This window comes from Falco cherrug, chromosome 8, assembly GCF_023634085.1.
Source record: "Falco cherrug isolate bFalChe1 chromosome 8, bFalChe1.pri, whole genome shotgun sequence".
NCBI classification, from domain to species: Eukaryota; Metazoa; Chordata; class Aves; order Falconiformes; family Falconidae; genus Falco; species Falco cherrug.
Window position 1 is genome coordinate 41,319,157 of NC_073704.1, and position 71,636 is coordinate 41,390,792.

At 47.3% G+C, this 71,636-nt stretch overlaps 1 protein-coding gene across 1 annotated transcript; it reads right to left on the reverse strand.

The window, feature by feature from the left end:
• Nucleotides 1–18,457: 18,457 nt before the first annotated feature.
• On the reverse strand, nucleotides 18,458–33,075 carry RND3 (Rho family GTPase 3). Its single transcript, XM_055719166.1, has 5 exons — nucleotides 32,744–33,075; nucleotides 32,577–32,664; nucleotides 25,209–25,318; nucleotides 23,526–23,660; nucleotides 18,458–20,532 (listed from the first exon to the last, which is right to left on the reverse strand). The coding sequence occupies exons 1-5, from the start codon at nucleotides 32,891–32,893 to the stop codon at nucleotides 20,281–20,283; spliced, it is 735 nt and encodes a 244-aa protein (XP_055575141.1). The 5' UTR covers nucleotides 32,894–33,075; the 3' UTR covers nucleotides 18,458–20,280.
• Between the last annotated feature and the right edge of the window lie 38,561 nt (nucleotides 33,076–71,636).

Below are 71,636 nucleotides of genomic sequence, written 5' to 3' on the forward strand. Positions count from 1 at the left end.
TAAGAACAGTGAATTATTAGAGTCCAACAGCTGAGGCGCGATGCTTTAGCTAAAAATACAACGTTAACCATTCTCCCTTTCAGAAGATATCGATGGCTTGTTGTTAGATAACTGCTCATTGAAATAACATAGGCACTTATGAGGAAAAGCTGCAGAAATGTGTTATGGAGGTGAGTCTGGCATGAAAATCTGGGCAGAAGAGGAGATGTTGGAACTGACTCAGGATGCACGTCCCAGGATACACAGCGATAACTGAATTTGTCTGGTCCACATGAAAATGTGAGCATAAAACTTCAGAAATTCTGTGCTTTCTTCTTTGCAACTGTGAGAAAAAGTACTCTGTGGAAAGAAAGTATTAAGAGCGTGGATGCAGAGCAGAGGCAGATGCTAATGATGTACAGGTGAAAACAGAGAGAAGGATTTGATGGTTTCATAAGTGGTCAAGTCTCGAGCAGAAATGTTCAGACTTGCAACAAACCCAAAAGAAAATAAGCAGCTGTGGCTGGTACCAGCGAGGGTCACAGGGTGGGACCAGTGCCAGCAGCTTGAGCTCCCCAAGGAGAACTCGGAGCTCCTCTCCGGAGGGGTGGCTCTGCTCCCCACGGCCGTGCCGTCGGGTGGCCCATTGGAGAAGGATTTAAGGAACCCCCTGAAAGCCCCTCCGGCAGCACTGCCCCCGTGCTTTCCAGAGTTGATGCTTTATTACTTCCTTCCAGAGCCATAGATTTTGCCGCGAGCGTACAATTTCTCACATGTCACCACACCTGATGGGGAGATTTATGTTCCCCGGCGGCGAGAGCCCCCTGCGGGCATCCCCCCGGCCCCGGCCCCTGCGGAGAGCTGCAACCCACCAATCCCATTCCGGCAGGGCTGGGAGAAACTGGAGCAAGCCCCAAACCTGCCCCTCAGCTAGAGAAACGTGGGACTTGTTCATAGCACTTCATAAACCCAGCCCCTCCCTCCCCGGGTGCACGAGGGGGAGCGTGGATGAGGGGGCTGTGCAGAACCCCACACCTCCAGGTCACCGGTTCAGAGCTATACATGCTTCCAACATCCAAATATGATTTTATTTCATGTCTTTTGATGGTTTTAAGCAGGTCATGAGTTTGGTGCATGGAGGGGTCAAGATGGCCACAAAGCACCAGCTCGTCCTGTTTCTAACTGCTAGGCTACATCCAAAAAGCAATTACAATATAATTTATCTCAGGCTTTCCCATATCAACCAGTGATGAACTTGCTGGCACAGTCAGCTTTGGAAACCTGGGGACTAGATAAGGTTGGGGGGGGGTCTTCCATGGTCCCCACATCCTCACTGCTGGCCCACTGCCACTGCCCGCCCAGGGTCTGCCTGCCTGGAGGGGGTCCTCTCCTGAAGGATGGTGTAAGACACCGATTTTGCTCCAACTAAAGAAGGAGAAAAATGTCCAGTTGCACATTTCTGACCAGAATGGGAACAGTAAGGGGTGGGATCCTGGGAGGTGCATGTTTTCCCTCCCTGTGCCAGTGCCCTCCAGAAGCACAGGCAGGGTGGGAATCTCCAAGAAAATGTCCATTTCAAAAGAAATGTTTTTAAAAAATCCCAATGGTATTTCCTGAACACTTGTACACATAAAACATTCGTGCTGGCCCTGCATGGAGCGTGTCAGTGCAGATGCAGCAGGCGTTTGGAGGGCACCTGAGGGAGCCAAGCCAGCCCCATGAACCCCTCGTGCCACCTCTTGCTCTGCCCAGAAACCACCCCATTTTGGGGCACACAAACCTCATCTTCATACTTACTGACGTGCTCTAGCTTCGGAGCATCCCCCTGTTTTCATGATCCCTGTGTTTGCCCCCAGGGCCGGTGCTGCTAGGCATATTTTTAAAGCAGCTCCACAGACTGGGCAAGCACCTGGGTGATCTGTGATGGGCAAAGTGCTGGCAGCATTTCCGGAGAGCAAGCCTGGCAGCTCCTCCTGGGCCCACATGGGTACAAACCCCTGCAGGCAGCACCGCCGAGCTCTTGTTTCACTCCAACAGCAACAGCATGAAGTCACAAATTATTCTTTTTAGCAGAGCATCTTTTTTTTTTTCCCTTTTTCCCCCCTCCTCGGCCAGCTGCTGCCCATTCATCAGTAGTTGTGACTCCCACCTAATGAATGGAGGAGATGGATGTGCCCCAGCTGCGATCCCCACTGGTGTCATCCTGGGTTGTACAATGGGTGACAGTGTAACCGTTAATTTTCTGGAAAGCCCTGTCCCCATGTGGCCCTGGGCTGTTGGGGCAAGCAGGGAGCAGAGCAGCAGGAGAGGGACATCCTCCATGAGGCTATGAAAGCTGTTTGCTGAGGTCCCAGTAGGAAGGAAGATGCAAAGCCATGGCAAAGCATCTGCCAGCCCTCTTCCCCGGGGCCAGCAGAGACTTTTTCATGTGTACACCCCCAAACCCAGGCTCTTGGCTTGCTTTTAGGCTGCAGAACCACGCCAAGCTCTAACTCCATGCACATACCCCCTGCTCCACCAAAGCCCATGCAAAGCTGGTCTGCAACAGCCAAATGTCTCTTTCATCTAATCCTGGCACACAAGATTATCTTGGAATAAAGGGTGATAATGAAAGAGGAGAAAACTGGATTTTGGTCCTGGAGATTTTGATTGTGCCTGGCTGAAAGGCTGTTGTACAGTGCTGGGCGACACTCCCGTTTTATTGCCCCGTCAGCACAAGGAGGTTGATTTATCCCGGCTTCCCTCGGCGGCAGGGTGGGAGGGATGCTCCTGTGGGCTGCACGGCCGCTATGCTGTGCTGTGCAGGAGCAGGCAGGGAATAGTGTCCTCCAGCATCTCAAATGAAGGAGTTAGAAGTAAATTAAGTCAAGAAGCCAAAAGCCGTGGCTTTTCTTCTTACCACATCATCCGCTCGTATCTCTGAAGCTTTGGGAATGACCACAGGAGGATGGTGGAAGGAGAGAGCCAGCTGCTCAGCTGATTTGTAACAAGACTGTGGCTGACAAAGAAATGTTTGAAGAAATGCATTTATATGTAGGCTCTGGTTTTCCTAAACGCATGTGTTCACTGCTGTGGGGGTACAGCCGCACACAGCGAACCCAGGGACCGGGGATGGCAGAGGCAACTAGGCTCCTCCAGAAATGTTCAGTTTTATGAACTGTGAGTAAACATGGAGATAAATATGATCTACCCTTCCTTTATGACTCTGCTGAGACCCACATACATCCCTGTGAAATACAACCCAGCATTAAACAGAGCCCGGCGTGGTGCTTTACAGAGAGCCCTGCTCTCAGCAGCTCTTTCCTACCCCATCTTGGGAAGGTAAGCAGAAAAATCGGCTGCAGACCTCGTGCAAAGGAACATCACACACTGCCAAATGGAGCAGCATAAATCAGTTTTTAATTTCAGCTGTATTATTTCTTCATTAGTTCATTTATTAGTTCATTGATTGAAGCCCATGGTATGTCACTCCTCACCCTCCTGTACATATAAATAGATATCACTGTCAAGCAAACTGCACTCCCCAGCTTAACAAAGCTTGCTCTGCACTAATGTGGGCATCACCTTTTTGCAGCAGTGAGGAAAACAGCTTCTCCCTGCTATGGTGCTAAGGTAAATAAGGATTCATTCATTCTGCAGCTTCCAGATGCATCACGGCCACGTACCAGTCCTTCCCACGCCTGACATCTGCCCATTAAAATTACTGCGGAGATTCAGATCTGTAAATGTAATTATGTATCTCGTTTCTAATTTAAAACTCTTGTTTAACAACTGACTTAGCAGCATCCAAACAGTTTAAGTCACACGGTTCGTGTCACCACACAACTCAAAAATAACCTCCAAACCCTTGCAGGCTGCCCTGTGACTTCATACGGGTGAAACAGAAAAGCCCCTAGAGCAAGTACGGAGGGGGGGGGGGGGGGGGGGGGGGGCAGCCCAGAGGCTAAGCCTGGCTTACAGCTGCTTTTCCCAGAAAAGTCACCAGCCACTGGAGAACCTGGAGGCTGCGGTGTTTTGACCACCACATGCCTACCTTAGGACATCTTGGCAGTGAACGCCTGGAGATCCATTTATCTGAAGATGTTAGGACATGGGGGATTAGAAAATCAGCAAGATGTGTTTCTACCATCAAACAGAAATCCCAGCAGAGCTCGGGTTTATTCCAAGTTGTATGAGGCAATGACCTAATCCTGTTTGATGGTAAACGCTGGCCTTTGATCTGCACGATCAAGCTCAGGTTGGGAGTAGCCAGCTGCGCTGTTGGCTCTGAAAGAGAATGTAATATTGCACACCTCTGAAGTTAAAGACACCTTTATACATCCTCCTTATCTTCTCTATCCCAGGAAAAAACCTGAATTCCTCCGTGTTATTTCCTGAGGCTCACTGAGGCAGCGTCAGCAAGCAACTCTCCATAAGAGTGAGCAAGTCGGTGCTGGGCTCACAGGTTGAGGTACTGGGGGTCCTGCAGGAACTAGTGATGGAGGGGGCATGATGTGGCTGGCACCTGTGAGCTTTGGATGCTCGACTGGTGCTTGTGGGTGTTTGCGTGACTTCTCCTTAGTCTGTAGGATGCACACAAACCCTGTTCGCCTTGCTCTGTAACACAGCCTGCATCTACCTGGTGGGGAGGGCTTGCCTGAGCAAAGGCTGTGGGACCAGAGCCTAAAGCACAGAAAATGCTCCAGCCCCAGCGCTGCTGCTCTGAAACCAGACAGCAATGCAGCTGGAGCCAGACCCCCTTGCATGCAGTGCAATGCATTTATTTCCCATTCAGTACATCTGCCTCTTTCAGTGCATTTTCCTATTTCAATGCATTGTCCTATTTTAACCATTTTTCTATTTCAGTGTATTTTCCTACTTCAATACGTTCTTATATTTTAATGCATTTTCCTATATCAATGCATTTTCCTATTTCAACACATTTTCCTATTTCAAGGCATTCTCCTATTTCAAGGCATTTCTTTTCCTCCATCTCAGTACCGGTGCTTTTCTCAACCTCCAGGTATTCAGAGAGGCTTCCCTTCAAGACCCGGCTGTCCTGTGCATCCAGGAGAAGCAGCAGCAGCCAGCACCATCCTGCCTTCGCCTATACTGGTCCCTGCACGGGGACCACCCGCCCGCAGCCTCTCCCCGCATCTGCTCGCGTTGGAGCCACCCGTCCCGGCGGCTGGTGTTTAATCTTGTGGAGGATGACTCATGGGGAAATGCCAGCCTCATCTGCTGAGAATTTTAAACAGAGGCTTTTTTAAAAAAGGAATTGAAGAAAGCAACCATCTGTCTACAGAGAAACGTGCTGTTTTCTTCTTTCTGCTGGAGAAGGGGCAGAGGGAGGGAGGCAAAGCTGTGCCAGGCGCGGGGTCTTACCCATCAAATGTGCTTCACCAAGTTTTGCCACCGAAGCCACTCCAGCTCCAGCTTGCTGCCTGCTGATGGCACGGGTCGCCATGACAATATCCCCTTAATCAAAAACTCCCAGGGAATTTAATGGGGATTAAACCGCCTTGAGTCCACAGAAGTGAGCCAAGATGTGCCATGGGACCCACCGGCACCTGCGTGCAGGTTTCTTTTGCTGTGGAAGGTGTTTGCTGTCAGCTGGGGTGGGTTTGAGTGTCTCCCCCCATCCCGGGCCACAGCCATGCCAGCAGAGATCTGCTTGTCACTGGGTTAGGGTGAGGATTTGCTGTCACTTTCGCAGGAGGAGAGGTGAAGCCACTCACCCCCAGAGCTCAGCTTTTAGGGCTAAATCCAGGCGTAGCTTTTGCTTTTTGCTCCTACAGCAGAAATGTAAAATTGAAAGAGTTGCTGGAAAATTGCAATTGATTAATTGGGGAACTGCCATTGCACAGAATCAGCTTTTATCTTAATACTTGAAATTAGGGACTGAGGAAAAGGGCCATCTCAGCAGCTCCTGAAAACAGATTACAGAGAGCAAGGGAACGGGCTCTGATTTAGCTCAGTGCTCACTCAACCCATCCCACACCCCAAAACATCTCACAGCTCCGGCTCTGCTCCCACCTCTGCTAGAAGGGATCTGCCCAGACCACAGTGCATTTACTTGTCTCGCAGGCATGGCTGACTTTAATCCAATGCTGCAAAGCCACAAGGAAAATACCCAGGGCTGTAAATAAGTAATAAACAGAAAAGAAATCATAAGGACCTCTGCAAAATGCTTGGAAAGAAATAATTCCCCCTTTCTTCCAGTGCTGCTGGGGTGCTGGCAGCATGGATCCTGCCCTGGGGGTACAACAAGGAGCCTGAGAAAGGCACATGCCCCCTTCTAGGAGAGATGATGAGAGGGAAGGAGCTCCTTTTGCAAGGGCTGAAATTGTTCCAAGGGCTCCCTCATACCTTGTATACATACGGTTGGCACTGGCGATGCTTTCAAGTTAACACACAGCCAGAGAGTTCTCGGTAACAGCAAACATTATTGTCTGCTTTTCATCAGGGTGGCCGTTTCAGAAAGCCATGCTCTTTTCTTGCCCTGAGTCCCCAGCACCCTGAGCACACCCTGGCACAGGACCCCACATTGCTCAGCTGGATGGATTGCACCCGCTTTGGTCAAAAATGCAACTGGAAAAGCAGCTTTCCAACAAACGGCATCAAAATCTGTTCAGAATGTGTTCAAGTGTCTAATTTTAGGGTATGTCCATTCCTTTCTGCTAGTTTGGCTGGTGAAAATAGCTCTCAGAGCACTTTCTGCAAGCTTTTAACAAAAGCCCTTTGGCCAGGAGCAGCTCTCATGGGTTGCTATCAAAGATAGTTGGTTTTTTCCATCTGCAAAGTTAAAATTAAAAAAAATCATAATTAAAAAAAAGATGAGAAGCCATACTAGTGACCTGCTAGAAACCTTCTGGGATGAGGGAGCTTTTGAGGGCGTCTCAGCAAAGCTCAGGAGGGTTGACCCTGATGATGCCCAACTCAGGTAGCATCGCTGGGGCAGCCGTGCTCGCTGTGGCTGTTCCATCCACAGTGCAAAGCTGGTGCAGGAGGCACGGCCGATGCAGCAAGCACTCCTGCTTTCTATGCACAAGGGACTGATTTTCGGGATGCATCGCTTGCTGCTGGATGCACACATACGGATCCAGCCTCGCTCCCTGCGCCCTTCATCCATGAACGTGCTGTAGGAGGGCTGTGGGCAGCCGAGGCCGCTCAGCCGTCACACTGATGACTTCCAGCCCATCCACCATGGCTACATGCAAACCAGGAGTTATTTATACCATTACTTTAATCTTTCAAATACCAAATTTGAAAAAGCAGCAATCTGTTTCCAGATACTTCACAGAGAGGAAGACGAGGCTGCATTTAGCGAACTGATGCAGTACCCGAGCCCAGCTTGGGTGAGGGGGGTTACGCTGGTGTGCTCTGGGCAAAACGTGCAGGGGAAAACGATTTGGAAGAGACTGTTAAGGAGGTGCCTCTGGACAGGTGGGAGAAAGCTGCTCTCCTGGGCAGGGGCAAAATCTGGGGGGAAAAAATACTCTCTGCAAGCAGAAAAACAGAAATGCTGGAGTCCCCTGCTTGGCTGTCCCCTTCTGTCCTCGTACAGGAGGTGCCAGCTTGGCAGCAGAAGAGCTGTCCCTGGGGCAGCCGACCCTGCGGTGGGTGCAACCGCCCTTCAGCAGCATTTCTCTGATTTGAGCTGCTAATGTGAGTTCAGTGTGTCTGCTCATAGGCAAAAGGACTAGAAAAAAATCCTGAGTGCAGTTTCTAAGGTTGATCTTTTGGAGGGCTTCGTTTCTTTTTTTCTTCCTTTTTTTTTTTCCTTTTTTTTCTTTTTTTTTTTTCTCCCCAGAAAATCAGGGATTTCTGTGGCCTAATTCCTTCCAAAAACTTGTGGCCTGACTCACTGTCAGCTTCTGCCCTTGCCATGCAGCAATTCATCCAGGTGGCTCTGGGACCTCTCTCCACTTCAGCCTGTGGGAGCAAAACGAAATGGAGAGGATGCTTAAAACCATAAAAAGCTTCCAAAGCATCATGCAGCTCTTCCCATCTGTGCCAGAGCAGCAAGGGATAGCCTTTTATCTCACAGCTTCTGAAATTTTAGGAGAATTAGCTTACTCCTTGCCTTTGAAAGTCTCTGCTCAGGTGCTCACCAGATCTGCTGTGGGTCTGTTAGGATAATCAGGAGATGGACAGGCACTCCTCTGCGCTCCCGGGTGGTCCACTTGGAAACTCCCCAGCACACCATGGCTTTCCCATCCCACTAACTGGAAAAAAAATCAAGTAGCTCTGGGGAATCATCCCAGCATTTTTGACAGACCTGAGTTATATCCCAGCTAAGCCCTTGTGGCCTTTGCTATGCTGTACAGCCTTCTCGCTGGGAGACTTCATCAGCACAGTCATGAAAATGGAACCTTCTCAGATGTATGCTCTGCTCCTTTTGTGGTGCACCTGAATACGCGGGATTTTTTTTTCCCTTGCGCTCATCTGATGGGTTTCAGGAATGTGAGTCCCAGGATGGCCACCTTCCCAGGATGCTGCAGCACCTTCCTGCAATGTTGCAATGCTTTCCTGCAATGCTGCAGTGCCTTACTGCAATACTGTAGCACCGTCTTGGGATGCTGCAGTGCAGTGCTTTGCTGGGACGTTGCAGCACCTTCCTGTGATGCTGGAGCACCTTCCTGGGATGCTGCACCACCTTCCCACATCCTGCTCCCTCTGACTGTTGATGCTTTTCCCTGCAGACCCATTAACCCATCCAGTTTTCTGCATCAGCCTTGTTTCTCTCATTCTGATTCAGCAGGGCCAAGTCTGGTGCTTATAAATTTGGGATGTAAAGAATTTTGGCTCCCTGGGGAGTGTCCATGTTACCTGCTGCAATGCAGGTGCAGGCTGGCATCGTCTGGAGCTGGGCAAGGACCACGCACTACCCTCAGCCATCAGAAATCCAGATGTTTCAAGGCCCAGCAAGCCAGTCCACATTTAGATTTAAATGCACAGGCGAAAAGATCTCTCCTGAACCTGGGCTTTCTGTCACTGCCCTGCTTCTTCCAGTCTTCTGCTCCATCAAGAGCTCATCCTGCCCACACCTCTCTCTCTTCCAGCACTGCAGAGATGCTTTCCAGAGGGCACTGTGCAGTGCAGTGCAGGGTGGTGCAATAGGGGAAGCCGAGCCGTGCAGGGCTGAGGGCTCACTGAAGAGCAGGTCCATGCTTTTTGCTCACCCGGGGGCTTTCCTTCCTCCTCACCCCAACCTCTGCAGCCGGCATGGCACCAGCAGCCGCAAGCAATAGGAGGGCACAGGTTTCCAAATGCCTTAACAGTTACCAATAAGGCTGTTTCCGAGGGAGAATAATTAAACTTAAATAAGTTTGCTTTGGGTTTGGTCTCAGTTCAAAGCCTGTTTGAGCTATTTAACAGCTGTTGGTACAAACAATGCCTTGCACCAGCCGTGTGTTTGAGATGCAGGTAGGGCAGAGTTAAAAGCCCATCCTGCTGGTGAGGGGCCACTGAACACCCAACCTGCTAACACACAGCGATGGCGGGCAATGAAACACAGAGCCTGCAAACACATGCCAAGCATCCCTCTACACCAACAGTCGGGTTTATGGCACAGGTTTTGCAGCATCTCACCCTTAACCATCACCATTTCTCACTCAGTCTTCATTCTAACGGGTGCAGGGAAAGGTGGTGTCACAGGAGGAGCTGGGCTCACTGGAGGACCAGGAAGGGTGCTGTGGAGGATGCTCAGCCTAGGAAATTTCAGGTCTGAAGTACTAGCACTAACACCACGAGGAGTTTTCTCGATTTATTTTTTATTATATTCCTGGAATCTACAGACTAAAGTGCATCCAGATCCCCGTTCAGCAGTGAAACAGGTAGAAAAGATGTGAGCGATGCGATTTGGTCCAGCTGTCCCCAGGGGAGGCACACCACTGCGTGCAGGGCAGGCGGCACACGAGGGGGCTGTGGTGCTGAGCGGGGCAGCAGCAGCCCAGGGAGCTCACAGCAAACGGGGAGGAAAACCCAGCTGCAGCGGGGTTCCCATGTGCGATCCCCACTCGGTGCTCTCCTCACCTCTCCTCTCCCTGACCACTGCTGAGCTGGCTGCCCCGATCTGTTACACATAGATGGGATAGAGATAGTGTATACTGTATGTATATATGCACACATAGATCTATCACATATAGATATAGTGTCCCATTTTTTAAATGTATGTATACATGGGAATTTAATATGAATAGATATAAAAATAAAAATTTGCAACTAGAAATTATGCCTGTCTTAAAGCAGTGGGTCGAACGGCTGCTGCCGAGCCTGTTGCCGCATTCCCCTCCAAGCCACCCAGGCAAGCCATGGGAAAGCTTGGATTTACTGGCTTCTTCATCAAGATTTTATAATTCTTACCCTTCCCAGTGTTTCCTCCCATTGCATTCACTTTTCATCCAAAATTAAATATTATTCCTGTAAAAAACAATAATCCACCTTCTGCGGTCAGATGTATCGGATGCAATGAGTCTATGCAGTCTCCTCCTGCGCTGCACGAGGGCTCACCTGCTAAGCCAGTCCTGTTTTCCTCCCAAAAAACTTTTTCCCCTTTCTCCAACCCTGGCAATGCACACCTCACCTGGTGCACAATGCTTTTCTTATTGCACAACTCCTATTTTTCATCCTTTCCTCTTGCACGGGTTCACCCATAGCCCACATCTGAAGACATCGGTTTAAGCCGTTTAAATGGATCCAGCCACCAGCCACCCATAGTTAGCAGGATTATCACAAACCGCTGGGAAGGCGATGCTGCAAGGGCTGCACAGCATGGGGCAGAGCAGCCCAAAAAAGCTGGGGGTGCTGCTGCTGTGCTGCAGGGACATGCTGAACCTGTGTGATGATGGATAAAACCAGAGTTAAGGTGAAAAGCGAGTATATCCTGCAAATGTATACTGCACAAACAATGCCTGCAAAATTGTTGTGAGATTTTTCTCTTCCCTTTCTGCCATTAAATATACTTGGGGGGACAAAAAACAATAAACATTATTTTTAATATCCCTGAGTGCTGGAAATGTGAACATCTTGAAAACTCCTTGAAAAAACTGGAAACGATCCAGTCACGGAGCACAAAATCTCACGCTCAAACCTACAGCAAGAGTTTCAAAAAGTGACAGCTCAGAGATGTAGTCATGGTGAACAGTTTGATAAACCAAAATAAATTGGGAGGGGGGGAACAAAAAGTTGGGAAAAGGGGATTAAGGGCAGCCTCAGTGGGAATAGTGGGAGGCTGCTATGGAAATCTAACTGTGGCACAGCAGTGGGGACAAGTAGTCAGAACAGAGGAGGATCGAAATACCACACGTGAGTGACCTGAGTAGCAGAAATAGGATGAAGTTAACAGTGTAGGAATGTTTGATGTGTGGGGATGAGTAAGAGAGATCTGTGATGACACACATCATATCCCTGGGAAGCAGCGGGGCACGCACCAGAGCGGACAGCTGCGGGGCGCAGTGGGCACGCTGCCCAAAATAAGCCAGATATTTCCATAGTAAGGTGGGCCAGACTGGGTCAAAAGGAAGAAAAATACTCAGTTTGCCACAGGTTGAAAACTGTGAACTGGGAGCTGGGGGCATTTTGAAGGTGGAACAGAAAAAGGCATCCCGAGGGTGCTGGCTGAGCATCGTCCCCAGGCTGCACCGAGAAGATGCTGCTGGCTCCTGGAGGTGCCCACTGTCGACAGCCAGCCCCTGCCTGACAGGGGAAGGGTTGGCACCACAGGGAGTCGCTGGTATTTTCCCGAATATGCCATATGCAGAGAAATCGAAAAGGAGGGATAATGACCTTTAACACTTACAAAAAAAAAAAAAAAAAAAAAAAAAAAAAGAAACCAACCCAAACCATTACCATGATCATTGTAGCATGAAACACAAAACCTTCCTCTCGGAGCCACACAAAGCCGTGTGGAGCACACCAGAGTAATTAATAAAATGAAAGCCCCGTTTCTTGCAGATGGAGATGTGGGGAATAAAGGAGCTACACTGCGCTGAGCTGTCATGCATCGCATGCTACATCTGTTATGGAAATCAGTGGTAGTGGGGCCTTTTGTTCGGGCTAAAGCCCTCCCAACAGGGATTTGGCTGAAGTAGATTTTCTTGTTATTAAACATGATTTCTAGCTAGTTGAGAGCAGATGCTCCTGCAGCATTTGGAACTAATAACCAACCTTCAAGTGTGCAGCATCCCTGAAAAGTCTGGGATCGCCTGCAAGAGTGATTCCAGCTCGGAGCTAATGTGCTGCCCTGGGTCCCTGCTTTGCACATGAATGCTGCTGACACCAGATGAGCCTTCTGGCCTTCCCGCTGCCAGCACCCCGACACCCCCTCCCAGCCTTTACCCCCACCACCCCCTCCCAGCCTTTTCATTGCCGGGCTGCCGGGGAGCAGAGTGAGAGCAGAGTGAGATGTGCGTGCGCACACACACACACACACACACACCCCTCAGTGCCCTCCCAGCCACACAAAGCCCTCGTCGCTCTGAAAAGGCACCAAACCCCATGTGCTCACCCCTGCAGCATCCCTGAATCTTAACGAAATCCCTCGGGTGTCCCCATCCAATGCACGTTTGCTCAAGCCTCCTTGGCCATGCCCTGTGTGGAGCGGGAAAGGAGCAGAGCAGCAAGGCATGGGGCCACCTGCGCTGGCCAGAGCCACTGCAATTACCAGTGGCAGTGCAGAGGGACGGGACAAAGGGAGGAAGGCAACAAAAGGCACCGGTGCATCCTTCGAGCAGCACGCCATCAGTGTAGCACTTGGGCGAAAGGGTGGTGTGTTTCAGGATGCTATTGCCTTTGTCAGCGCTGGAGAAAAGGCTCCTGGGGAGGTGCGATGTGCAACAGTTCAGCAGTTTGAGGTGTGCACACACAGAGAGAAGATGCACCTCAGCTGCATTGCCCCACATTTAGTTGTAGAAGCACGTCTCTGTGTGTTGCACAAGGTGATGCTCCCAAGCTCATTGGAGGTCGTTAAAGCTACAGAAGTGGTAGCAGAGAATGAGCATTTCAGAAGAGTTTCTCATAGCAGAGAGACCCCATGCAGCTCTGCCCATCCATCTTGTCAGCTGCCCCTGCTCAGGAGTACCTGCAGCTCCCCACTGTGAATCATGGCAAAAAAGCAGGATGAAGAGCAGCAAAATGCCTCCAAAGCAGACAAACACCAATAAAACCAGGATGCTGTGCTGGCAAGGAGAGGGCGAGATCGCAGTGCTGCCATGCAAAGGTCCATGCTGCGCATCCCCAGCGTCACAGATGCTCTGCTTCCCTCCAGCATTAGTCATGGGAGCTGGCAGCATCGAAGGCAAGGTATTTCCCTAAACACTAGACATGCTATAGAATAAATGACTCACTGTCTGGTTTAAGGAAAGTCTTGAATGTAATTTGTGGTTATTACAGTCAGGATAAGGTTAATGGTTCTGCTCTGAGTAACTTGAAACTAGCAGAGCAACCTACAACTGAAAGTCCTTCCCTGACTTTGGGAGGTCCGGTTTTGGGGGTAGGTAACACCCTGCAGCCCCCTAAACCATTTTTGTTCTCCTCTGCCTGTGTTGGGAATGTTGCGCAGCTCAGTGCAACCAGCACATTCCCAAGATGGGGAAGGCATTACCACCACTCCAGATCAGGCTGTAGAGGTGCAGGGCGATGCCTGCCCTTGCAGCCGAGTTAGTCACAGGAAAAAGGCTGAGGTTCGGCGTGCAGCTCCTTTGCTGTTGCATCCCCAGATGCATTTATCCAAATGACTGCTTTCCCCTTGCCCCCTCCCTCCATGACCACCACTAGCTCACCCTCAGCACTGAGGTAACACAAGGACCCACCATAACTCCTCCAGTTGAAGCCAAAGGTACTCCAGGGCTTTACAGCTGATGGTCGTCGCCTATTTTACATGGAGACAACAACAATGTATATTGGTGCTGGCAGGCAATTCAGCATCCTCTGCCCTGTTACATCCCAGGGCACCAAAGGACCACTGATGCCATTTGCTGGCCTGGCTGAGCTGGACCCCAGCCATGGGTTGACACCTTAGAGCCACTCACAATGTTTGTTTATTCTTTTCCTCCTCCAAACTGCGTGCTTGCTTAAGTCAAAGCTCTTTGTACTGGGGATGGAGCCTTGCTTTGGGCTTTCCCCCAAAAGAACAGGTGACCCTGGCAGGCACCAGGGCCCTTCCACCTCCTCTACTGCTCATGAGTTACCAGGGACCATAACTTGACTTTTGACATGTATATATTTAATAATATTAAATAATATGAGCATTATTTCATTGCATTGCATATACACTGAAAAATCACTTTATTTCACAAGCGCACAACATGGGTTGTAGCGGGTTATTGATACCTCCCCACTGTAATATGTTATATTTTCTTGATAAAGTGAGTAAAACAGCAACTTCCACCCCAAAGCAGCACCTGGGGTGGGCTGGAGGCCCAGCACTGGTCCTCTGGGGGGGCCATTCCCACCCGCTGCTGGGGGCTGCGGGAAGCAGGACCCCAGGAATGCGGTTTAACGAGGTGATGCTCCCACTCGCTGGGTGAGGACACTCAGGATTCCCATGGCAGGTTTACCATCGGCTGGGGGGGGGGCTTGCTCAGCCCCCTCTCACCCCCGTGGGACCCTCATGCTGTTGCAGCTTCCCTGCCCAGCACAGCATGGCAGAGCAGGGGCATCCTGGTGCTGTGCAAGGGGCATCCATCCCCTTTCGCAGCCTTCTGCAGCTTAGATATAAGCAATCTCTTACCAACTTCAACAGCATCTCGCACGAGAAAAAGATTTATCAGCTTTAGGAGGACTTTGCCGAATTTGTGCCATGGTGTATATATAACAGCGAAGAGCTGGAGCTGCCAGGATTAGTGCTTCTGCGAAATGTGTGAATCGGTGGGCTAGAAAATCATTTCCCCATTTGACAGCTGTAGAAAAGCTTCCTTTTTCACAGATCCTTTTTAAAATTGGGTGAGATCTTTCTTATTTTCATCAGATTGCTTCTCATCCCTAATCCTCCAAACTAATTTAGGGAGGATAAAAAAGAGACACTTGGCAGAACATCCTTCCTTGATGGCAAAAAACTTCTACCACCGCAGGGTTCTTGTGCTGGGAGCCTGGTCCCCAGCATCCCCTCACCGGGGCTCAGCAGAGTTCAAGGTCGTTTTTGACACTTAAGGGCCTCCTGGGAAGCCGAAGGAGCAGAAAGGGCTGCAGGAAAATATAAAAGTTGCTTTTGTTTGACCATACAAATTGGCAACGGCCGCGCTTGCAGCCCTGGGGACCGCTCTGCTGCAGCTCCAGCATCTCTGTGGCTTTTGCAGAAAGGCTGGCAGTTAGAACGAGATCTGAATGAGATGTAAAGTCCCTGGGAAAAAAGGTTAATAAATCTTCTAAGAAAGGAGTTGGGTAGGAAGAAGCCCAATGATCTGAGAATTACTAATTACTTGCTTTTCAACAAATAATCCCTCCCTTAGGAGAGCCAGTGCTGCTACGTGAGGATTAGGCAACGAAATACCGTATTGACAACATCAAACTATTCATTAGCCAAGCTCTCCCCGTCTCGCTCCGCAGATCGGCGGCGAGAAGCCGTCCAAGAGAGGAGGCACGAGCTCAGTCTCTCCCTCGGGCTCCCCTCCCCACCGGACTGACCCGTCCACCAAAGCCCCAGCACCCCCAAGCCCCACGCCTGCAAACCAAGATACCTGCTACAGTTTTGAACAGCTACAAAAATAGGTGGAAATACCTGTAAACATCCACCAAACAGCCTAACTCAGGCGTTTTAAAAGTTTTAGCGAGGAACATGGCGTGGGTTTGCTTTTGTCACCCACCCTCTCCCCACCAGGCTGCATCCTGCTGGCCACTGCCCCCTCGGTGCTGAGGATGCTCGTTACAAATGGTCTGCCTAACGAGGAGGTGCTGAATTGCACGTCCTCAGCGTGGTGAGTCTTTGCCATCCCACCGAGGTGCGGTGCCAGGTCTATTTCTGCACCACAAAGCAGCCCGCTGTGTTTAGAAACAGCTCTCCTGGGGATCCCCCGGGATTTTCTGCAAGGGATGAGTTTTAGTAACCCGCCTCAATTACTGCAAGCGATTGCACAACCCAGTTGTGCAATAAAAGAACAACAAAATTAAAAAAAAATTGCAACAGTTCAGTGCTTTTTGGAAGCGGACCGAGTCACGGCAATCTGCCAAACTTGTTTTCCAGGGATCAAATGGTGCTGAAGAGAAACATCTGACCAAGCCACAGCCCACAAGTGAAAATACTTGTGATTCACCCCTCGCTCATTTCAGCAACTGGAGAGCTGACACGGCTGATCATCTCACCAACACCAGAATCAAACCGTGCGGATGTCACCTCAGCCCAGGCTCTAGTTTTAGAAGAGTAAACTTCTGGTCCTTCCACTTGCTCGGAGGTTTCAACCACCATTGGCCAAAACTAGCAAGAAATGTTTCATGTGAACAATGAAGTTGGCAATTCTGGTCTAAAGGAAATGGTAAAACTCACAGTAGTGAGAGAAAAAGAAACACCGGCCGGGTTAGTGGCGTTAGACAGACCTACCAATGTTCCTTCTTTAAGGTTAAGAGAAAAATATACATAAATCAAGACATCTTCATCTTCCACCCACTTAGAGCAAAATAAAGGGGGGCTGAGGTGGTCCATTAAAGAGGGTAGTGATCAACTAGGGATCAACATTCTTTAATTGAAAATATATCTTTTTTCTCCTTTCTGTAAGAGTCTAAGAATGGTTTAAGAGTACCTTTAATAGTACCTTCCTAATCCACACCATTTGACTTGTGACCACATCACATATTGGTATAAAACAGGAGCGACATGAAACCAAGCCTGCGCACATCAATGGGTCAAAAATTCATTATAAACTTTGGTGGATCTCGAAAGTAAACATGTAGCCACCAGGAAGGCACACTGCCACAGCGAGGCTTCCAAGAGGTAATTTCTTTCTCCTAACCTACTCCACAACCTTATGAAGACCCAGAAAACAGCAGATCAGAGGTTTGAAAAGGAACAGCAGGATCTACAAAACCCAGGAGGTTTGTAGATCATGTAGAATGTGCATGGCCATATCGCTCTACCAAGTGCCAGCAAAACCCAGCTGTGCCGCAGCCAGATGACCCCCACTAAGCACTGGGTGGGGGGAACTGGCGGTGAGGGGCCAGGAGGGTTACGACGAAGCATAGGATGAACATGAAAGCACTGCTAGCAGAAAGGCTGTGTGACCCGACTGCTCTTCCAGTATTAGTAGTTCCGATAAAGATGCCATAAACCCAAGAGAGTGCTTGAAAGGAACCACATGGTTAAATAGGAATTGGGAAACACTTACAAGAGATTCAGAGTCACTGAAGACGTTGATCTGTTTGGGCTTTGCTGACTGAATTCTAGACTCGTGACGTACAAGGTGCACTGACATTCAGTAATCAAGAGCACGTCAATCTGACACACATTAACTCGATGGTAAGACCACAGGCTGAAACAAGACAAGTTCAGACTACAAAGACAAGGCAGCTTTTTAGGCACAAAGATAATTAACCCTGGCCAAACGCAGCCTGCCGCTGCAGCCTCACCAAGGGCGTTTCTGCACCCCAGCTGCATGCTGCCAGAGGCCACCTCCAGCTCCAAGAGGAGCTGCTGCAGAGCTGGTGTTGCAAGGATGTAGAGGACAGGGGTCCCCAGGAACTCACCAAGCTGCTGGCAGTGACACCACAGACCCACCCCAGCACCCTCCCACCAGCACAGGCTGCCTTCTTGCACAGGGAGGCCTTCACTCACCTACTACAGCATCTACAAAACCTGGGAAGAAACCTGGTTTGTCACCAGAAGTAGGAAAGGATGATCAGGTCAGTACAGGGGAAAGCAACTGCTGGGACTTCTGCCTGACTCGAGAGGTGTAGAGAAAACACACATGCTCCAATAGACTTGAAAGCAAGATGCTTGGAAGCTCTCCTGCGTTGACTTTACAAGGGGGAAGAGGAGCCTTGCAAGGGTGGTGAGAACGACTCTGGCTGTGCTCAGCATCATGTCCTATGTTCAAATGGGAGCCCAACACCCAGCAGAGCTGGTGTGTCAGGACAGCTCTTCCAAGAGGAGCCACAGCAACCACAACGTCCCAGCAGTGACAGAGAAGGGGCATATCTCTTTGGTTAGGAAGGTCTGTCTGTGCTGGACTCACAGCAGGCAGCAAAGAACAGTTCCTAGGAGCAACCTAAACACATGAAACCTTTTAAAAAGTGTTATTCAATGCTTCAGAGGCAAAGCAAACTCCATTTTGCTTGCTCCGGTCTCCTCTGCCTCTGCCATTTTTGGGAAATGCAACTCAGGTAAGTAACTCGCACTACAAAAATGTAATGCCAAAGAACCCAAAAGGCTCTCAGCAAGGTAAGATGGATTGCTATTAAAATCACATCCTGATTCCCAGCTACGCCTGGCCTGTACCTCACTGCAATTATGTCCAAAGCACACACGTATGAATGAACTAACACACACAAAGGCCATTTCCACTACAAGTCAATTACTTTTTTTTTTAATTCAAAGAAAAAATGGTATTTTAATAAATACTGCAGAAACATTAACCAAACATACAAAGTGACTTCAACAATTAAAAAAAAAGTAATGAATGTCCTGCTTTATAACAGTTATAACTTATTTTTTCCACAATATTTAAATACAGAAAGCACTTACCAGCTATTTTGTAATACTGCCCTAAGCGCGCTGTTGCATCAGTCAAAAGCTTATTACGGTAGTAAAAATGTCTTTTTGTGGGAAATAATCGGAACGGGTGTTTTTGTTCTTATCAGATGAAACAAAGTGCCGGAAACACACAGAACAGAGTTTTAATTATGGTAACCCTTTACCCTTTGCGCAAGTTGTCACAAACACAGCCTTAACACTTCAAAAATGAAGCATTAACCTTGGGAACAAAACGCTTGTCCTCAACAAGCGATAGACACGCTGGTTAGAGCTTACAGTATCCTTCTTTTGAGAGAAGCTATGAAGTTAAGTCAGTAAGCAGTTACAAACCATTTTAAAGGCCGATTTATTTCACTAACAATAGTATTCAATAAGCAAAAAGGAGTTTGACTTAACTGGTTCACTGATGTTTCATGATTGTTGTCTGGATACACATTTATTATCTTAAAGACTAAAGGCAGTATCCAGTTTCCACTGGGGACCCCTTAAGGCGTCACAGTTCCTCAGACCCCATTTCCTCACCACGAGCAAATGCAGTCTGCAGTGAGAGACGGCTGCCTCACAAGTAAGAGCATCACAAAAGATAACCTGACTCTGCTGGCTCATTTGCAGATTCTTGGTTTTTTTGCAAAGATAATTGCAGTGAACCACATCACAGAATAGCACCTCTCTGTAGCATTTACAGAGAGCTAGATCCTGGGATCTACCCAGCTCTCCAACTGCTAGCAGAAGCAGGAGTCTCAAGGCTTCCCCAGATGGGCAGTAAGGCTTAACAAATTATCACGGTCATAAAATTAAGGATCATTTGTCATCATAGCTCCGAGCACCTTTCACTTGAACCTACAGCGACATACCCACACAGTACACCAGAACTGGAGATCATTTCCACTCTAAATTACAATCACAAAGAGGAATGGAAAGTCACAGGTCCTGCAACAGGCAGGTAGTTTGCCCCCACACCTCAATTTGATCCATTTCATTTCCACAGTGCAAGGGTACCTATAATACTGGGAACTCTCAAACTGTTGTCTTCATTACCAGCGTGCCCAAACATAGCTTGTGCTGCCGTCTCAGGAAGGCAAAACTCCAGACTTCTCACATACAGTGTTTTCCTCTAAGTGACACACAGGCCTCAGTATACTCTCCATTTTAATGATGAGCTACTAAAAAAAAAATTAGATCATATCCTTTGGAAAACCAACTATAAGGTCACAGGGATAGTTCCTTAATAAGGAGGGCATATTAAGAGTGAAGTCTTTAAAAAAACATTAAAGTATTATTTTAATGAAATCAAAGTGGTAGCATCCAGGAGTAGAGCATTAATGAAAGAAACAAGCACTGTCAATGACATCTCTCTCCTTCGCAGCGTTATCTTCCCATTCACTCTTTTCTCAGCACATTCAAACATTTTCCCTTTTTTTATCTTTTTGGCATTTTCTTCAACATATTTCCTGATGCCACCTCAATTAGAGCCATTTCTTCTTGCTGCTCAGTTCCTAAGTACAGTCTCACACAACAGGTGAAGTCTCGGTTAAAGCACTGGCATAAGCCCTCGTTAAATACCATGTGGCTGTGTACTTCATTGAGCCTCCACCCCTCCCAGACGCTCTCTTCCTCCTTCTCCAGGAAATCAAGGTCCTTCACATCACTGTGCAACTCTTTGCTTTGTCCTTTCGCAAGTCTGTCGCCACTGTGGAAAGTTCTGGCCTGCCAGGCATGTGTGAAATTCGCTTTGTTGCCCTCTGCGATTTGTTTCGTTTAACATTTTTATTTGTTTTATTCACACACGCCAAGGTGGCAACATGAAAAATGTCTCTGACACTGTTTTCTGACTGTAAGGCTGAGCATTCAATATACGTAGCCGCTCCAATCTGTTTGGCCATATTTGCACCCTAAGGGAAAAAAAGCACATGCGATCAATACCAAGTTTCTGCAGAGTGCCAAAGCAAACAATACAATTACTTTTCAGCACTGTTTTCCATATACAATGTTTTGTGAAAACCAAAGCTAACGCTCCAGCACTACAGCCAGCAGCTAATTTTGCAAAATAAACAGAGCTTTGGTTCCAAGATGCAGTGAACAAGTATCCAAGCATTATCTCCTATGACGATAAATACAAATTCAAAGAGAGAAGATAAGCTCAGCGACCTGCAAACAACTGCAGAAAGCCGGAAGAGTATTAGTAGGACCTATTTAGCAGTTTCACCCTTGTACCTTAACTCACATCTGTGAACCACGTGCTCGCCAGGAAAGGCCCAAACCTGGCAGCTTCCAGATTTAAGCCTGCTATCTCCCAAAATGCATTCTGACTGCCTTAAGGGCTGGCCAGTGTGCCCCTGACCTGGAGCGGAGCTGTGCTGCATCTCCACGAAGGAGGCAAAGTTTGTAGGGAAACGTGCTGTGGGTTTCTGGGTCAGGGATAGTTATATCAACTTGTAGCTAAGGAAACAGGCCAAAAAAAAAAAGAAAAAAATGACATTAGCAGTTACACAAGCCCTTCCTTTTTGATTTTAAGTGCATTAGAAGTCAAAGCAGGGATATTTGTTCCAGCAGCACAAGGAAAACACTACGCAATTCCAGAAGATGACAACACCCTGGTATCCTGTTGTGCATTTTGCTACTGGAAGACAATACAGCATTGTATGGAAAAAAATGGAGTTCTTTGAATGGAATTTTACTTCTGAGGGATGACTTTTTTGTAAGTTACGAAATCCAACCACATCCTTGATGTGCCACTCCTCACATATTCAGGGGGCCTGAGATACAGGCACAAGTCAGCCCAACCCCTCCTCTCTGCTCTAGTGCCAGGTCGACAGCACTCGCCTATTTGGACCCATCTGTTTAGCCTCCAGCGTGCCCTGTTTACACTGCAGTGATGCGGCTGCCATCTTATCAATTGTCGGTGGGAGTGGCTGATAAAGGAGTGTTAGTCCATAGGCCCAGCCCTCCCCACAGTCAAACATCCTATGAACCAAGCCTAGCCGATACCTCAGTCACAGAAATGTTTGCTCAGGTGCAGCTGACTAGCTGACTGGAAACTGGCTAGCATACTGGAGGCAGGGCGTCACCATCAACTCTCCTTACCCTCCCAAACTTATGAAGTTAAGAGCAATGTGGAAAACACCAGTAAGTTCTTTGATCCCATGTTGACTTAACAAGGCAAGGGAATTTAAAAATAAGCTGCGTATCTCGAGCCCAGAGGATCCTTTCATACAACTACCAGAGGAGGGTTGCTTCATGCCACCAGGGAGGGACTGGGCAACCAGAAGATACAACCATGGCTCCGTCCAAGCTTTTGCTTACATTCAGATGGAATTATGGGAGTCTGTCAAGTATGACCTTCCCTGTAACACATACAATTTTCCCTTTGGCTGCCAAGTAAAAGCTCCTGGCTTAGCCCTTTGTCTTCAGCAGACTCCTGTTCCTAAGGACTGCGGGCTCAGCTGTGACACCAGAGGAGATGTGAATCTTCAACTCCAGGGGATAAATCCACTTGTCACTAGATTTTTTGATCACTATCCATCATGAGACTTGGTGATTTTACTGAAGTACTGTAAAAAAAGTAATACATGAACTTACGTATGCAGTAAGTGGCGGACTATTTCCTTTTAAGTTTTTAATATTAAAAAAATAGTATGCAAAAGCACAGCTCTGAAGCTGAACAACATTAATGCATACATGCAACAGTGGTGGTCTGTAACTATGATGACATCTTCTGCAACAAGCAGGATTAAAGGACACTTCTGAATCGTTTTACACTAAGGTAAACACCTGGCATTCAGTTTCATACAAAACTGTCTGAGATGGAGGGATATTTACTGTGTGAAATGTAGAAAAATGCCATAAGCAGCATAAGCCATCACGGTACAACATCCCATGCTTTATTTTAATCGAGATAATCACTTTATTATCTCTTTGCATTTTCCAATTTAAACGTGCTGTAGGAGACTGCATTATTAGCAATTGCTAATTGCTAGGAGCTGCTGGTTTGGAAAACCTGAGGCTGTGGATAAAGCATCAAAAACTGTTTGATAGCATAGGATATACAGACTAGATAAAGTCACATCTGGAGATACCATTCTCGCTCTTACACCCTGCAGGGTGTATCTGAAACCATCACTGATTCAGCTGCAACGTATGATAGACACATGTGAGTAATAACACACATTATATAGAGAATACACAAAATAAGGGGAAGTTTACCTTCAAGACCAGTTTTCCCTTGTTCTCTGCCTCCTGCCCTCCCATGGCCTGATTCTTTTCCTTTTCACCTTGGCTTCTCTATTCCCTGATGGCTGGCTGCAAGCTTCTCACTTCCCCAGCAGCTGAAAGCTGCTGCCAAGAATTAAGATGCTTTCTGGATTTGCTGCCACCTTCCGAGGGAGCTAGAGTGTCCTTACAGGTGTTTTAAGGCAACAGGATTTTAAAGGGGACATTATATGCAATACTTGTCAAGATGCTTAACATCAAATGAATGACATTCAAATCTAACGTCTGAAGACAACAATTTTACCAATTTATCAGTAAATAAATGGGACATGTCACCTCTCAGTTACTGTTTTGGCCTCTGTAGGCCCAGAAAAGCAGGAAGTTTATTTCCAACTCACTTAAAAGGCTCTTTGCAACTAATGAGGTTACAATTTTATGACACTTAAACCATACGTTGTGGGGCTGCATCACTTTTTGCTGCATCCAGCCTACAGGTAGGCTTTGCCTTTACTCATAAGACCTTTCAAATTCACCTTAGTCTAGTAGTAGAGTATGCCCATCTGCCTTCTAGGAAGCACTCATGTCAACACTGGGAGAAGCTGTTCCTAAAGATGGCTGCAGTGATAGAAGAGTCTTATCTTTCACCCCTAAGTACAAAGATGGATGTGGCACATACCTGATCGTAGGACACCGGTGTCTGCCTGTGATTGGAAAGCTCCACTAGCGTGCTCACATCTGTGCGCAGATCTGACTTGCAACCAACCAGAAGCATTTTGGTGTTTGGACAAAACTCCTGGATTTCACCTTTCCACTGTAAAATGTTAGGTGGTTGTTATACTCGAGTAGTTGAATGTTTAAATCCAAAGCAGCAACGGATACAAGATTAAGTTTAATAAGTCATGACATTTTACATGGAAATACTCTTACGTAATAGTTTTATCTACCTTCAAGCTAATTTCTAAAGGCATCAGTTCCAGCAGAATCCGGTTGCAGATGAAATCTTACAATCTCATACACTCACTAATTCCACTGACTTACTAATCAAGAGGGAATGACTTGAGATTGTTTACCTACATGAGTAAAGGTTTGCAGACCTGTCGCACCTCACAAGCGGTAAACACCCAGCCATTGCCATTTGCAGACAGGAACCAACGAACACCAGTGTCACCAAATTCAATGGTTCCTCAAGACAGAGCTACAGAGGTAGGTCTTATATGACCACAAAATTAGCACTGCTATATACTGGCTCATGGCTACACCCTCACACCTAAAACTACATGAATCTGTCAAGGGTTCAGCTATTCTGAGCCAGTAATAAACCCCTCATACAGAACGTGTGATATATTTCTGGGGTTTCTTCCTCTACGTGGTTATTTTGAGAACAAAAGAAAGCCAAAAAAATTCCCAGCATAATTTGAACAGATCATACAATCCCTAAAAACTTAAGGATATAATCCGAGTTTAAAAGCATATTAAGAAAAAACTCTTGCAGAATTAAGCAACAGTATATTAACCAACATTATCATGGACAGAAATGAGAAAGACAGTTCTAGATGCTTGTTGGCACAGTTAGTAGCTGAGAGAATTGTCTTTTAACTATTTTCTGTAGATTATTCAGAGCATTGTATGCCACTTTATTCCCAGTGACACAAAAATCACCAGCCCCAGCTACAGAAAAAAGGAACTTCAGGTCAGTAAGCCTTAAAGACAACACTGCAAAGTTGAGTCATGCTCAGTGACCAAGAAGAGGACCAGGACCACCTCTGCAAACACAGAGCTTGATTATGAAAATTCAGTGTTTTAAGTCGGGGAGTCTGGCACTGAATCTCAGATCACTGAGCCTGTGAAAAATTCTGAAGTTTGGTCAGGATTGCATTTCCATGCCACCGCTTGGACTTTCAGTGGCTTCCAGAGGCATTTGTCACTGGCTCCTTCTGACTTCAGGCTGAGAAGTTATGTAAAGCCATGGCAAAAGCCCAAACACTTGGCAGGCATGTACTAACTGTCATTACAACATGGCAAAGTTTCTCAATCTTGTCTGTTATATGAATATAATGCAAGAGACAAATTCTTGCTGCACCCAGCCCTGCGCCTCACACCACCCTGAACAATTCACTGCTGGTTAAAAGCTGAGGAATGAGAATTTACTTCACCCCTAAGCATCCATTAAAGGCTTCTTGTTTTCAATTAACATTCATCCCTTTCAAACAAATTCTAGCAGTGCAAAGCACGGTCCAGTCATCTCTCCATTAAAAGAAACAAACCAACGTTTCTAATATAAGAAACAGCACCGCTCTTCAGAGATTTAATGACAAGCTACTCAAACAGCTCTGTACTCAAATGTTTCTTGAACACTTGCCTTCTTTAGCACACTGTCAAGAGTTTCTGGCCGACTGATGTCAAAGCAGATCAGGACAGCATCAGAATCTGGATAGGAGAGCGGGCGAACATTGTCATAATAAGGAGACCCTGCAGGGAAACAAACAACATGTTTATTAGTTTGTATTTTTCACTTTCTGCAGTCATTCAAGCTTATTCAGAACGATTAGAGGGGTTTTCAGTGAAGCTCTTCAGTAGCACCCAGCTACCATCATTTCTTCAACAGCACTGCATTCCCCAAAGGCTCATTGCAGTTGCTCATTTCCCTACTTTCCTTTTGTTTCTCACCTACAAATGCAACAGCTTTCCCAAGTAATTAAGAGTGATGGCACCCCAGTGACCCATGTCCCATAAAAGCTTGTGATGCCCCCAATAACAAGTTAAGGGAAATCAGGTCAGCCCAAGTTTAAGTCCCAGCATTAATGTGCAGGGATTTGACTTTTGAGAACAAATCCTTGACATCCAAAAGGCTTCTGCAAAGCAGATTTGTCACAGTTGTGCTTTCATGGGAAAAATTCAGAAAGTTTTGAAGTAAATCCATTTTGTTTCTTCTAACATTTAATTTAAAACAAATAGTTCCAAGTGCAAAAAGCATCTTTAGTTGTCATGAATATCTGCAATTTTCAGAAGAAACTCTTGCTTCAAAGCAAAGCATTGGTTGCAGTATTCCAGCAGGGAAGAATCCCAGCCCTAAAGGCAGGCACGCAAGTTATCTGTCACAAAAAAGACTCAATCTGTAAACCGATACATGCTTGCACTAAATGTTTATGTTTAGCCCATAAAACAAGTTCTTATCAACAAGATCAAAGCAAATTAGTAATCTGATGGAACAGGAATAGGTCCAATTTTGCACTTTGAGCAGGTTTTACTTCCAGATCTGTTGAGGGGTACGCTGTTTTCTTTAAGAATTGTCATGATGTGCAAAGTTAGAAACATCTCCAGAGTCAGAAATCTCATTTTGGTCATCTGGTGAATCTGTAACAGGTTGGGAGTGTGGGGTGGTGGGATGGAAATCTTCCTTTTTTTTCTAGGAAGTACCATTTGGTTTGGCCTTAACTCTGCTGAAGTTTTCATTTACTGAGGAGAATTCACTTCTAACTTGGAAGGCTACTTAAAACAGTTAAATAGTCCAACAGGATAAGGCCTAGGGCTTTAAACTGTGTGCCTGCAACTTAAAATTCATTTTCTTAGTTATGCATTCTTATTTCTGTATTTTTCTCATGAACCTAAAATATAGCACAGAACATATGCAACAGGAATACAGCTTTCAAGAGTGTTGGGGTTATCAGCTAGTTATACCACCTATTTTTGCAACTATCTAGAACTAATTGGCTGTAAAGGTCTCAGAGGCTGAGCAGACTATTAACTGGATTAGAGAAATTCCTCAAGTTTTTAACTGACAGACAGCTCATGCTGTTGCACAAGGAGTGGGGAACGGTGTGAACGTATCGCAGATGACTTCAGTTGGACAGCTTATACTGGAAGGAAGGAGTCAAGAATCCCAAGAATGTTGTTTTTGAAATGAAGAGTAACACATGGGGAATGAAGCATTACCAAACTAGGTAGCAGAAGGTAATTTAACAAGACTGTTTTATTCAAATGCTTATCTTCATAAATGATGTCAATCTAACAAAGAGGCAGCTGTCAAGAACTGCTCTTCAAAAAAAAAAACCCAAAAAACAGTTAGGTGTCTTCAGTGGTAAATGACATATTAGAAAGACATTTAAGTGAGCTGAGCTGACCAGTAGTTAACTATTCATTTCAGCTCTGCTCGCAGTGATTATCAATAAGTGTTTTCCACTACTAATTATTCCCCAGCTATCTCCAGCACTGCTATTACAGTGCCTCCATCCAGGGGCCTCAGGGCCAAGCTATTTAGCCTGGAGCCCCAGGGCCAATTTACTTGCCCTGGACAGACAAATTGCAGAGCAGCAATGTGCCGTTAACTAGCCACCCGCACTGCTCTGTGGCATTAAACTGGCGAAAGCACAGACTGGTGCCCAGCCACCAGCCCGCACGCTGGTGAGAGCCGTGGCCTGGCTAGCTCACCTCCCCACCGAGCTCCTGCAAGTAAGGGCAGGATTGAAGATCATTAATGCTTGGCCAAGCAGTTGCTGGCTAGAAAGGAGTCTCAGAAAAGCCTCACCCAGAAACTCATTCCTAAGACACATACCTATCTTCTCACTCACCAGTCTTTCAGGGATACAACACACCATGTATGTCCACCAGCGTGTATTTATGTACACATACAGTCACCACCTCCAGCCCAGAGACTCCTTTCTACTGTGTCAGCTGTAGCTGTGTGTGTTTTGAGGGTTTTTCTTTTTAGGTTTTCCTTCTGAACGTCTCCTATTAAAGATGCTGAGCTAGAGTAAGTGCGCTTTTCTAGGCAGTCCTGCTCAGATGCAAGCTAGAAGAAATATTTGACACATCCTTTTCTTTAGGGTAGTGTGTGGCAGAACAAACGGGAACCATTTAAACTACTCGGGCTGCAGTATGAACAAAGGAAATTTCCTGATCTCATTCAACAGCAATAACTGAACCTTTATTACTGCGCAAATAAAGAGGGGCTGCGGCCCTCACTGTGCGGGCCTATTCAAACTGGCATTTCATCGTTTCGCCCAGAGAAACCCTCAGAAGCCAGGAATCTCAGGAATGAGGCTCAAGTCTGAACAGCGAACTTGAGCACAGCCCAGTAAGGCTGCTCACTCTTTTTCAACTTAGTCTGCAGATCTGAAGCCATGCCAACCCTAGAAAACAGAAGGAGAATGTAGAGCTACAGCTACAGTATTTGTGGGGAAGCAAAAAAAAAAAGCCTATTTGTGTTTGCAATTCTGTCCCTACAAAATAAAAAATTTTTATCAAGGACAACACAGATGAATTTTACCAAGGAATTGCTGATAGTGTTGCAGCTCGTCTTACTTTGTAGTGGAAGTATATTCCAGATGCAATCCCCTTTTTTAATCTGTTTGGCAGCACAAATAATTTAAGCAAAAATAATTTAAGCATTAAAAATTATCCACTTCTAAAACTTGATGTTTTGTGCAAAGCAAAACAAATTCAGCTTTTAAACTGAAATAAAACCCCTCCCCAGCAACATGGTTGGTTTTGGTCTACAGAAGGTACCAGGCTTAGACTTCAGTGTTGCTATCTTAGTAACAGAATTACATGGTTAAAAGTTAAAGCATACTTAATTTTTTGATGGCTTAGTACTGCTGTTAAGATGCTAGATCACAGAGAGCTGAAGCCCTAACGTGTCTGCAAGATCCAGAGCCGCCACCAGTCCCAACCAGGAGGGTTCAGCCCTGTGTCCCACCTACAGAGCTGAACCTGGGCAGCTCCTTGCTCACCATGCTGTTCAGCCTCTGCTTGCCTGCAGGCTCTCAGGGAAGTGGTGCTCAGTAGCAGGCAAGACTTTACTATTTACACACCACCAAGCAGCCATCAGGCATTAGTCTTTGTAGCCTTTTGGACTCCAGTCAACTGAAAGAACAACAGATGAACAGCAGCATTCTCACTCTCAAACCCTTGGGCTCACTAATTATCAGCTGCATAGAAAACACATCAAATACTGCAGTGGCCACTTTAAGTAGCTGATTCACTACTGATTGCTTTCCTCCTTCCAAATCCACCTTGGCTGTTTGGAGAAAATGCAGGTGGATTTGTATAGTGAATATCCTAGAACACGTCATCTCTAAGCACACGATTATTACAATAATCATAGCATTGTTTACATTTCCACAGCTCAAACAGAAAACAGGACTTTGGCAGGTGACTTGGCATCCCCAGTTATCAATTTAATTATTTCCCCTCTAAAGGGGAAAAAAACCCTATAAAGACTAGTTACTGCTACTCTGCCACAAAAAAAAAAACACCAAAAAAACACACAGCTCAACACAGCCAACTTTAAAGTTAAGGGAAATTTCAAATTTCTGTTTGCCTTCCAGTTATGATGCTTACTGCCAGAGAACCTGGGGAAACAGTAACTTTGATTCCTGTATGTTTCAGTTGGTTTTGGGAAGATTTCAGCACAAAACTTTATAATTAATATGAAGTTTCTATATTGACATGGAATACACTGTACACATTCAAACCACAGTAAAGCTAAGTAAAGCTAACTTGATTAAGCTCTAATGCCCTTCAGGATTTAATTATATGCTAATCCCCAGAAGTGTGTATGTATTTCTGGCCCTGTTGAGAATTATTTTATTGGAGTATCCAGTACAGTTTCCACAGTTCAACCAATAAAAAAAACCCTAAAATATGTGTTAAGGAGACACAGGTATGTATACATAATTAATGGTACATAATTTCTATGCCACATAGTGTACTAGCAAGAAACAGAAATAAAGTAGTCACTTTTAAGGGAAGAAGCCAAAACCTCAGTAAATATACATTAGACTATGCTGATGGTAGACAAAGGTGTCTAACATAGAAGCACTCTTCACATCGTCCATGAGAGTACAAGATGAAGCTTTAACCTGAAACTTCAAATACTCTACCTAGCAAAATAAGCACGCAGCTCCCAAACAGCTTAAGACTTAAGACTGCCATACTACGTTACCACACAGTGGAATAATTTATCATGTAGTTAGATTGCAACCAGACATTCCTGCTTTGAAAGAAGGGCTGGCAGTCCAAAAGCCAATTGATATTCAAGTTGGCAAGTGCCTTCCTTAATGCTGTGGCTAATTTAAATCCTTATAATGACTTGCAGAACTAGACAGTACCAGAAAATATTTGAATAATGAATCTTCCCATTCCATTCTTACTTGTAAGAGTGTTTTGCCCCATATTTCTACAGGCATATCCAAGATACAACAGAACCTTCCCAATAAATTTACAGCTAGCTTTAAAATGCTCTATCAATTGCATGACTCTCTGCATTTTGGACTTAAGAGTCCTCTAGTAAAAAGTGTGTTATTATATAAAAATTGTAACCCAAAACCATGACAGCAGGGCCTGTTCTCACCCTAGCTCAAGACTATTTTAATCCATGCCTACAGCTTCTCTCATTTTCTCAGGGAGCAAAAAAAATGCTCTAAGTGGCAGTACCTTCCCTTCAAAGGATTCAATGCAAAAACCAGACACTTACTTTAGGTCAAGTTAGGGACCAATTCGTAAGGCAGCCTGCTGCATGCTCCCAGTTAGGAAAGAGTGAAGAGGGTTAAATATGGATACTAAATACTTTCAAGATGACTTGATAAGTATCTGTAGTATACAGCAATCAAAAACAGCTAAATAGCATCCTTTCATCCCTCCCCCAAGAGGCACTGAAGTATCTCAAATGACTCCAGCCATTACCTCCCCTGTGTTGCAACTGACATCATGTTCCATGATTATTTGGCTTTTAATCAGTCATATTTTTATAAGTTAACTAAATCTAGTCCTGCTTTAAAAGTGTCATTAAGACATTTATTTTAATTCAGCAAAGGACTAGGACAATGACTTGTAAAAAATTATCAAGAATTTAAGATAGTGTTTAAGCATTGTCTTATCTTCTGATGTCTCTTATCTGGTGATGCGATTTTGCACGGGGTTAATAGGTTTGGGTGTTTCTTCTTCAGTCTGTGAGAAGGGCGGTTTATGAAGACAAGTCTTCATCCACAGAGTCCCACAACCAGAGGATCCAATGTTCAGCAATACCTTTAGAAACCAAGCACTGGACCTTTCAAACATTTCCTCTTCAGTTTCAGACTGCAAACTAGCCACTTGATCCTAAGCTTCTGACTCAGTCAAATTTTCTGCTAGTCCCAGGACAGGCCTGAGAGGACATCATGTACACACAAAGGCTGGCAGGTGTTCCTTCCACTGCTTTTGTCTTTTGAAGTGCTACAGAATGATTTCATTACACAGGTGTCTCCAGCCTTTGACATAGAGATTCCAAACCTTCCCATGTCAAACAACCTGTGGGTTGTATTTCAATAGCTAAAGATAAAATTTTCCAAAATAACTAACTATTAATTTTTAATCAGCCCTTACTCAATGGGAGTTTGTTACAGCCAGTTTAGTAATCAGGATGAAAGCTCAAACCAGAGACACTTCTAGAAGTCTGCAAGTCTTACTTGGCATAAGATGAAGAAAAAAAATCAGTTCAGAGCTAAGCTGATACTGGTTGTGGGCAGAGACACTGCCGTTTCCCAGTAATTGTGTTGCAAGAATTTGGAATCATTTCCTTAACAGCAAGGGAAAAGCCAACTCACTGCCTAAACTTTTTTTTTAAAAGGGATTAACATCTTAGTTACTGGTAAAAGGACTGCTGTCATATTTAGAAGGAACTGCTGGTGTAAATTCAACATGAACAAGCCATCTACACAACATGTCTACAGAAGAAAGGGCTTGCATGTTCTGTCAAGTTCCTCCAGCTTTCTCCCTATCATTTCTGCAGAGTAACGTTGTTAGTGGGGTCATTCACCCGAGCACCTCTCCCAGCACCCTCAGTCCCTGAGCGGCAGGGACCCGCACCCCCATCCAGCACCCAGCAGGCAAGTTCAGGGGTGCACCCTCACCCCGGCACCAAGCTCAGCCCAGCTACCAATGCCAGCAGGACGCAGAGGGGCACAAGACGGCCAAGCACCCCAAAGCACAAGAGACTTTTTGCCACAGCCTCTGAAGGTACAACGCGAAGAACGAGGAGGACCTTAAGCACTGATCTTAGTATGTAGAAAAGGATGGGTCCCCCCCTGCACCCTCAGAGGGCCAAAGATACCTAACTGCCCCCATCCCTCCTGCCTTTAGACTCTAAAACACAGGGGGAAAGTCCTGTATATTGTAAAAAAGCCAAACAGGCACGAGAGAGGAGGCTACAAGGAACTCAAAGGTGAGCTGATGTAATTTACCATTAACGTATCTGAACACCTCGTCACTCTTCCAGGGGGCAAAGCGGGGGTTCCGCAGCAGCGGTGGCCCCGCAGCGCCTCACAGCAGCAACTCCCAGCCGGGCAGGTGCGAACGCTGCCCCTGCCCTGCCCGCCTGCCCTGCAATGCTGGCAAACCGCCCCTGGAGCCTTGCCCACACCCTTTTCCCTCCCCAAGTAAATGTATCGCTAACGTATACCTCAGAGTTAAAAAAAAAAAAAAAAAAAAGCGGTCGCCGGTCTCGTACGTGGAAGCAGGCAGACCCGCCACGACGCGGCGGTGAGGGGCTGCGGGGAGGGTTACAACCCCCCACCCCACCCCCCCTCCACCGGTGGAGGCTACAACCCCCCCCCCACTCCCGCGGGCTGCCGCTCCTCACCGACGGGCGCTACAACCCCCTCCCTAGCCCCGGGGGCTGCCCTTCCTCACCGATGGGCGCTATACACACACACCCCCGCCCCCACCCCGGGAGCCGCGGGGGAGCGCTCACCCGAGGTGTCCCACAGGCTGAGCTCGATGCGCTGCGTGTCGATCTCGAAGCTGGCCGTGTAGTTCTCGAAGACGGTGGGGACGTAGCTCTGCCGGGAGAGAGCGCACGGTCAGCCCGCGCCCACCGCCGCCCGGCCCCGGCCCCAGCCCCGGCCCCGGCCCCCCCACCTCGGGAAAGCAGTCCTTAGCGAAGACGTGGAGCAGCGCGGTCTTCCCGCACTGGCTGTCCCCCACTACCACGATCTTGCACTTCACGTTCTGGTTGGGATCCATCACCGCCTTGCTCGATAACTTCTGGCTCGCTCTTCTTTCCTTCATTGATCTCGGCTTAGTCCCTCGGCCGGCCACAACAAAAGGAAAAAAAAAAAAACCCCACACAACAAAACACACTCGGTTTCCCCCAAAAAAGATAAAAATAATTTTAAGAAAATTAGAAAAAAAAAAAACCACAAATGGAAGTGGCAGAGCCGCGGGACGCACTGCCGCTCCAACTCCGCCCGCCCGCCCGCCGGTCCCGCGCAGACTGCTTTGTCCCCCGCCACCCGCCCTTATTTATAGCTTCTCATCCGCCAATCACCGCCCGCCGCCGGTGCGAGGCCCGCCCCCTCGCCTCGCGCGGCCGGCGGCCCGCCGGAGCAGCGCGCCCCCTAGGGGCCCCGGGCGGGAGCGGCGTGGCGGGGAGCTGGAGGGGTCCCGATGCCGCCCCCGCCGCCCTCCCGGCAGGGACCCCCCCCCCCCAGCCAGGCCGTCCCCGCAAACCTCCCGCCTCCGCCGGGCTCCGGCCCATCCGCTGAGCCCGTGCCGGCGGCAGGCCGGTGTCATCCTGTCAGGGTGAGGTCTGGTGTGGCGCCGGCTCCCTCAGGAGAGGTGAGTGGTATAAATGTTTTTGTGGCGTTTGACTTTCATTTTATACAGGCTGTCTATAAATCCCAGTGCTGTGGAAGGGAACCTGCGGCATGCGGAGCTTTGCGTCTGTCAGAGGGGTGGTGAGGCGGGCCGGGCCGCTGCCGGGCCGGGGTCCCTCGCGGAGGTGCCCCAGGGCCATGGCCGGCTGAGGGGAGACCCCAGAATGGGCTCAGCTGTGCGGTAGTGGTGACTGTGGGCACAGGGGGGTTTCACTCAAAACAGTCACAAGGAGCATGTGGGGATCTCAGAAAATCATTCCCGCCATCAACGTGCTCCTTTTGTTTAGCTTCCTGGACACAAAACCGAGCAAAACTGGGTAACGGCTTGTGTGGGCCAGAGGACTGAGCGCTGCTCTGAGACAGCGATGCTGTACAGTGCGGGGTGCGTCCTTCCCGAAGCGACAGCCCCAGACAAGGGACGGTCTGTGAGCCGTTCGTAGCACACTTCTGCATCAAGTGCTGCTCTCCTTTCCCGCATGGCGCTGCATGGCAGGCAGACAGGCGCCCTCGGGAAGGGGCTGGCAGCAGGCAGGAGGGCTGGAACCCAGCCTGCTGCCCCTCCTGGCTCAGGCCTCACGTGCCAGCTCTGCCTAGCGCAGCCGAAGACAGCGGTGGCCTTTGTAAGCTGGGTTCTTACCCTTATCTCTTGAGAGTGTCATCCAGGCAACAGACTAGCTCTGTGTCCATTCTGGGCTGAACCATGATCAATTAGTAAACTTTTACAACATGCTGAAACAGCAAGCGCTGCTATCTTGTGGTGGGCTTGTCCGTGTTAGTTTTACAGTTGGACTCGATGATCTTAAAGGTCTTTTCCAAACTAAATGATTCCATGATTCTGTGTTTGACCATAGGGGGATACATCAGTAATGCAGACAAGAGAATCCCAACATGACATTTCAGAATTCAGTACTAATATTCTTGCTTTTGTTCCCATGTGTCACATCTTTAGCTGGTCAAATTACTTGGCTCTAATGAATTTTCCAAAGAATTTAAGCCTTGGCTTCTGCTTGGAAATCATGAGCAAAACAGTAAAATTTGCAGTGTGGTTATTTGTAAGGTCTTACCGAAAAGTTGGAGCAGACAGCTTTACATCTTTTTTTTTTTTTTTTTAATTAAAAGCTACTCTCAGCTACTTTGCAGTCTCCATCCATTCCTGCTGTCCACCAACACAGCTTCAGCTCCATGGACATATGGTGGAATGGGAGAACAGTGCAGAAACTTACTGCTCACAGCCAGTTGGGTTTCTCTCATTTGTTCAACTGTGTATATTTGAACAGGAGATAACTCTGGGAAAATACAGTTGCAGAAATGCTCTCCTGTCTTCTCCAGAGTGCAGAGAATCCTGTTTCTTTGTTCCCCTCCAAACTGAAACATGTGGCAGCCTCAGGGGCAAATGCAGGTGGGACAGAGCTCTGGAGGTTCAGCTCCAGCCCTGTACTCTTTGTGAGTCCAACATACCAACTGGGGCATATCTGACAATAAAAGGAGAGAAGATGGGGTTGAAAGAGCTCTTTGTTAATCCTGAACGGGAGCTGGGTGTGAACATCTGCTCCCTATCAGCTCATCGCTCACCTCCATACAGATGGAGGCAAGGTGCACCAAAGCAGACGCTGATGCTGGCCATTCCTTGGTGGTGGCTTGGCTTGGCCAGGACTGAGGGTGCTCAGAGGAGGAATTGCTGCTCCCCATCACTGCACACTGGGGCTGGGGGAGACAGCTCCCTCACACAGCTTACATGGAAAATTCGCATGCATCCAGCTATGTTAGGAATGTGGAAACTTTAACACACACAAAACACTTACTCATCATGACCACAGAGCTTCCATCAGCACCCTTCCCAGTAATATCATGTTTACATGCTTTGTTTGCTCTTATGATCCTGAGGCTGCCAGCGTCACCCAACTAAACCCCCAGGCTTTCAGGGTGGTCTGCCATGCTTTAGGCACTTGTGACAATCAATAAGCTACAAGGCACCCCTGCCTGCTCCAAAACAGTCTACTTGTCATTCCTTGGGGAAGCTGTTCCAGATATGTTAATCCCTGTAAAACTATTATTCATGTCATACTCTTAAGTTCCTATATCTTGATAACTAGGAGGATAACACTGGGGGGTTAACATTTCCATCGGTATTTTTCACACGCAGTCTAGGTTTTGATTTATAAAGCAGAGTTTCTTGCTTTGCTTAGTTCAAATTCCTCATTTTTCTTCAGACCCGATTCCTTTCTAGACTTCACAGTTTTGCCACTTTCCATCCAAGAAAGCATTATGCCTATATTAATAACATATATACAATGCAATCTAGTATTATCTGTGGTAATGACTGCTGATCTGGTATAAGATTTTATGGGAATATCAGAATACATTTTTCTCCTCTCAAAAGTATTCTGCCTGAACACTTTCTATGACTGTACTAAAACAGCCGAGAACAAGTGCTTTTAGTATCAGAATGACTGATTATTTAAATCTAAAATTCCAATCAGAATATCTCTCCCCGCTATGCCAACTACCAAAGCATCTGTGGAAAGTATTAAATAATATACATAAAACATGAACCTTACGTATCCCATCCCCTCCTCGTTTCTGCACACGTGTGTAGCTAAATGGGATGTACATTAAAAGAACATTACTAAGGTTTAAGGTCAAACACTTGTGTATTAGGAAATGCGTATTTCCTGTGTGTTGGAAACGTGGGCTCCCTTGTGAATATGCAGTGATAGTCATTAATTTCACGATCACGTATTATTTTTTCCCGAGAACCTATTCAGCCCACAGAGCGATACTGTCACCTGAACGAGCAGCTATTCAGAAACATCTGTACTCCTCACAGGCCAACATGTAATCTGTGCCTCTTTAGGGACACTATTCAAAACCTTCTTCTGAACACATACCCATTTGTTATCTCTTCTATGGGACTTACCAATGTCATACTTGAGTTCTTAACAGATTAAAAGAAATTATTTTTCGCCACTGCCGTATGAGATGACATGATCTGAGGAGGCCTGTTTGACAGACAAGAAGCAGTAAGGTCACAAGTACCTGCTAATTCTGGTTGAGCCTCGGTTCATTCCCAATACTTAACATTACGCGGCACCGCAGATGTTTAAAACAGAGCTCCTGCTACTTTTGCGTGTGGCTGTGAGGGGTTAGGACTTAAAATCAGAAAGCACTGCCCCACATCGCCTGCAAAGGGAATAAAAAATTCTCACTTAGGGAAAAACAGGGTTCAAGGAACTCCACTGCCACGTGTGGCTCAGACTGCTGAGGGACCAGAGCTTTGGCTGCCAAAGCCAACACCGAATTTTCCTGTTCCAATGAGAGTTTAAAATTGATGATGGTAGGATGAGATCTCCTGTTCCGTGATGTTGATATAATAATATGGAAGAACAATAGGAATTGTGAAAATAAATGCTAATTACCTGTGAACTGAAAACAAAATGAAGCTTGACACTCTTGTAATCTGTATTTTGGCATTTAGAAATCTGGCCATAACTACACTGCCGAGAAAGAATGATATAAATTTGTAAAATAAGTTCAAGACATTAGCACCTCTCCCTCGCCTGACCAACAGGTCATTGAGTGCTAAGACTGGGATGGGAAATAAAGCTCAGCTATTCCAAGTTTCAGGAGCTGAGGGCAATGCTTTAACAAAGTTATAAGCACTCTAAAATTATTTTAAACCCTCTTAATAATTAAGGTAGGTTATTAAGACAGAGGACAAGGTATTTTAAAATACTGACCGTAGTGTAATGATCCACATGCAAGTGGGAATCCTGTATGTCATGCAAGTCTGGTGCAGCGCCTGCAGCTCCACAGCACATCTGCCCCGGGCTCTCCCCACAAGGGCTGCTGTAGAGCAGCTACTCACCCAGCACCAGCGGGATGGCAGGTGTGGTGTTCACTCCCATTTACGGAGGGGTAATACAGTGGTTAAATCACTTCTCCAGGAACACCGGTGGAGTCTACAGCAGCACCAGTGAAAGGAGGATGTGCAGGAGGTCCTCACCCTTTTCCTGCCTTTGCTCTCTTCCCAGCACACCACCCAGCTAAGGAGGCTCTCTAGAAGCCATGAAAATTATGTGAATTGTTCACACGTATGTCTTAATTCTGTCTCTGGAAAAGCGTGATGTTTGGAGACTATGGAAATGTATCTATTAGGACCCAGAGAAAGAGCATCTGGGGGTATTTCTTGCGAGGGGAAGGGATGGGGTTTCAGAGACACTCCTGCTATGGCTTATGGCTGCTTGACCTTCTCATCCCGCCAGCTGGGGAATTGCCTCAAGTCAAAACTTCCCTGAAGCAGAACTTACTTCTCTCGGGTAAATACATCTAAACCAGGAAAACTCCTGGATAAACACAGTAAAAGTATCTCATGCAAATCCGACATTAGCTGCTTTGCTGTTACATTATGTATGATTTGTTAGTGCTCGCGGTGAGAACAAATTGCATGTCGGGGGTGTTCTGCCATCCATGAAATCACGTGCAGCTCAAGGACGTTTCCTGCTGTAGGATGGTGTAGGGAACAGCCTTCAGTGAGCAAGAACGCATGTGAGAAGCCAAAAATCAGCATTCAGAGCCCACAGCTTTAACTCCGGTATTTTGTCTAAATTCCTAATGCTGTTGTGCATTCCTCACTCGTACAAAATCCACACAAACATCTTATGAAGTACTGCTATCCACAGGCATCAAAGAGTATGGGTCCTTAATCTGGATGACAATAGAGGATTGAAATTCAACAAAAAGGAAGATTTGTTTTGAAATTTATTTTTTTCAAAGGCCCATCTGGATTCGAGGAAACATCCAGAGTTGTATTAAATTGATCTGGCTCTGAACTCTTATCTGAACCAGGCTCATCTGAAGATCCATTGAAATTTGTGGGGAAGATCCTATTGAATTTATTGTGCTTTGGCTCAGAGTGAAATAATTTCTAAACGTTGTTTGAGAATATCCTGCAGACAAAAAGATTTCATTTTCAGTTCCTGGAGGTTAATTATGGAAATTCGTTATAGAGGATCAGTGGTGCCAGTTGCTGGGGAGAAGTAAAACTATTTGGTATCAAATTGTAGCCTAGAGCTGGATAAAAATTTTCTGACAGAATGGATTTCCATCAGAAATATTGATATGCTGAAGGCAACATGTTTTGCAGAACTGCTTCAATTTCAGTGAAATTTGGTAGTAGAAACTTTCCGATACGAAGCTCCCTGCTGAGGTTACGCCATTCTGATTTAACCTTTTTTTAATGAGATAATTCAATTTCAAGGTTTGTTTATAATATATTTTCTGGAAACATATAAGAAATGTGTAAACTTGAACATTTTGACCTTAGCCAAAGAATGAATTTAATTTCACAGAGAATTTTGAAATCCTTTTTCTTTAATCACATTTTGGGGTGGAAAAAGTAACTGGAATTGTGCAATCCTCAATTCTCACCCAGCTCTGGCCTATCCCAGTGGGTGCTGGGGGCCAAAGGCAGACGCTGGGAACAGATTCCAGGGCAGAGTGAAGTGGATTAGGTCAGTACTGCATGTCCTTACCCATTCCTGTGAATGCTGCATTTCACAGGGCTTCCCTGAAGGCAAAGCGGCTTTAAATTATTGCTGAAGAGCAGAAAGAACTCGGCAAATAATAAATGGGGTTTGGTTTTTTGGTCGGGGTTTTTTTGGTGTTTTTTTTTCTTTGGCTGCAGTACCACCGAGGTAGTTTAATTGTCCCGAGGAAGTTAAAACTTTTTCTCTTCTCCTCAAACTGCTGCGGGCTGGAGCTGTGCTCCCCACCCCTTCATACCACACCAAGCCTCAAATATTCGGTGAACCAAAGCTTTCCTGGCTGCACAAGCATACTTGTAATTCTTGCCCATGTGAATGAGTAACAGCAGCGTCCAGGGCAGCAGCACAGACCCTCAGAAACATAGCAAGCATTTTTTTGGTGCCATTTGAAACTCTTAACACGCTTCGGCGTTGATTTTTATTGTTATTTTCTGTCCCATAGGCCCATATGGCCTTTCCCACCATAAAGTCGCGGGGCCGAGTTCTGGGCTGAATTTCGCCGCTTATTAGGCTTGTGAAGCGGATAGCTTTAGCCTTGTGGGCGACTAGCGCCAATCTGTGATTAATCTGGCTTCGATCTGCAGAAAAACCTCAGGAATTTCAGGGTGGAAAGCAGCAGGGTTCAGCAGAATGGCCACGGGCACCCATGTGCGTAAACCACCCGCCGGCTTGCCCCAAGCAGCGACGACCAGCAAGCGGTGGGGTTTGCATGTGTGGAGTCCAGCGCTTCTGTAAATCAAATAGCAGAGAAGAGAAATGTCTGCAAGAAGCAGTGGTGAGCAGCATTTTGCAGTGCCACATGGGGATTTGGGAGCTGCATGGGCATCCATGGGAGCTGGGCATCTAAATCTCTGGACCAAAGTAAGAGTAACAGATGCTCAACCTTTCTAAACTCCCCCCTAGACAATCACTGGAAAAGCAAAAGCTTCTAGCACAAGTCCTTGCCCCCAAATTTCTAATTAACTAGAATTTTTTGAGGCAGCTTCTGCATGGCTGCGGGTGTCAGCACCGAGGGATTACTGCTTCAGGAGGAGCCAGTCTGCAGGGCTATTTGAGTGAGGCTGCAGACCAGAGCTGCAATAAAAAAATGAGATTTAAACCAAGCCCTTGGGTGAGACAGGACATTTCTGGGTCATGGTGACCCTGGCCTCGATTTTCACCCACGCTGCCTGCAGCCAGGAAGATGAAATGCAGAGGTTTGCTCCATTTCTTTACTTGCTTCGAGATGCTGTAGAGGTGCATAGAGGGATGTGACATGGCCAGCTCGGACACCTGGGCTCGTTCTGCAGTGTGGCCAGGACATGGAGCTCAGAAAGTGCCAGCATAGATGGAGAGATGGTGGTGGGCATTGGGCCGGGGGTCCTATGGCTGCCACTGCCATCCCACCCCAGGACAAGAGCCTGTACCACCTTAGCAGCTCCTAAACCAGATTAGGCTGGAAAAGTGTGAATGTCTGTGGGTTGTACACGTTGACTGCCTTCAGAGAGAAGCAAATGTGAGGCTCATTAAGCAAGTGTTGGTAGCAGCAGGTTTCACACACTTTCCACGCTGAGATTTCCATAGAGAGGGAAAGTTAGTCCCTCTAATTAAATGACTCAGAAAAGACTAACTGGTCTTCTAATGCATTTTGTATTTGGTTTTGTAGCTAGGTGTTTTCAAATGAGTGACTCAAAGTTTTAAATCTCTTCTTCCTACACTGCTGTTTACTAAATAAAACGAGCTTTATAGGAAGGTTACAGAAAGCAAGGGCTTCTGGAGCAGCTTCACTTTATTTGCAGCATGATGTGATGCTGTGTATCATAAAAGAAGCATTGGAGGGGACCTGCAGGACACTGCTGCTTCGTCCCTTTACCTCCCAACCCCGCAAAGCAGCGTGTGGGCTCCATGCCAGTCAAGACAAGGACTCTAGGGCTTTCTGAGCCCCCGCGGGGCAAGTGTGGCTGGGTTTGTCTGCCTTGCTCTGGGCTCCACACAGCGGAGCAGAGGCAGCGGCAGGGATGCCCTGGGAGAGGGGGGCTCAGACATTGCTGCAAGATTCCCCATGGCCTCTCCAGACCCAGGAACAGACTGGCAGTGGCAGCAGGAGTAAGTGTACCTGACTCCAAAATTCTCACTGCCTCTATTGGATGCCTTAAAATTTAATTACTCAGCTTAGTTCTTTCGTATGGAAGGCAAGACTGAGCAATAAGAACCAAATCCTGTCCTCAGATAAAACCATTACATCAGCCCGCTTTCAGCAGCCTAGAGCTGTGCCTTCCCCTTTGCATAAGCCCGTGCTCAGCACATCCAGGTGAGGGGCTGCACACGCTCGGCTGGGTATTAACACACAGGTTGGATTTCAGCTGGAACATGTATTTGCAAAGTCAAAGGAAAGCCTCATTTTTTCACCATAAAAGGTAAGGAGTGAAATTCCAGAGCTGAATTTACATGTCCTGCTGCTCCTCAACGTGGGAAAAGAATGCTGCGTCCTCCCACATATCTGCTTCCCATCCCAGGTCTTCCTCCCTCCGACTTGTCCATGCAAGTCAAACCTTTTCTGCCATGAGCCAACAATTAATTTTAAGTATATAATAACTTCTCATAAAGAAAGATACATCAGAAGCCAGGTCTGGCTCCCTCAATGCTTACATAGTTTTTCTTCTACTGTATTTTCCGAAGTAATTGGAGCGGCCCGTAGTTTTCACAGGTCTGGGGGGACATCTGGCACAGAAATCTCTTCTGACCTCCCACCTAATAAATAATAATGGGGAGAGAGGATTATCCAGCAGCTGAGCTTGTTCGTGCCACAGTGTGGGGGTTTGAGAGGATATTCCTGGTGGGAGTGGGATGCCTGTGTGGGGTCAGCATCCCTGCTCAGGTGCTTGGGGTCAGAGTCACAGCACTGCTGCGCAATTTCATCCCTGTGAAAATCAGCAGGGCATGGACAGTAAATCTTCAAAACAAAGGGATTTTGGAATCAAGCTTTGGAAGTACGTTATATGGGGAACGAGAAGGATAGTTTTGCAACAGTTTTCTGCCAAAATGAGCATGACAGAGAGGCTGGTGTGCTGACAATAATGAAAAGCTAATTTTAGACACTAAAATGGGGAAAATTCTAAGTTTTCTTGAATCCTCTGGTCCAAGTACAAAAGAGACTTACTGTGTTCCTGGTTCTCCTGCCAGTTTTCCAGTGGGACCTGGGGCAAGCCAGTACATGTCCCTGTGCCTCTTTCCTTATCTGAGGCTTGTAGTAACTCCCGGGCTTACAAGGGCACCGGGAGGGTGAACCCATTGCCACCACCTCCAGCAGAGCTCTGGTGCCTCCTGGGGTTCGGCTGGCAAACGTGGTGGGTGGCTCTGCAGCCTCCCTGCCAGGTCCTTGCGAGCTGCTGGCAGGAGCCCACACTGCCCAGAGCTGCTTCCCCCAGCCCCGCTGCCCTCCCTCTGCCTGGCAGGTTTAACCCAACCGTGTCGGTTGAAAATGTCAGAAGCACCTTAAGGACCCATACTTCAAGCCCAAAAAAGCTTAAAGGCAATGATCAAATGGTCTTCAGCCCAACAGGCCTCCTGATGAGGAGCTGGAGACAGATCAACAAAAGCAGGCGGCTTTTTGCGCTCAGGTGGAGGCTGCAGGGAGGCAGGTTGTGTTGTTGGAAGGAAGATGGGGTTTGTCAAGTGGCGTTGGGTTTAGTCAGTCAATAACAAGAGAAGAATATTTACAAGCTTTTTAGCTGAACGGTGCTTTTGAGCCTGCAAAGCCACACCAAGCCCAGCAGGAGTGATGGCCACCCTGGGGATCCTGATGCACCAAGGAGCCCGTCCAGGCTGTGGTTTGCTCTTTGTCCCCAAGACAAGGAGACACTAAATGCAAGTGAGCTGACCCCTGGCACTGGAGAGTAAATCTTTGTAGGGAGCACCCAGGGAGCAGAGCCTGGGCCAGAGGATCGTAGCGCAAACCTGTGGTGCTCCAGGAGAAAGAGGTGCGCGCTAAGCTGTTTTTACAGAAGGGATGGCAGCTGGGAAAGGGTGAGATTCACACTCATTGGAGGGTAAGCTGATGTACCAGCAGGCAGAGCCGGTCCCCTGGGCTTGGGCAAGGAGAGAGATGGCATTTGCTGCACTGGCATCCTTTCTCCAGTGCCAGCTTAACCACACCTGGAGCTTGTGGGTGCACCAGACCAGCCAGCTCATGTCCTGGCGGTTTGAAAGCCGCAGTGAATCAACCCCAGAGAATTCCCAGTTTCCTCGATGGAAGATTTATTGCTTGTGTTAATCTGGAGAACATCAATGCCTGGCTGCCATGGAAATCAAGGAACTGCATTTTACAGGGGTGGTGGCTCCCTGACCGACCCCAGGGAAGTCCCCCACAGGGTGGCAGTGCCACCAGCACAGCTGGGTCAGGAACACAGTCCGTGAAAGGGCAACACCAGGTTACTCCCCCCTGTGCCAGAGCTTTTGAGTAACACAGCACCAGCTCCTGATGTAGAAACCTCTTGGCATCAAATAACACTGTAATTACGGGAAAGCCAAGGGGAATTTTCCCATGTTAAACCCTACCTGTGCCTAGGTCCGAGCAGATGTGAGGGGGCTGCATGAGGAGGGAACAGCTGTCAGGAGACAGTGGGGCTGCCCCCGTGCTGTAGTTGAGTGTATTCGTGCTCAACAGGGATGTAGGTAGGGAAATTGGCTTTGCCTGTTGTGAAACCCCATTCAAAGGCACAGAGTTGCTTCTTCACTGGGGTTAAGGCCAAGTGCCCTCTCTTTCCCGGCAGCATGGGGCTGGCTGGGCTGATGGGAACCCTCCTGTACTGCCCATCCCTTCCTGGGGCAGGGCGAGCGTCTCCCATACTGTCTGCAGGAGCTGCTGATGGAGCCATCTTAATTTGTCAGCTCTTCTGGATCCCGTCATAGGAGATACTTGGTCACTGGTTTTAGCGATCCCCCTGCAATGCCAGAAAATGGAGGAGTATCTCCTGCGGACCACTGTGCTCTGGAGACCATTCGACCTAAGGGACTCACGCTCCCTTATTCCTTCATTTTACTCAGCCTTGCAAAATGATATTGAATTTTCAAAAGGGGGTGAGAGGGATGATTAATAGGGATGTGGAAACAAAGTCGAGCAACTCCCAATGTCTCAAACTCTGGTGGGTATAAGACATCCCAAGCACTTCATGGGAAGACAGAAATCCCTGGGATCTCAGCAAGAAGCACCAAGAGCCTGGGGTACCCACATCCCCCCATGCTGCTTGTGGGGCATAAAAGCCCAAGGGCTTGGGGATGAGCCACAGACAAGAGGGGTTTGATTTATCTGGGAAAGCCCAAGCTTTCACTTTAACACGAAGATGTCACGATGAGTGCCGGGCAGGGGGACGTTCCCCTTGTGGCGGCGGGATGCCAGCCCTTGCGTATGAAGCAGCCCTGCTATTTATTTAAGAGACTCTCCCCCAAGTGCAACATAAGCAAGGAAAGTGGCCTGGGCTAAGAGCCAGGGTGCTAGCGGAGGGATCCCTATCGCTCCTCTTCCTTCCTCTCCTGGCGGGTGGGAATCCCCCTCCCAGCCCTCAAGCCCTCCGGCTGCCATGCAGTCAGTGACATCAGCACATTCCCAGCAGCATTCCCGTGGGCACTTTGTTAGCTTTGCACTGAGTCACCCTTCAGCAAACAAGAAAGATAAGAAAATAAATGGCAGCATTCCAACCAGCACAGATGCCGGTTTATTTTGAACTACAGAAATAATTTATGCACTAGAGGAGGGATCTCCTCCTCCCAAAAGTCCTTTTTCAAAAAGTCCCCTATTTCTCCCTCGCTGTCACCGTTTTCCTGCGGCAATCCCCTATCATGTCAAGTGTGTTCACTGTAGGTACCTTAAAAACAAGGAAGGGCCAGAACAAATATTTTGTTGAGAACTGAACAGAGCCAAAGCTCCAGAGGGATGAGAAGAGGTTTTGTTTTATCGGAAAGGCAAACATTATCTTCATGAGCAAAATGCTGTTTTCCCTCTTGAAACTGCCTTATGAAAATGAGGCCAATGCGGTTTTCATTTGCAACACTAATTTGATGAACTCCAGCGGGTTAATGATATTGCCGTATTTAATTAAAGCAGCCATTAGCCTAGCTGAGCCCCTCCTCCCTAGCAAGGACCTGGTGCTTTGGAAGCGCTGCCAACCCGTGGCACTGGAGCCCAGACTCTGTCCAGAAGTGTGGGACAGGATGGTTTTATGGGCTTTACCACCGTGTCCCCTTCTTTTGGTATCCGTGACTGATCCTGGAGTGTCACCAAGCCCTGAGGTGCACTGGGGCTGTTGAATCTGATGTTACTTATCCCTTGAGAACTCAGACAGCTAATGACCATGGCCAAGGAGTAGGGGCACAGCCCCAAATCCCTATTTCAGCCCCATTATTTGCTAGGTCAGTGTCTGTACCAGCTGAAGTCCGAAGCAGGGATCTGATTGTCCACAGTGGTTTCTCAGGCACATGTGCCTTTGAGCTCAGGTTGGGAAACCAGAGGCAAAGGTTTTGCATTCAGTGTTCACAGTGCCAGCAAGGTGTGGAGGGGCACGGCCACTCTGCTCAGCTCTTGCCAGATCTTACTGACACCAAAGAGGAGCCTGAGAGCTTTGGAAATCAGATCAAGCAATAAAAGCCCTGGCAAGCCCTGAGCAGCCATTCCAGCTGTAGTCCTGATTTCTCCAGACTTAAAGTGAGCCAAATACAGTGGCTGCCATTGCTTTTCCCAGTAAGTGTTTGCTGCAGAAAGATCCCAAACGTGACATAGCTGCAAAGTGTGACTCACTGCTTGGGTTACCTGGCATGACGTGTGCGTTCTCCATCTCTGTTTACACTGCAAATCTCATTTCTGACCTGGTTGTCATCTAAGTGCCTTGTTGATAACTTTATGCTAAATTACACCTTCCAGCCCATGGGCGTGTGCATGGTGCCATCTCAGCCATGCTTCTGCACTGGGCAGGGAAGCAGCGGTGGGAACGCTGACTGATGGAAAGTTGGAAGAGACCAGCAAATGTCCCTCTGTCAAACCTGGGAATGTTGGCTCTGGCTTTCTTCTCCTTCCCAAAAACCTTAGGCTTGCTGCTTAGGCTCACCCTGGCCTCTCCATGGGTTTATGGGCAGGAATATTGCACCATTTCCAGCTCTTACAGAGAGGATGCTCTGGCTCATGGTATTAGTTTTCCAGTCCCACCCTGCATCCCTGCTTGCAGATCAAAGTCTTTACCAAAAAGTTGTTTCTTTGCTTGGAAAATACACATGATTTCTTTTCTCATTTGAGTTCTCTATGTTAATCCAAGTAGGACGATAATAATAATAATAATAATCTACTACAAATCAGTGTGATATCCATGCAGGTTCCTGATCTCCTGTCACGTTAGCTGCTGCAGTGCTAATCTGCCAGTGGGATGCCTGCCAGGAAACCTTGCGGGGTGAGTAGCCTTCACAAGTATTTCAGGGATCCTTCCTCAGGGGCATTCTGCAAGAGCAGTGCTTTAATTCTTATCCTTAAGTTTTCCGGCCATTAAGCTAATAACCACATTGTTATGTTAAAGTGCATCTTCATTTTTGTAGGCACAATACATGAAGCATTTAACTTGGTGGAAGATAATAACAATCTATTTTAGTGAGGGATGAACCCTCGTCTGTCTGATGAACACCACGTGAGATCAGGACAGTTGACATCAAAAAGTGGTGAGTTGTTCCAGTACACGCAAGCTTTTTTAAGAACAAAAGCATTTTTTGAAGCATTCAACCCAAACAACTTCATAGCTGTTAATGTGTCTTTGATAATTTAGATTTGCACGCACATCCTCAGCATGAACACGCTTTCATTTGGCTCAGCAGTCCCAGGCACAGAGCACCGGAGGATGTCACCCATCCGTGGTGGCATCCCAGATACTAGCAACACGGCAGCATGGCTCTGTGGATCCTATACTGGCCCACCTCGCCCTTCAAGGATTTTCCCTTCCAACCCCTTCAAGTACATGCAGAAGAGTTTCCCTTGTCACAGCCCAAGTCTGCATTATACATTCATGCATTTAAAGCATATACAGCCTTGTAATTAAATTCTGGAATATTTTAAGCTCTTCTAGTAGTGATTTGAAGGTCTCGTAATTCGGTGCAGCATATGTTGCTTTCATAGTAAGCTCGTTTTCTGACAGCTGCCTGCGTGGGTTTCCCGTACTATCTCCATCCTCCCATCAATGAGCTGCACACCAGGCGCCTGAGGAGGGGGGGGAGCGGCAGGGCAGGTAGGGTTCCCAGGCCAGAGCAAAGCGTGTTCCCTTCTCTGCCCAGGCACAAAATCTTGATATTTTAGCAGCAGCGATGCTAAGGTGAGACTTGGAAAGATGTGAAGACTGCATAGCTCTGCATGGAGCAGTTTAATCAGAAAAGGGATGGGGGCTGGCATGAATTATGCCATCTCACAGGCTAGCGTAGGCTCCTTTGCCATGGTTACATGAGCCAGGAAGGGAAAATGAAAGGTGGTGGATACTCAAGTGCTATTCCTTCTCTTTTAAGCCCAGATGGTTAACAAACCTGGTTTCCAAAGCTGTGACAGGAACACTAATGGGCAGGAAATGCTCGTGACTCTGCGGGTACCTGACTGGAGCTGGTACATATGTCTCAGCTTCTTCCTTTTTTTTTTTTTTTCCTGGGAAGAATCTCATCCTCGCCTACCGACTGGTAAACATTGCTACTTCTTCCTGTTTGTTAGTGAGTCTACAAAGCTCACAGCTTCATCTTGGCTCCTCCTCAGGGTTTTTGCATGGAAAAGAGCTCTCCTGGGAGTACCTGCAAGGGCAGGGGTGCTCCTACAGGACAGGGGACTGTGCCCTTGGAGCGCATCGCTCAAGCCCGTCATTGCTGGTGGTGATTGCCAGAGCTCAGCACAAGGGGCAGAGATGTGATTCCTTACCACCGTCCCCAACCCATCCATCACTGAGGGATGATGGCGTGTGAGGTTACAATTGGCAGGGCTACAATCTGAAAGAAACCTACTGAATAATATAATTATTAATAAATAATAAAAATAAATTACCTAGCCAGGAGCATGGCTGATTGTGTGGCTCTTTGGGTACCGTAGGGAGATGACCCCCTGCATCCGGCAGTCCTCCCACGGTCCAGGGAGCAACCTCCTCCACAAAGACAGAGAGAAACTCCTTGATGTTAATGCACACTTTCAATTATTGTGAAAATGCCACGGGTGAGTGCTTTAAATATAACTCAAAATAGCACAAAAAGACAAGTGGCACTCCCCAGTGTCATCCCAAAGACCTACACCATCACATGAGACCTGGGAACCAGCCTAGAGTCAGCCAGAACATCCACCACGCTCCCAGTTAAGCATCTTTCAGATTTCAGGGGTTTAGCTACCGGGGGGAAACCCTGAATCTTTTGCAAAGGCCACGCTGCTCTCGCCCTCATAGTTGCGAAAAAATCCTGTTGTTCTGTTTCTCCTCAGCAACAGCTGGCTCAGCCCTGTGGTATTCCGGGCTGTCAGTCACGGTGTCTCATTTCAAGCGATGCAATGTGTGATGGGCAGCGTAGCCCCGAGCTGCAGCCAACTGTTTCCCAGTGCGCTTGGTGTGAAATTTTCCCATAGTTCGGTCAGGAAACTCTTCCTGGCCACTTTTACTTGGAATGGGCCATTAACACCGGATGGAAATCTGCAGGCTCTGGGCCAGGTTTCATAATGCCTCCAGAAGCAACTTGGGGACAGTAGGATTGCATTTAAAAACCAAAAGTCAAACGAAAACGACAACCTTTGTGCTTCCCAGGTGAATAAACATCACCTTTCTTTTGCTCTGCACGCAACAAAGCTGATATGAAGAAAGCGTGTGGACACAGCTAGCCCCCATATAACTGAAATAACTTCTTTAACTAAGCACCTACCACATGGGAATGCTGGCTGCATGAAGATTGCTGCTATGGAGGGCTGGGGGAGTGTCAAAACACAAACTGCTGGACATGGTTTAGCCCTCCCTATGCCAGCCCTACATACCCCTCTGGCTCCGGGCTCCCACACATCTCAGCCTTCCCTGGGGGCACATCTGTCTGCTAGGCAGAGGGAAGGAGGGGAAAACGGGAAAAAGCCTTAGCACATTTGGGGAAATAATGTGTACAAAAACCTTTTGGCTGTCATAATTAGATCCCATTCGTGCTCTGGTGTAGATCCACAGGGAAGAGTGTGGGAGGAGGAAGACCTGGGGTTCTCTGGAGCAGCAGGACTTGCTGCCCGTGCCCAAGGCATGAAGGTCTGCGAGGAAGAACTGCCAACATGCATGCTATGAAGATAACACAGCATGTCGGTAACTCTCCCATGGCTTCCAGAAGCTGCTTTGTGTTTTTTGCCTCTGCAGCCCTCACCTTTATATTCAAATTCAGCAGTGGCTAAAACAAGAGTTGGTTTGGTTTTTTTTCCCTGGTCGGAACCACTCCTGCACGCTGATATTTAAAAATACGTGTCTTGTTACCCTGAGTTCTTGGTGTGTGTGTGTGTGTCTGAGGAAGAGAAAAGCTGCAGGGAGTGGGGAGCACTGTGGATATATTTAGACATGTGTGTGTTTGTCTGCATATACGTGTTCCAGAAGAATTTTCAACTTGTACCCGCCTCGGCACATCGCCTAGGGACTGAATTAGCCCTCCTTTGGGTGAGATGCACAGGAAGAAGATATAAATGTTACCAGCCCAAGTTATGCATTTATAAGCAGAATAAGCCAAGCAAAAAAAAATTCCAGTCTGGTGTGAAAATCATTGAAACCAGAGCTCAGGCTGGGCAGATGAAGCCGAGTAGGTGGGTCAGCATCAGCTGGGGCCAGGCTGTGGGAGAGCGACGGTCCCTCCTGGTACCCACGGGCTGGTCCTGCCACCACGCTGTGCCTGCATGGAGCAGTGACCGAGCTTGGCTTCCAGGACAAGCCTTTGCAAGGCCAAAACTGCTGTAAGGCATGCTACATGTATATATATGTATATACATACAACCTCTACCAACACAAGCATTCTCTTCATCCACTTAGTGAAATTCCCTGCTATCATCTTTCTTGGGGTCAGACTTTTCAGTAGGGTCTGTAGCTATAGGACAAGCAGGAGTGGTTTTAAACTAAAAGAGGGGAGATGTAGATTAGAAATAAGGAAGAACCTCTCCCCGTGAGGGCGGCGAGGCGGTGGGCCAGGCTGCCCAGAGCAGCTGTGGGTGCCCCATCCCTGGCAGTGCTCCAGGCCAGGCTGGATGGGGCTGGGAGCAGCCTGGGCTGGGGGGGGTCCCTGCCCGGGGCAGGGGGTGGAACTGGGTGGGCTTTAAGGTCCCTTCCAGCCCAAACTGTGATTCTGTGATTCTTTTGCTGCCCTGTCATTCAGCAGCATAATGTCAGAAGATCCTGTGCTTAGTGCTGGCTGGTGTTCAGATACGTGTATGCCTGCCCTCCTGCCTGCTGTGGGGCCAGCACTGTGGTGACCTGTCTCCTGCATCCCCAAAGCCACCACAGCTCCTTGGTACCCAGCAATCCTCAGTACCCAGCCCTCATTGCCATCACTGCCCTGGGCAGCAAAGGTGTGCTGCTTCCTGACAAAGACATTTTGTGTAGAAAATGGGGTAGAAGATGTTTTGGGTGTTTTATTTCCTAGCGGTGTGCCTCTCCAAGGAAGTGCCTTGCAGAACCACGTGAGTTTGACCTGTATTGCTTCATGGGCCATCAGTTGACTTTTGTCGGTCTATGAGTTGAGGCTCGTTTTAAACTGCATCTATTGTGCATGAAATGTGTATTTGAGTGCTCTGCCCTGAGTCCCTTCTTTAAATAACAAGCTGCTGAAACAAGAGCTGTAGGAGGAAAATGCGTTTCCAATTCTGTGCTGTTCCCTTTCACTGCAGCCCTCTGTGTATTTTGTATCCACCGCCAAACTATTCATACGTTAGGTATCTTCACCACACCAGCTTTATGATGAACTCATAAAACATAAATATTCTGCACTCCAGAGGGACTTTTATTGTGTGGTTTCAGGGTACTTAGCAAGCACTTAATCTGGCCCAGGCTGTGGCTTTCTCAGCAGGGTGGAGCTCCCTAGTAAGGGATGTGCAGGGGACAGGGACCAGCAGAGCCTGTGCAAGGGGTGGCACTGCCTGTTGTCGGGTCCTCATCCCGCAGCATCACCATCAAAGCAGCCCCTGCCCTGAGGCAGCTGGGTCAATAAACCAATAGGTTTGCCTTTTTATTAATGTACTTAATGCCTCTTTTTTTTTTTTGTAGGTGGTTTTAATAGCCACAAAGTTTAATGAGGAGCCATAAAAGCGTAATTGTGGGACATTCAGAGGGCAGCTCTGGCATGGGCTGGGCAGTGAGCAATGAAGGAGCCATGAGATGCCCCTGGCCAGGGCAGCAGCACATGGGGCGAGGGAAAACGTGTGGGAAGAAAATATGGGCAGAAAATGGGAAGTGGTGACTTAAGTCAGGGCGTATTCAATAAATGTAATGGAGGAAATGCTGACAAAGCTTTTTTTACATTGGAAACCAAGTTAAATGAGATCTAAGTGTCTTACAAAAAATACACATATGCTTTGTTCGGATGAAAAAATACTCCAAGGGTTGCCAGGGTGAGGAGGGTGGGATGGAGTGGGTTTGGCACACCTGGGGCCTCAAGCTCCCATGGGATGGGGAGGAAAGGTCGGTGGGGGTAAAGGAGGCAGGGACCACGCTTCAGGCTCATTCAGGCTGCGGCAGATGGAGCTGCAGGGTTTGCAAATGCTCCATGTAGGCAACGATACAGGATGGTGGTTTTACTCCAGCACTAGGGAGTAGAGCCAGCCTCCTGCTGAGGCAGTGGAAAGCCTGCGCTTGAAGCCTCCTATCGCCAGTAAAGGTTTCTGTCAATGACAAATGTGCAAAAGCATTTCAACAATGTTCTTCAAACCACCTCAGACTGTTTTCCCGAGTCTTGTTGGGCTGGAACAAAGCTGGCCAGGCTGCCACAAATGCCTCTGAGATGGGAAGCTGCCCTTGTGCTGGGCACACTGCTGAGCAAGGGCAGCTTCCTTTGCTGTCCCAGCAAATTCCGACTCCAAAACATAAAGATGATGGTCCTAAATTAAATTGAGAGGCATCCTCCTGCTCCTCTGATACTAAGTGAAATGGAGCATTTTATTATAATTTTATTTTAGCCTTCTTAATTTCCGTGGCTGCTTAGCCTCCCTGCAGCAGGCCACCCACTGGGTTGCAGTCAAACACACCTTTTGTCATTTATCATGTGTGTCTTCAGAAACCCAGCGCATGGAACACAGTCTGCTGCTTGTGGGCAGAGTCTGCTGAAGCCTCCGGCATGTTCCTTGTGCTGGGTGCCTGTGCCAGGTACACCTGGACTCATATTCTGGAGCTATAGAAACCCATTTCTCCTCCTGCCTCCACAGCATCATCCTCCCAGAGCAGCTAATGCACTGGTCACAGGGAGCAAGGACTAAGGGTGCTTTCAGGACTTGCTCCAAAACCTGGCTGGCTCCATCCTGAGTCTCCCTCCCTCCACCGCAGCAGCAGCAACCCCCCTGGGTTTGCAGGCCCACAAGCCCCAAATAACTGGAGGTTCAGATGTCCGCCAGCGCAGGTTGGATGCTTGGAGCCATGCACGTTCCTGCCCGGCTCCATGTGCCGTCCAGTTCAGCGTGCCTGAAATTGGCCCAAATTCACAGTGACACGAATACCACCAAGATGTGGAGTTCAGGAGGGGAGACCGCGGTGGGGTGGCACTGATGAAGGTAAGTGCCAGCATTGTTCACTGCGCTGGGATTTTTTTTGGTTATGGATGAAAAATCCAGCTTCCTTCTGACTTTTGTACATTTCCACTTCTGTGAACCTAAATTCTACTTTTTAAAATAACTGTTACACATGTACAGTGTCCTAAAATACACACCTAACCTACTTTCATCAAGTTCTCTACCAAAGACGTCAATCTGCAGCTTAAGGAGCAGGATCCCTGTAGCAGGACATTGCTGGAGGTTGATCTGCCTCTCGAGCAACCTGCTGAGAAGCAGCAGGGCTGCAGAGGGTGAAGCAATGATCTTTTTTTCCCCCTAAGGATCAAAAGAGCTTGTCTTGAAATTCAGCATTTGGTTTTAGGACACACACGCAGGCATTCAGGGACTTGTCCAAACCACAGAAGTATGTAAACTCTGCTTGTTAATCCCCCGGGAATGGCAACGCTCACCCAATGGTAGCCCATCGCTGAGACTGCTGCCTCTCCAGGCTCTGGAGAGGGTAACAACAAAAAACAAATTTAAGGAAAAAAAAATACCTAGTCTTTCATAACCTTCAAAGCAAGGCGTTGGAGAATGTGTTGAACATCTGTAGAAATACAGGGGGGCTCTTGCAGGTGTGTTTGGTTTTTTTTTCTTCCAGCAGTTCTAATGCTGGAAGACTCCTCCAAATGCAAGCTGAAGCAGTCACCCCAGATTGTGGCTTTTAGAGCCCTTCTGTGTTGTGGAGCTGGTGGGAGGGGAATGTCCTCCTAAAAGCTCTGTGGCTGCCCAAAATGGGGGTGTGATGCACCCCAAGCCCAGGTGCAGGGGATGTGGCATGGGGAGGCGAGTGCAGCCATGGATTAGTGGTCCTGCACAATGTTTCAGTGCCAGGTACGTGGCCTGGGATGTCTGGTGTCACCTCCCTGGCCATCTCTCAAGGCCACATGATGCTGGTGCTGCTCATGGTTGATCTGATATGTCCTGGGCAGATTCTTGGTGCTCCTTCCCCATGCCCCAGCCAGCAGCACCACCCTGGGGTGGTGGAGAGGAGCCACGGGCTTCAGGTTGCAAAGACTACATCTCATTTTTACTTCCCACGTTTGAACTCAGACTTCCAGAGGTGAAAACGCTTATTTCTGAATATTTTAAGGCCCTTTTGAAGAGGTTTATGAAGCATTTTCACCCAAGCTGCAGGGAAGAAATGCAGCGTCGTGAAGAGGAACAAAGAAGTTCAATCTCCAAGGACTGATGAGCATATCCAGAGCATGATGGGTTTATCCAGGTCACCTTTTTCATTCGCACCCTGTAACGGAAATTAATGAAGCTCCCAGAGTTATTACCTCTAATTCATGACCTATTAATGGCAATAAAGCTTTAAGAAAGCTTAAGACATATTATGCTGAAGGGCAAAGGTACGTGTTTCTTGGTGGTTTGTCTTAGTGATTTGGACCCCCATTTGGGAGAGAAGAATTACAGGGTTTGATCCCTGCCCCAAGGACTGCTCTGCATTTTATTGGGGAACACTGTATGTGATACCGATACTTAAGAAAAATGGTGATTGAGTAATTAAAGGCCGACCAATCTAACTTTATGTAAAAAAATGGATGAAGGAAGGAACCGTTACTGTTACAGAGGTAAACGGAAAATGCTATAAAAGTGGAGCAAAGGTGAAACAAAGGTTAATTGAGCCTGACTTTGCTAAGATAATGGATTTCTTAGACAAAGGAAATGTAGGAGATTGCATCTATCTGGAGCTCAGTAAAAGCAGGTTGCAGTGGTGCAGGGAGGATGTGGGACAAGGAGGGGACTTCAGCTGGAGGTAAGAAACTGAGCAAGGGCAGGTGACAGCCAGAGGGGTAGAGCCTTTTCCTTCAAGATTCACATGGAAAGCGACATTGTTTAATATTGTCATTAATGACCATAACAAGAAAAAAAAAACAGGAGGAGGGCTGCTGATGAAATCTGCTGATGGCACAGATTTAAGGGGAAACATCAATAACTAGGAGGCCTTGAGACTGACATGATGGAGAGGAGAGGAAATTCAGTAGTGTAAAATGCACTCAGGATCTCACAAGGAAGACTTGAGCCATATGGTAAGAGTGCATCGGTTCAAAAGGATTAAGAAGAAGAGTTCTGCATGGTCACAGGGGATGAAGACCTTCTGGGGGATGCACAAGGACCTCACTAGCCCTCACCTGATGTGTTGCACACAAGTCTGATCAGGTGTGTTCAAGAAAAAAAGGAGCTCTCCCAGTGCAGGATAGACTAGCGGAACCTGGTGCTACCAAAATCTCAGCAAAGTAAAGCATGAGAAGATCTGACCGCTGTTTATGAAGATGTTTAAAGGCCAGATCTTGGGCAGAGGCAAGACATTTTTCAAGTCATGGACAAGCGGGCGTGCACAGTGGGAACTGGAGGAACCCTGCAAGATCTGAAACAAACCCATTACAGCAGTGAGGTTTCAAAGACCAACACACTGTTTTGGTGGCCGGTTGTGAAAGCTAAGAAGCCGGCTCTGCTCAAGACATTGGATGACTACGTTCTTCGGTGGAGAAGGAGACTATTTGATGTGGTGCCTGCAGTAGAAGAGGACTCCATGATAAATCTGAGGGTCCTTCAAGTCAGACCAGAAAAACCTGAGATCCTGCCACCCACCCTCGTAGTTGATCTGATCACCACCTGTGATAACTAACAGGCAGAAGGAGGAGGAGTGCACAGAAGGGCTTGATGTTGTCGAGGATTTCTTTGTTCCCACAGTCAGCTGGGTGCAGATGAGATTACCACTAAAAAATTTGAATAATTGTCTTTCCAAGCCTCCTGTACCGTGGCACAGTCTTCCTCTTCCTCCTGTAGCAGCATCCTAAGAGTTGATTTTTATGTTCCATGGGTCTCAATAACTATGATTTTTGAGATTGGGGGGAAAATGAGGAATTTATTGGTGATAAAACTGCTAGCAATCACTTGATTTTTCACATTTTTTCTATAGAAGCAAATCAGATCAGAGGAACAAGATTTGGAAGCATTTATTACTTTGGGCAATCAAAGATCACATTGCAACTTGAAGCTATTCTTCAGTGCAGGTGAAATGCCAAAAGCCTAATCCCGAGAGTGGGGAGGGGGTACCAAGGAGGTGTTAGGCTCAGCACCAGCGGCTTGGGAGATGCTGACAATCATACTAAAAAACTATAAACCAAACCTGTCTCCTTCCTCCACTCACTGGTATTTGAAATCAGCTTAAATGCTGTGAGTTAATAAGGCTGAGTCCTTCTGCTTTGGTCCATTCAATGTTTGTCTTTTCCCCTTCAATGTGAAAACAGACCCTATTGATTTACTAATACAGCAGCCGATGAGCAGCTGAGGCGGTGCTTGAGGACGCATACAGCTGCCCCAGGATGGCAAGGGAGAGGCAGAAGGGTGTCCTGTCTAATTGCAGGGCTCCTTCCCGCGTGAAAAGCAGCATGGTGTGCATCACCGAGCCAAGGGGCATCCCCCAGTCCAGCACTTCATTTTCCCTTTTCAGGGAGGAACAGAAACTCCTTATCTCTCCAAAAATAAAATTACACACTTAACAGTGGCCAGTACTTGGATTTTGGTCGAAGTTTAAAGTCAATAGAAGCATTTTTAAAACTCCAGCGGAATGAGTGGGTTTAAATATATAATCATTCAGTTAATTGGATTTAAATGTCTAAGACAATGTCACTCAAACCTGGGCTCCCAGGCTGGCTATGCACAGGGGCACATCTCCTCCCATATCTCCCCTGAGGGACCATGAAGATGAACATGCACAAATAGTGATATATTTCTTGGGTCTTTAGATTTTCTTTGTTTTCCTGGTAGTAGAAGCAACATGGATGTCTGTGGTCTCCTGTAGCCTCTAGCAACATTTGCTGGGGACGTCCAGTGCCTGCGGTGCGATGGAAATGCTCAGATGCTGCTTTGCTTCTCCTCAGCAGATGTTGCTGAGCTCTCCAGGTACCCACAGCCTCTTCCCTTTGCAAAATGCACTGTTGCTCAGTAACTTGGCACACACACACACACAGCCCCCAACAACACTCTGCTGGGTGACAGGCAGCCACACCAACAAAGCGGTGTTTTCCCTCAGACACACCGTACATCAAAGTGCTCGATGGCCAGGGGTGTGTTTCACCACAACTCCCTTTCTTTCCCCATGTGGGCTGAAGTGGAAAAATAAACACCGGTCGCTGTATTATAATGCAAAGTCAAATGAAATCCTCCACTCCTTTTAGCTTCATTAGGAGGGCCTCCCATTTGGCAAATTAAGATGAGCCAATCAAAATCACATTTGCAAAACACACATTAACAAATCAGTAACTGTAAAAACAGCCATCAAAATAGCTTTTAATGTTTCCAAATTGACTGCAGTGAATGAAGATCATATGGTGCTCAATTGAGTTTAGGAATGAGCTATAATTTCTGCATATTTATATACCAACAGCTGAATTGCATCTTTCAATTTTTAAGCCTGTGGCTTTCAAGCCACAATAATCCCAGCTCTGAAAACCCTTTGATTCAGCCCAAGACAATGGTAGGCAAAGCATCAGGAGAGGAGGAATCTTAGCCCTAACTTTTTTCCCGATGAACTGAAATGGCTGTGGCAGTGGAAGAGCAGGCAGAAAGTGGCTGGCACAGAGGAGGTTCATCACAGGGACCGGGATGCTGGTTGCCAGGTCTCCTGGCTCAGCTCACCTGTCCCTCACCAGGGCTCACCCTCAAGAAGGGCAGGCCGAGCGGTTTGGTTACAGTTGGCGCTTTGAAGGGACGGTATGGCGAGACAGTGCTGCTCACTGGCAGCCAGGGATCTGCCTTGGCTTGGGGACAAGTGAATCCCAGGCCAAACCCTCAAATCTAAACACCCCAGCAGGCTCGGGAGGCACAGCAGCAAGTCCAAGGGCTGTGATCTGCACCCACCTCAGCTCCAGAGGATGCTCCTGCACCAGCCTGTGCCCCTAAATCCTCCCAAAGGCTGTGGGAAAGCCGGGGGTGGGCGGTGGGGGTGGAGTGGTGGTGGTGGTGTATGGGGGTGTGTGTCAATTGGGATTTGGCGATGCATTTGCTAAGTGAGCAAAAACAAATCTTTGCAAACACATCGATCGTTGCACCCTGGAGCCAGAGTGAGAGGAGGGGGATGGAGAGAAGGGAAGCAAGAAGGAGAGAAGCCAGCAAAGGAAAGAGACCTAATTTGCGCAGTGGGGATGTACCAGGGCTCTGTACAAGCCTGTGCTTAGATCAAACATCATCTGAGCCCAGACACATGCATACTTAAGGAGTGAGTTCCTGCATATATTTTAAGACTAAAACAAATGCCTTTAAATAAAAAAAAACAAAAACACAGATGTACTGCTTCTCCACAGCAGAAACATACTGACTATTCTCCAAAGTGTTACTCTGCTTCCTTGTACAGTCTGACCTAGAATAATCACTGTATCGATGCTTTTAAATTAAGATACATATGCTGTCACGCTCGATTAGCAGAGTGCACAGAGTATCCTTTAATTTGGAGTAAGAAGGTAATCCATACACATGGATGCTAACAGATCTCCACAAGGAAAGGACTACCACAAAAGCTTAAGAAATGGCCAAATCAGTGCAGCGAGGCAAGATCTGGCAGAAACCCGGGGCAAAATTCTTTGGGGTGGCTGGAGGTGGACCGTGAGGCTGCAGTCTTGACCAGCACCTTGCCCACGATGGGAAGAGCTTGTCCACACAGCTGCACAACTCTTGGTGGCCTCTTTATTATAAACTCTTCTGGGTTTTATTGTAAATAACACATATTTAATAATGCTATGAAATTCTTAACCATAACTCTTTGTAAATATTCTGCATCTGCAGGTATCTGCACGAAGTGCAGCCCAACATAACTGTAAAATCCTGCATTCTCCTGTGCTACAGAAGCCCTTTCTGCAAGGGAAACACCTTTATATTTAAAATACAAACCACTGCAGCCATGCCCAGCCAAGGTGCCGTACTCTCTGAACTGCCCTGCTTGATACAACTGTCCTCAGCAAGGGAGAAGTCGCAGGCTGGCGGCGGTTCAGCCTTTGGTGGGATGTACTGGCAGGATCTGTTATTTCTACTGATTTATTTCCAATCAGCTCTGCACAAGATGGATTTCTGCCCGCAGAAGGGCTGGGAACGCAACCCAAAACCTCTATCTGGCCGCGGGATATCAGATTGCAACAGATTTTTCTAGTTAGGGGGAAAAAGCCGACTCAGTAGCTCTGTGCCGGATGGCCGGGAAGGGGAAATTCCACCTCCAAAGGCTTCGTATCAAAATTTGGGAGTTGTAAACTCTCCAGCCCCAAAAGGAAAATATAATATTGTGTCATCCAAATGAAAAACTTTTCTTTCTATCTTGTTCCCCAACTGCTTATTTTCCTTAGTGAAAAAGACCCCAAATATCATCAAATTGCATTAAAAACCTAGGGAAATGTTATCAGTATTAATTTGGTGAGAAACCATGATAAAAAAGAGATTATAAATGTGATTATGTGCCTTTTCCTCTCTTCTGTTTGCTGGATCAAGCCTCCAAGCAGAAGTCCCGTTACTGAAGGATCTTCCTCTTAAGACAAACAACACTTTTTGCTTGTGCACTGAGAAACATGCTATTTCGGAAGTGTGTCTGTCTTTCCATATGTTAGTTAACACCCCTCCATAGTTACCATAAGTTATCCCAGATGGAGGGTAAACTGGAATTCCCCAGGAGCAGCACGGCAGTGTTTGGGCACTGCAGATGCCTGCACCAACATCAGTGCAGCGGTGCCGTTTTGCACCAGCTCAGACTCTGCCTTCTGCACTCAAAATGCAAAATTAAAAAAAAAATAAGCCAGCAGAAAATGTTTCCATAAAGAGGAATTTCATGTGATGGTTCCATGCTCCGTGGCAAAGCTGGAGGTAGCTAAGTGTGGAAAGCTCCTGGGAGCTGGGGAGAAGCAACAGAGAGCAAAGCTGGTTTGGTTTGCCTGAAAGGTAACAGGCAGCACGTTTCTTTATATTATTTATGAGTTGCAAGGTTGAACCGTGAACAGTACGTGGTGTCAGACACTAAAGGAAAACCCTAGGGAACAAGCCATTTTGAAGATACGACCTACAGGGTGTGAAAGGGACATTAATCTATTTCCTTAGTGTAGGCTGTAGAGCTTTCTTAAAAACCGCTTTGAACATTTTCTAGAAATTGTATTTAAAAATGGCATCTCGAATTCAGCTGGGGTTTGAAATTTTCGCTTTCATTGCTGAGAAAAAAAAAAAAAAAAGGGAAATCTGGGATTTGTGGGGTCAGAGAGCAGCAGCGTGGGGTTTGTACTGGGGGATGAGGAGTAGAGGTGGCAGGTCACTGTCTGCAGGCTGGGGACGTTGCGGGACTGCCTGGCACCTCTGGACATCCCCTGAAACAGACAAACCCCTGCTCTCGGCAGCATTTCTAGGAATGTGAATGAAGTCCAGGCTTGCAAGGGAAGCTTTTCATTCAGGTCAGCAGATCTGCCCCGGCCACCACAGACCAGATCTCAACAGACTCTTCTTTTCCCACCAACTCACCATCAAGTCATCAAGGGTTTGTATTTCTGTCCTGGGCTTTGGCAGCAGCGCTTGCTGTACTTGGAGCAGTGCTAATTAACCCAGGGATTCTTTTATCTCCAGTAAGATTATTTTTTATGGCAGGCCTATTTCAGGAGCGATGAAAAGTTGTCCTGACTTCCCTAACTGGCAAGGAAAGGATGTTTCGGGGAGGGGATGAGGGCTGAGACTGGAGCATACAGCCAAATTCAGGAGAAATTTTAAGAGTGACTCCCCCAACACCTCCTCTGTTGCAGAATTATCTGAATCTTTGCTGCAAAAATCCTATTTACCTACCACCACAGCGGAGCTACCCCACAGATGAATCCCATCCTCTAAGAAAATACAAAAAAGAATATTAATGTCCACATCCACCTGTGCCATTGAATACAATCAACAATCCTGACCATACTATGACCTGAGAGATCTTCTGCAATTAGGAGGAAAATGGCCAGGACAGCCTGTTTGTGCCCCTGGGCATACATTCCCTGTTAGAGGGGCTCAGGTATTGCACTTCACATTCTTGCAGAGCATCTCCCAGCTGACTGAGGAGTTCTCGAGATGATTTTTTTGCCCTTCTGATTCATGAATAATGTAGCGACGGGCAGAGTGTCTGACAGAAGGTGACAAACAAGCATCCTGAAATACAGCGCGAGCAGACAGGATCCCATCAGCTTTCCACCCGCATGCTCCGCTCTGGATCACCCCTTCAACAGCTTTGGGCTTGGCTGTTCGTCTGCAAAGGACAGAAAAATGTAAACTTGTAGAAGCATCCTTGAATGTAAAAAATCAGCATTATGTCCCTTTCAGGAGTTATTGTCAAGAAGCAATTGCATTGAAACGATTTTTCATTTCCCATTTACCCCAGCCCATGGCTCAAATTTCTTTCTATAAAACCAGCCATGCATTTACTGAGGTTTGGGGCATTTCTCCCTGTTTTACAGTGTCATAAAATAAAATGGGCCTGGTCTTCAGCTGGTATTAATCAACACGGCACTGCTCAATGGCCCGCGGCTGACTGACACTTGGGTAGAACCTGGCCCAATGCTGTCCCTCATTGCATGGCCTTTCCCACCCCTGACTGTGAGGCATCGGCCAGGGAGACCATAACAAGTGTGACCTGTTGGTGCCAGGACACCCGGTCCCTTTGCACCTCATACTCCTTTTCCTAAGCTTTGCACTTCTATTCGCCATCCCACTCATCGGGTTAGAGAGAAGACTTTGGGGCTGTCTGTGCTGTCTTGTTTGCCTTCCTTATTTTTAAGCTGCTCCTCCAGCTTATGATCTCCTCGTTGCTCATCGACACCAGGGAGGGTCTGGAACATCACAGCAGCAGCACACAGCACTTCTGCAAAGGGGGATGCTGGCATGAAAACCTCTTCCAAGAGCAACAAAACACATCAAAGAACGCATCAATGTAACGCATCCTCTGGAGAGGATGTTTTTCCAGAAGGACTATCCCATGCACATTCACGGCTGTATGGAGGTGATGCAGCTGTTGGCACACAACTGCACCTCATCTTAGATGCACTTTTCCTGTCTGTTCGTTGCCACGTAAATATTGACACATACGAGCAACCTGGCAGCAGATATGACCTAGAAATACACTTTTTAAAATTTTCCAAGCTCTAAGGATAGGGAAATACATTTGCATTTTTCAAAGGGGAACTAACTGTGTGGGTTTTTTTAAATGCATCTGATCACATCATTGTATCTGTTCTCCTAAAACGATCAAAACTCAGCAGGTTTATATATGAGTGAATACAGTGTTTAGTTAATGCATGAAGACTGTACCTTTTCCATTCATTCAGCATGTTGCTGAAGTGCATAAGGATGGTTTGTGTGGTGCCTTGCAATAAACTCCCTTCTTTCCCTGCCCTAAAATTGTATGGCCTGCCTGCAAGGGTCACAGGTACAACATGGAGCCGTAGCTCCTGGCTGGGTGATGTGGTAGAGGGATCTGTGTCCAAGCAGAAGGAATCTCCTGAAGCCTTCCTGCCTCACAAAAGCTGGCGTCCACTGGTGTCCATTCTATTGCCAGCTCCACATGTCATGGGCAAAAGCAGAATTAACACCAGCGTTGTAAGCAGGGTTTAAAAGTCCCCAGCAAGTTAGCTGTCTCTGAAGAGGAGTTGCTGCAGTGAGTGATGAGCAGCAGATCTGAAGGTCCTTCTAGCAGGGGCAATGTGGCAGACAGCTGTGCTCTCGTGACACTGTTGTAAGGTTTTATTGCTCCAAATTACAACCATTACTTATCTGCATTTGGAAATGCCTGCAATTGCTCTGGCGAGGCCTCTGCAAGGTTTCATTCATGGTTTTGGGGAGGGGAAGAGCATCTGATAGGACTCACTGTCTGACATTGCTTGGTGCCGTGGTTGTGGTTCACACCATCTGCATCCACTAATGCAGTAATGAGATGACTTAATTTTCCCCACGACATTTCAGACAAGATTAGTTTTGCACTGTGTAACTCTAAAGCAGACCTATTTTTCCTCTATCCTAGGATGGCCTTACTTCTGCAAGCCAGTGACAAATCAGCCAGCCCACGCAGATTTTCTTTTATTTTAACCCAACCAAACCCACTGCAGTTGCTGACTGCTCCCTGCAGTTTGGTGAACAGCACAGTTCCTCCCTGACCTGAGTGACAAGATCTCAGATCCCAGCTAAGGGACAAAAAGCCTAGATGTCACACTTGCTTCCAGGGATGGTTTTCCACTTTTCCCACCGGTAGCTACCCAAGAGGCAAAGCAAGGTGGGGTGCCCCAGTGGTGTCGCCATGTGTGGTGGCTCTCACCTGGACCCCAGTGACAGCAGCAGGGCTGGCAGCCGTAAGGAGAGAGGAGTTGCTCAAAATCTTCTTGTATTCTTCAACTCTTTTTTAGCAGGAAAAGTTTCCCACCACATTTGCGGGCAGGTGCCCAAGCACCAGGACACTGACACGATTGGGATGGAGGTCTGGGAGCTGGTGTGGTTTGTGCACTAGTGTCACCCCCAGTGACACTTGCTCTTGCAAGCAGAGGAGATGCACAGCTGAAGCTTAGCTGAGGATGGCTAAAATGTTTTTCCAAAGCTGAAGGGTCTTGACCCCTTTTTCCAAGTAAAGGGCATTGCAGCATGCAGCTGCTTTATTTAATTTCTCAGGTGAGTGGGTTGATGTGGTGAGTTAAGGGAAAGATTCTCAGTCTGCTTTTAGGTGTCTGATGATGTGAGAAACCAGGCTCTGAAGGGAAAAACAGAGCAGCCCAGCAAACAGCGGAAGATGAGCCTGTTGCACGTCTCAAGGGGAAAAGGGGGACGGTGGCCAGCTCCAAAGCCCGTTGCCCAGTTCCTGGTGAGTAAATCCCATGGATGGTGGGCCGGTGAGCACCAGCTCCCCCATCAGTGACAGGCTCCAGGACCAGAGCTGCGGAGGGATGCAGGAATGGCTCTGGGAAGCTGTGCTACAGCCAGCCACAAAACTGCCACTGCTCTTTAGTCCAAGGAGGTGGATTAACTGACAGTATCGAAGATACCTCAGCGCTGGACCAAGGGCATGTTAAGCACAGGGTATTTTTAAATAGAAAGTACAACTTAAAAATCTTTAAAGCCATCATTAGTCGTGGTGAAATAAATGTTCTTACTGCCTTTCCTTCGCTGTTATGTGTGTTACTGATCTAGCACTATGGTAGGAGATGTGCCTTTTAGGCGCGTTAGGCCAAAATGTCTGATTTTCACTTGCTCTAAGACCCCCTCTTGCCACGGGGCTCAGAGCAGCCGTTTAAATGCACTGAAGGGTATTGTGCACTCCTAGAGATTTGAAAAATGGCCATTTAGGAAATGAGAACCAAATCAGCGGCTCAGAGAATTTACAGACCTGACTGTGCACCATTAGAATAGTTGGCTGTAGACTTCAGCAGGTGAAAACCGGGCTTTCCTTCATAAGAAAGTTAATCCTAAATATCACTCGAGACAGACAGCTGCAGGCAGGCAGTGTGGGTACCAGCAGGGCCAGCATGGGTGAATTCCCAACTGAACCAGCCACCTGGCTGCATGTGTCCTTGCCTTTGCCAAAGCCACCGTATTCAGATGGGAAGGGATTTGCCACAGTCCCAGCGCAGTGATGGCCATGGTCCCAGCGTGTAACTCCTGCCTTGGGCCCCGTCCATTGTGGTAGATATCACAGATATATTTGGGGAAATTATGCAGTCTTTGATTAGACGTTTTCTTTCCTGCTCCCTGGCTGATGTAATCCCGGGCAAACAGGACTCAATGAGATTTTGAGATGCAGGCTATTAGATTATAGGATATTATATTAAATTATTATTGAAATATTATTGCATTATTCACATAGGAGCTGAAAGGTGTAATGAAAGCATCAAGCAAACATAAGCTGGCCAGACAGGGACCTGACTGTATCCGAAGCTAGATAACCTCACTAATTAAACCTGTTACAACACAGAGCAGTCAGCGTTGGCTACGGAATGATTTTGTTCACCGTGCACCAGTTGCAAGATCCAGTGGGAACAGCCCCCGGTCCTTCAGCCCAGGCACGGGTCTCATCATCCAAGCTGGCAAGCTACCTGGTAAGCAGATGGATTCACATAACTGTGTGCTGTAACTGCATTTCCATTAGAAAACTAATTTATGGTCAGCAAATCGCTAGGATGATTACTGTAGTCAACAACAGAAGTAAATGTTTAGCAGGAGCAGGGACACCTTCCGAGGCATTCCAGATGCCCGCCGCCAGTTGTCCCACTGTGTGAGTGTGTATATATGTCATGGAAATCAATAGCAATAATCTGGTTTAATGATGCAGGATCTGTTCTTTTGAATTGCAGATCCTTTATATTGTACCTGTGCTGCTGGTTTGGGTTTTTTTCCCCTTTGAGAGAACTGCTTCCATCGGCCCTTTTGACTGCACTTGTGGTTCCTGGGATGCAGCTCCCACTGGTCCCTGCTGAAGTCATGCTGGGAAGAGCAGCCTTGATAATTCATTGCTCCCACACCCGCACTGGCAGCCAGCTCCTTAAACTGATGTATCGAAGCTCTAAAATGAGCCATAAAACCCTGAGCATCCCCAGCGATGGCCTCAGCAGGGACACTGCTGACTGCACTGTGGGCAGGCACGGGTGGAGAAGCGGCCCTGCTTCAGTCATGGATGCTGTCCATCCAGGGAGAATTTTTTGGCAAAACCAAAGCAGCCCATGCAGGCATTTCAGAGCAGATTTAAGCAGGTCAAAAGCCTGTATCTCCTGCCAGCTCTTCGTAAGATTGGAGCAAGGCAGTGCTGGGCAGTCTCTGGCTTGCCTCTCCCAGCTTTTCCCCATGTTGGTGGAGATAGTGGGGGAAAATCCTCCTCCCAGGAACTTGTCAGAAGCCCAAGGCGAAATATCCTTGGCATGCCATTGCAATCACAACCCATTGCTCCAGCTCTTGATGAGAAACAGGTTTTACAGTATTAGACCTCAAGCTTCACAAGCGAGAAAAAAAATCCTCCCGTCCATGCTGTTGCACAGATTTTGGAGAGCACAATGAGGAGCCAACTCAAAATATTGGGAGTTTTGCGCTATGTGACCTAGTCACGCTGCAGACTGATGAGATGGATGTGATAAGCAGTGCGTCTGCCTGTGCAGAATAACGAGGCTAATAGCAATGCACTCCCAAGGAACAGAGGCACTAGGCATCAGGGACAGAGGCGTTCATCTCCGCAGGTGTCCCATAACCCCATGGAGATGGTGGAGGGTCCTGTGACATGGAACACCTATAGTGGGACAGGGAGCAAGCCTTAGACTTTACGACTTTTCAGATTAGAGTGGCCTGAGCTGCTTGGCAGTTCGGGGGACAGCTGGTGGCACACGGCTGGTGATACTGCAGTGATGGGTGGAAAGATCCTGTGTGTCAAACTGGCAGGTCGAGCACCAAGCGAACTGTGGTGGGAGTGTGATGACCACCAGTAGCTCTGGGACCACACACACATCCAGCATGGGTGAATGAGTGGAGCAGGGAGGATGCACTGTCTCCAGCCTTGGAGGATGTCAAGACCCAACTGGATAAAGCAACGTGCTCCAGCCCCGTAGCTGACCCTGCCTGGGGCAGGAGGTCCCCTCCAACCTGAATTACCTATCGTCCCACCAAAGGGCTGGGGACTCCTGAGTCCTGCCAGATTCCTCCTGTACCTCCTCCCATCAGGTTGGCCATAACCTATACACCACACTTTTGAAACAGCTGACATCAGTATTTCTCCACTTCCAGCAGACATCAAAATGCCCTTGGAGATCTCCTCCTCCTCTCTCCACCAGCCCCCTTGAAGTGGGTCAGCTTTTGTGCAGCTGGACAGGCTGAGGGCAGCCACAGAGCCACCTGCCTTTCCCTCACCCCCTTGCTCCCAAGGTCCTCACCCACCTTGGGTCACCCCTGGTTGAGACCCTTCGTACAAGCAAAACCCTTTCTGTGAAGGGAGGAGCAAAGCACAGCACTGGTTTTTTGCAGATTTAAATCACGGAAGCTCTTTGTGTTACAGAGATTATTAATGTTTTTATTAATACCTCAAATACTTTGCTAGCCAGAGCCCATGAAGCATTTCTAGCTGTTTCCCCTAAACCCTTCCACTTACTTTAGGTAACTAAATATTCTTTCCTCTGCACTTGCTTGGACAGCAAAATACATACTGAAAACCACTGTATTGCAAAGTAATAGGAAACAAGAAAGAGCCAAGGGAAACCCTCTCTGGAGATCCTTCCTGCAGATAACGCTGTAAGAAACCACGGATGGAGATGGGTAGATATTTGAAGAGACAGAATGTCTTGCTCTTTGGCCAGGGAAAGCCTTGCTTGCTCTCTTCTGTGGATGGCCAAGCCTGCAGCAGCCACCCAGGCACTCCAAGGGCGCACACCCATGCTGCTGCCCCATTAAAACGTGCCTCCTGAGGCTCCAGGTTGGTTGTCACAGCAGACTGATCATTAAGCTAACAATGCTCAAAACTTCTCATCCACAGAGCAAGGACGGACACTCTGGAGCACAGGCAGGTACGCCTGGCAGCGCCTCTGCTTTGGAAGTATGTTCCTTAAATAGCTCATTGCATCAATCATCTCTTTGTCGCACAGTGTTGACATCTTTCCTTCCCCAAATCCCTCCCAGTGGGTAAAACATATACTGGGTTACAGACTAATGGCAATTAAAACATCTCTTTCATAATTTATAAAGCTCCCATAATGGAAACAGCAGAAGTCACTGGGGCACTGGAACTCTCCTGGTACCCAGACCTGAGCTCTGCTAGTGACATGAGGGGAAACGGGCAAAACAGATGAAGCAGTCCTATGCTTGGCTGACTTGAAGAAAAAGGAAATTGGAATAAAGTTCAAGGTTAACCCAGAAAAATACATCTGGGAAAGAAAAGGAGGAAAACTTTTCCCTTTTCTCTTCAAAATGGACAGGCTGTTCATCTGGACTTAGAGAGGATCTGCTCAGAGACAAATGAAGGGTGGTGCCAGCCAGGAGGAAATAATCACCTGCTAATTGCTAATCACAGAGACCTGGGTTGAGGCTGACTTTCCCTGTTACAGAGACAAAAGCAGAGGATTATGAAAGCATCAGTTTAGTCATCAGAAATCCCCTTTACCCAAATAATAACTGAAGGGCGAGAAAAGAGTCACAAATGCAGCTGGGAATGCAGCAGTTACAGCACAGAGACTGATTTCAGGAGGGAAAATTTCCATGCTCTGATGGAGTTACAGCTCACCCTTTTATTTTTTATTCAGTCTCTTGTGCTAAAACCACCTCCTCGGCTGCTGAGAACTGCAAAGCTTGTAGCAATGGGCTGTGGACAAGGGGCCCTTCCCTGATGCCCTTTGAGACACCCGTGATTGCTGCTTTTTCTTATTGTTCAGCTTCAAGGTTTTGCTAATTTTGTGTGTTTTAATGGAGATACCACCAGCGTGATGCCTGCAGACTGGCCCATGTGCTCACAGCTCTCTAAGCACTCATAGATGGGCTCTGGTTTAATCTCAGGTGGAAACAGCGGCATGGGGAAACTGCCCCTCAGCAGAGGGTATTTGGTCAAATGTGGGGCTTGGTGTGCTCTGGTATCATAAAAATCAAAGGCAAATTCGAGTCATGGCTTGCTCCTGCTTTCTGACCTGGAGTTGCTCTTTGCTCACTCAGGGTGAAAAGCAAACATTTCAAAACTCAGTATTATTTTCCTGTTAATACCCCCCAAAAATTGCACCCAATCAAATTCGTATCCATTTCACTGGGACAGAGTTTGAAAGGTGCCTACAGTTAGAGGGGGGCTCTGGTTTCCTCACATTTTTGGCTTGGAGGGGAGCACAGCCTCTGCATCCCTCGGCCAGCTGGCACCCCTGAGCCTTGACTCCAAAACTTGTGGAAAGGAGTTTTCTGAGCTGCCACTATTCATCACCTCACTGGGACAGATCACTTGAAGTTGATTATTTTAACGAGTTCATGGAAAAGAAGAAATAGCAGAGGAAAAAAAAGAAAAAACTGAGGGTAATGTAATCAGGTCCTGTGTCTGATTATGTTATCTCTAAGCATCAGCACAGCAGCTTGTTTAGCTGTGACATTTTTCTGCATAAATACAGAGGTGGAGGCAACACTGCCTTTGGCTGCAGTGTTAAATATTTGCCTATCAGAAATAGGAACAAGAATGGTGTAAAAGCCAGCTTTTCATGGCAAAACAATCCTCAGCCAGAGAGTTGATTTTTTTGTTTTGTTTTAATTTGGGTGGTTTTTTTTATTTTTGATTAATTTGTTGCCAATTAATATCAGCTTCTCAGCATGGCTTCAGGTATTGGGGAAAAGAAGGATGTGGGCAGTTAAAGGTTTTGCCATGGGGTACGCTGCTCAGGTCCCAAGGGCTGCTGTGGTGTTCCTCGTGAGCATCCCTGCCCTGCTCATGGGCTTTGGGTCAGAAAGAAGGAAAAAATGGCATAAATGTTGCTGGGGATGGAGCCAAGCCATACTCGGGGAGGTGCTGGGTGACAGCCACAGTGATGTGAGGGGGTGATCTTAGATTCTTGCCCCCCAGCACTTTGGGCATTTTTGACAGCAGGACGGAAAGACGGATTTCAGGATCCCAGTTCAGCGATCTGTACCTGGCAGCAAGCCAGATAACCTGGCATGCTAACGTTTGTGTTTGCGTTTCCTAAATCCGTACTTAATTACCAACTCAAGTGCCAGAAGCATCCGTCAATACGTCTTTCTAATATCTTTTTTTTTTTTTTTTCATGGGCACTTTGAAAAACAGATCCCAGCTGCCAGCATCCCTGAAAGGGAAGATGAAGGTGCCCGCTGGAAAGTGTGAGTCAGTGCAGAAGCATCTTCTCTCCTGACATTGGTAGGAATCAGGCTGGGAGGGAGAAGCTTTGCCTCTGCTGGACCTCTCCTCCAGCATCAGCTTCTATATAAGCATGATTGTATCAATCAGAGATGGATGTTTACTCCTTTCTCCTATATCTGTGATAATAAAGCCAAATTAATATGCCCCCCTATTAATTTTCCTTTATTATCACGGAGCTGGTGGGCTTGTGCAGCAGGTAGATGAACCCCAAGGCAGATCCATAAGGGTCTGTACGGTATACGTTATCTCCTGGCATTGATCAGAACCAGCCTGCTAAGGACACCAGCCTTTTAAAGCAGACCATTTTGCCTTATTTCCCAGGTGGCTGGCTGGCTGAAGTCGATAGGAAAGCTTTCATTGATTTAAATGGGATTTTGATCAAGCCCTAAAGCGCTTCCTGGGTTTACAGCCCTTCTTTGGAACAGCACGTGAAAAAAAACCCCAATATCTCTGACCAAAAGGAAACACCAAGAAGAGCTTTCCAACAGTACCCATGCTTGCTCCCAACGGTACACGAGATGTCCCTCCCACTGGTGCTTGTAGGAAAGCCACGGGTGACTTTAGCCCTCTCCTGTTCCCTGTCAGACATGGCCTTGGGAAGCACTGAAAGTAGCTGAATTTAGGTTAATCAGAAAGCTTACACTGCAACTCTTTAATTGAAAAATGCCCTATTTTTTTCAAGCTTGAAAGGCAAAAAATTTCCATGTGCGTTCTCTGAGAAAATGTTTATATGATGATTGGCTTCTGATATCATATGAGAATAAAAGTAATACACTAAGTATCAAATCCCAGTCTTCAAATTATATATTATTTTTCCCCAAACCAGTATTTTCTAAGAATTTCAGTTAGGGGAATTGCACCTGCAGGGGGGAAAAACCTTCAGGCTTTTGCTCAGTTTCCCTGGTGCAACTGAGAAGGTGTTTAGATCACCACCGTGGTTTAGAGCTTTAGCTACAAGTCTGCCAGGTTTAGCAATTCAGGAGGCAGGGCTCTGAACACTGCCCACCCCCCCCACCCCCATGGTAATACACAGAAATACACTTTTGCATCCACATTGCTCTTTGCCTCAGCTGCGTGTTTATATTTCAGTGCTTAAAGCCCTGTAAAATGCAGAGACATGTGTAGAGATGTGAGAACACGGATGAGGATGAGGAACATGCCACGGGGTGGAGAGGCAGACTGTCCTGTGTGCTGCTCTCCTGGGCTGAAGGGAACAAGGAGCAGGGAAGTGGAGGGAGAAGGCAGGAAGAAAGACATAAAATGAAGAAGGGGGGAAAAAAAGCAAAATACAGTATGCCCATGAATTGATAAAACAGAATCTCAAGAAAAGGATAGATAAGGGCTTCTGCCTATTTACAGTTATTCCACTGTATGACTTTATACCACCTTAACCCAAGGGCAATGCTTCATCAGTGTCTCTCCTGCCCCAATCAGCATAGCTAATTGACTTCAGGTCTTTCTGATGAAGCTTTCAGTGATAGCAAGCCCCAGCTGAGCTCCCTCCCCACTTGATGATTTTAAGAGGCTGCTGCTCGCTAGTGTTTAGCCCCTGCTCACGCTCAATCTGCTGCCTGGTTGCTGCTCCCCGGGCTGCACCTATCCTGCCTAGAGCCATGGCACTAAGGTAGGGGATACAATGGGTCAAGATGCAGCCTGTTCCTGAGGAATTAAAATTGAAATGAGCTGCATTTCTCTGCCATATGCCAAAGAAGCACTGGGCTGGCTCCATGTGTGGGGTCCTTTGTGCTGGGGTGCAGGAGCTCCTGAGCCCTCAGGTTATAAACAGCCTGGCTGGTTCTAGGGGCTCCTCACGCTACAGGGGAAGGCTTGCAGAAAGTGTTGTCTAACATCTGAAGCTGAATTTTCAATCCATTTGTACTGGATCTGTCCCCTAGGCAGATCTGAGGGAAGAGATGTCCCTTTCCTGGTGTGGTTCCGAGCACAAGGTACATCCTTGGTGAGCCAATTTGGGGAGATGAGGTGAACCAGGGCAGTC

Coding starts and splice junctions, on each gene's coding strand:
- RND3 (XM_055719166.1), bottom strand. CDS start 32,893: ATGAAGGAAAGAAGAGCGAGCCAGAAGTTATCGAGCAAGGCGGTGATG. Junction 25,319..32,576: donor CAGCCTGTGGGACACCTCGG/GTGAGCGCTCCC, acceptor GTTTCCCTGCAG/GGTCTCCTTATTATGACAAT. Junction 20,533..23,525: donor CACCGGTGTCCTACGATCAG/GTATGTGCCACA, acceptor TTTTTCCCTTAG/GGTGCAAATATGGCCAAACA.